The following is a 72089-nucleotide window of genomic DNA, read 5'->3' as shown; positions in this document are numbered from 1 at the left end:
TGTTTGCCAAGCATTCCAAGTGTTCATTTGCCCAGCAGACAGTGGACTACCTTGGCCACACTATAATAGAAGAATGAGTGTCTATGGACAGATAAAAAATTGACAGTATTATGAAATGGCCAATTCCAAGGACAATGAAGGAGCTGAGGGGATTCCTGGGATTGACAGGCTATTATAGGAGGTTTATCAAACATTATGGGATTATTTGCAAGTCCTTGACTGAACTACTCAAAAAGGACAACTTTACATGGAATGCAAGTGCCCAGGAGGCTTTCTTAACTTTGAAAAACATAATGTGCACTGCTCCTGTCTTAAGGCTACCAGATTTCCAATAGTCTTTCACTGTTGAAACAGATGTAAGTGGAGGTGGGGATTGGAGCTGTACTGATGCAGGAGGGACATCCTATAACCTATCTGAGCAAGGCCTTGTCTCTAAAGAATATGGGACTGTCAGCCTATGAAAAGGAATTGTTGGCTTTGGTTATGGCAGTAACCAAGTGGAGGCACTACTTGGTGGGATACCATTTTGTTATCAAGACTGATCACCAATCTTTAAAATATCTGTTGGATCAGAGGCTCACAACTACACTACAACACAAATGGCTAACTAAGTTGCTAGGCCTAGACTATGAGATTTAGTATAAGAAAGGGGTGGAGAATAAGGTGGCAGATGCTTTGTCCAGATTATATGAGGGAAGACAGGATGATCCTGCTGCTACAGGATCATGTCTAGCATTCTCGACAGTTAAGCCAAATTGGATGCAGGAACTCCAGGATAGCTATTCATCAGATGAGCATTGCAGGGATATTATTGCTCAGATACTGTTAGACCCCACATCTCAGCCCAAGTATGAGTGGAATAATGATTTACTAAAGTATGATGGTAGGATTTACGTGGGATCATCTTCTGGCCTCAGGGACATGATCATACAAGCTTTGCACTCTTCTGCCTTAGGAGGGCACTCAGACCAAAGGGGGTGTTGGCAAAGAATCAAATCCCTATTATATTGGCCTACCATGAAACAAGATGTTATTCAATTTATACAGTCCTTGTAGACACCAAATTTTTAATTTATTTCATTTTACTTTTATTGATAATATCGGCTATTTTATTTTATTTTATTATTTCTTTATTTATTTTATTTTATTTTATTTATTTATTTATTTATTTATTTATTTATTTATTTAGCTTTATCTTTATTATTTTTCAGAAAAAAGAAAATGCCTACAAAATTGTTTTAATCATTTTTGAGTTTCAATTTGAAGAAGAGAAAAAATGTAATTGATATTTTTGAAAGTTTTAGTTTGTTTTTAATTTGTTTATAATTTGGTTTATTTATTTAAATTGATTTTGGGAAAAATGAAAATGAAAAATGAAAAAGAAGGAAAAGAAAATATGTGAATATGTGTAGGCTTTGCATGCGGGACAAGTGTCCCTTTTATAGTTGGACAACACATCACTTAGGAGGGGGGGAGATCTGGACACTTGTAGGATAGGATTGGTTTTTGGAAAAAAAGAAGAACAAAAAGCCACGGGGAAAAAGGAAAAAGACAAGAGAGTCGAGAGAGGGAGTCTGAGGCAAGAGCATTGGGAAAATCTGAAAGCTGAGGGAGGTTTTCCGGGGAAGAGAAACGAGTGAGAGAGAGTAAAAAAGTAGAGGAAGGAAAAAACTAGAGGGGACGGCGGACAAAAACCAAAAACAAAAGAAAAACAGAGAGAGCCGAGAGAATAGGGAGCCGATAAAGGAAACGGTGGAGGCTCGCGGCTGCAAAAAGTAGACGAAAAGGAAAAACCAGAACAGTGGCGGCGGAGCTGGAGAAAATCAGAGGAAAAGAGAGAGGCAAAAAACAGAGGAAAATCTGGAAATTGGGCGGACGAAAAACAAAAGAAGACCCAATGGCGGCTGGGTTGGTGGAGAAAGGCCGAGAGAAAGAAAAAACGGAGAAAAAGAGAGGAAAATCAGAAGAGCAGCTAGAGAGCGAGAGAAAGTCGGGGGGCTGAGCAGAAAGAAACAGAGAAAGAAAGGATGGCGGTGGATGAAGAGGCTTGCGGCTGAGGAAGAGCCAAAATCCACCATTGCCGCCGTCGCTCGCCAAGCCATCACCGCCTCATCGGACACCCATCACCATCGTCTGCAAGTCTTCAAAGAACAGATGCATTCCGGCAGAGCTTTAAGCTATTTTGGTTACACTTTGATCACTGTAAGTTATCCCTTTTCTTTGAACTTCAAGTCTCCCTTCAAGCAGAGGCTTTGGAAGGTTTCAGAGCATGTCAGCCGTGCCTCTATTTATTGCAATTTTTCTGCTGTTTGTTCTTGATTTTAGATTATATGCCTTTTGTGTTGTTGGAGTTGAATGTCTTTGTGTTTCTTAGAAATTTTTGGGGCCACTTATAGCCTCAATGGAACAAAAATTAGTGAAATCTTTAATGTCCTCAACCTGTTCGACAAAGTACCCAATTGAAAATTTCTTATCGAAATACATTCTGCTTGCATTTTCCGTGTGAAGAGACCGGCTAAATTGGCCAAATCATTGCCTCACGTTTAAGAAATTTTGATGCATTGCTGTCTTTCATTTTTCCATTGCAGTTTTCTAGCAATTTTTCCGTTGCTGTTTTCGGTTGCATGAATTCGAAATCCCCAATAAAAATTCTTTCATCTCTTCCTAATGTGTCGGGCCTTGTCTATAGGAAAACTGATTGGGTTGTTGTAAATTTTGGCTTTTGTTATTGAGCAAATTGATGAATCAATTCAATGTTGTTAACGCCCCTTACCTGTTTGATGAAATGCCTGAACCAGAAATTTGAACCAAAAAGGAGATTTGTATGTAATTTTTGTACGCAATCGAGAGGAGTTCTGGCCAGTGCAAAGCTGGCCAGAACCTGAGCATTCGCTAGTCGAGCAGAGGGAAAGAAAGTCATGATTTCTGAAGTTGATTTCTTCCATTTTTATGGTTGTATCTTGCGATGATTTAGTGCGTTTTGCCGCGTAAACCTGCTGAAGCTTGGAGTTTCGGAAGTTGCAGAAAGTAAAATGAAGAAGAGGGCTTCGATTCTGATTTGCATGATCTTTTTAAATTTTGTTTTGGTCCTTCAACTTTCGCACAATTTCACTATGGCCCGAATACTTCTGCAATCCAACCATCTTGCCCCCTATTGAGATCTAATTTTCTTTTTCATATTTCAAAGCCATTTTTGAGCGAATAATTTCTAGAATTTAGAGTATAATCAGTCTTTAATAAATTTTAGTAGATTTTTATTGTTGGGTTTAATAAGAATAGTTGGAGGATTAGATTAAGTTTTGTTGTTGGTTTATGATTTTGGGGTTTTGGTTTGGGCCAAGGGGTAGAAGCCCATCGGTTTTGTTGGTTAATCTTTGGGGCCAAAATAGTAGACTGGCCTACTTCTTTTACCTTGGGTTTTCGGTTGGGTTTGGGAGGTCTTGGCCCATGAAAATAAATTCCATGGCCCAGTGGCCTTGTCTCCTAAGAGACCAGAAACGAAATTGCGAATCTGCCCCTGCATTTGTAACTAACTATACTATGGCCCTAAAAACATTTAATCTCTTTCGATTGGGTCCTTAATTTTATTGCAAATAGGCCCCTAAACTTTGTTTTTCTTTAATTGTGACCCCAAATCTTTGTGATGATTATAATTTGACCCCAAAGCTTTGTTAATTTTTGCAATCAAGTCCTTTCTTCTTTTGGCTTCTTAAATGTGGGCTGTCTACATGATTTAATTGATTCAATTTCATGTTTACTTTTATCTTTTGTGATTATTTCTTGATTAAAGTGATGCCTTGACCCTTTTATTGTTTTGAAGCTAATATTTCTCCTTCATTTGATTTCCAATTCAAGGGAGGTACACCCTTTCCCTCATTTCTTACTTTATTTGACTCTACGTGCCTTATGTGCCTTTACATGCTTAATTGCTTGCCTTTTGAATTATTTATTTATTTATTTATTCGCTTTATTTATTTTTTAATTTGGCATATTTATTTTAATTCAATTTTGGTTATTTGAAAGGCACTTGAATGCCAAATTTGTAATAGTTAGGTATTTATTTTAATTATTTATTTATTTCCCCCTAGATTGTAGTAGGGCCTCCCTAATGTAATAGATAGGGTTTTACTTGCTTTATTTGCCTTATGTGTGTTTTGCATGTCTATGTGCTAGGTGTTACCGCTTTCTTAGACTCTTGCATTTAGTCGAGCATGCTAAGTGTTATGTGCTACGTGTTTATAGGTGATTGGCATGTCTACTTGCTTTCTATAGTCATAGATGAATGTGATGGATGAATGCGTCACCGTGGCTAGTCCAACGCTAGCCATGGTCTTTCCCCTCGAGCTCTCGCAAGTCCAATGCTTGTGAGAGAATTTTAGAAAAGGGCTAGTCCAATGCTAGACCCAATAGGCTGTCCCCTCTTGTTAGTACATACTTGCATGTTTCACTACATTTCATGCATTTTTCTTAGTTTTTTTAGCATTTTGCATGCTCTTCCAACCCTTTTCCCTCATTTTAGGTTTTTGCATCCTCATGCTAGTTATAGGGTACATTTGCTTGAGAGTCCCCTTTCGATAAGGGAAACGAGCGAGTGTGGCTACAAAAAAGCCTTAGCACGCTAGTTCTCCCTTCTAATCAAAGGAAAAATCAAAGTCGTGAAGTTAGGAGTCATTCCCGTACCCGACTTGATGCATTCCTCTAGGTTCATACATTCTCATTTTTATCATATCACTTTTCTCACTTTCTTTATCCACATTCTTTCACTACTTATATTTTTTTCAATCCACATGCCATGTTTGCATATTTTTCTTCTTTTATCATTTATTTTCTACCTCACAAATTGCACCTAATTGCACTTATATGTATCTACTATCATATTTTCATCCATTTGCACACAAACACCTTTATTTTCTCAATTGGCACACTTGCACTTTTCTTACATTCGCACTGTCGCGCCCCACTTTTTGATAGTGTGTGAGTAGTGTGTGAACGTGCGTAAAAATGAAAATAAAAGGCCGTGGGACTTGAAAATGCGACGATTTGGCCAAACAAAGTTCAAAAAGGGTTTTGAATGGAAAATGGAGTCGCCACTTGGTATAGAGTTAGGGTGTACCAAGTCACCCAAAAAATGATTTTTTGGAAAAAAGTAAGCAAACCCTTTTAAAGAACTTTTAGGTCTACGTAACCAAAAAAAGGGATCGGGGGTCACGTTTGATAAGGGAGAAGGCAAAGGCAAAGCCTAAGGCACTCCCTTACCCTAGCCAAAGCTAGTTGCGTGACTTAGCCCCTCTTTTCCTAATTTCTTCTACCCAAAGTATGTTTTGCATGTTGGATATGACTAATGGATGCTAAAAAAAATGCAATCCTAAATCTAAATGTCTCTTATGAAACTTTTTGGTCCTAACCACATGAGTTGTGGAGCCCAATAAGGAAAGTCCTCATAGAGGTCACGGGCAATGCAAATGAAGACTCAAGTATGCGTGTAAGTGTGCAAATGTAAGAAAAGTGCATGTGTGCCAATTGAGAAAATAAAGGTGTTTGTGTGCTAGTGGATGAAAATATAATAGTAGATACATATAAGTGCAATTAGGTGCAATTTGTGAGGTAGAAAATAAATAATAAAAGAAGAAGAAAAATGTACAAACATGGCATGTGGATTGAGAAAAATATAAGTAGTGAGAAAATGTGGATGAAAGAGTGAGGAAGTGATATGATAAGGATGAGAGTGCATGAACCTAGAGGAATGCATCAAGTCGGGTACAGGAATGACTCCTAATTTCATGACTTTAATTTTCCCTTTGATTAGAAGGAAGAACTAGCGTGCTAAGGCTATTTTGTAGCCACACTCGCTCGTTTCCCTTACCGAAAGGGGACTCTCAAGCAAATGTATCCTATGACTAGTATGAGGATGCAAAAACCTAAAATGAAGGAGAAAGGATTGGAGGAGCATGCCAAATGCTAGAAAACTAAGAAAAATGCATGAAATGTAGTGAAACATGCAAGTATGAACTAGCGAGGGGGACGGGCCTAATGGGTCTAGCATTGGACTAACCCATATCTATGAATTCCTACTAGCATTGGACTAGTGGAAAATCGAAACAATGAGCCACGACTAGCATTGGACTAGTGTGGATTCGGGAAAAGGGGCCACAACTAGCGTTGGACTAGTGTGACGACGACACACATTTATTACAATCTAATAACTCAAAATAGAGCATAATAAAGCAAGTAAACACAATAATCACATAAACACGTAGCAAGTAAGCATGACATCTAGATGCAAGGCCCTAAGAAAGCAAGTAACACGTAGCATGTAAGCATGCAATCAAGCTAATGAACCTATTACATTTGCTAACTAAAACAAAAGGGGAAGGGAAAAAATGGACAAAATGCTCTCCAAGCCCTATCTATTACAAGCCAAGAGGTGTACACATACCCCATAAAAAATAACTTAAATAAGAAGCAAAAGTAAAATGAAATAAATGAAAGGAATTAAGGAAAGGCAAGGGAAGCAAGTAGACATGCAATTCTCACTTAGCACGTTGGATCACATAGGGGAGAGACAAAAAAAGATAAAAGAAATTATACCTCCCTTGGAATGGTGTCCAAATGAAAGAAAAATGGCTTCAAAATAATAAAAAGGTCAAGGTACCACTTTAATTGAGAAAAACTAAAAGAAATGCACAAATACAAAGCTCACTTGATCGTAAAGCTCCTAAAGTCATGACTTAAGTGCAATTGAAATAAAGCATAGTAGTCAATTGAAGTAAACAAGCAATGAAGTTGTAAAATTAAAACTACCAAGGACCCAATTGAAGAGATTATTCAATTGATTGGGTCATAGCAGCATTGGTTGGAAGCCAAGGGGTCGAAGTGAAATTATTGAAAGAGTTCCATGCAAATGCCATGCAAATGGTACGAGGAAGGCAACAGAAAGGAATGCTTGCTGCAAATTTCCAGCCACGGCTTTTCTTTCCATTTTCATCATGCAGACCAGATTTTCAATTCAAATGCACAGCTTTGATTAGATTTTCTTCAACCCAACATCCCAATTTTAAACTGAGCAACAAAAACTGCATGATGATCACAATCCAAATGACCAGAAACTTGGAAAGATATCATACAAAAATTCTGAAAAAAAAATGCAGAAATGATTCAGCAACTTCGTGGTTTATTTTTCAGCAAATATCCGAACATGATTCAATGTTTTAGACCTCAAACATGCGAACTCAAATATGCGAACTCAGAACATCTTGACATTTGCAAAGAAACATTTCAACGTTTACCCATCATCCAAGATTGCAACCAAAATGCCAAAAACAGTGTTACACTCTAAGCTGTTGTCTATGAACCTCAACCTCCGCAAATCATTTGGAGTATCTAAAACTACAAGACAATGCCATTAATGGGAGTTCATTCAACAAGAACGCCAAACAAAAGAGCAGCAGAAAAGATGCCAAACAAACGGATGCCAAGCAAGCCCACCCGAATCTTTCAAAGAGAAAACTTTCATTTCTTTCATGAAAATAAACTGTCTTGACAAGCGTGGGCTGGCCGAATGTTAAAAACAGAAATTAATTTGTCTTTGAAGTTGAACCCTCGGTTGGGCATTTCATCGAGCAGCAAATGAGCAAAAGAAAAATCAATGATTCTTTGCTTAATTGAAGTCATAATCAGCCCAGAAATTAGTCAAAACCCACAAGATTCCAGTCTAATTAATATACAAAAACATGCCTATTCCACAATCATGTATAATCAGCATAAAATCGCAATAAGCAATTCTCTGCTTTGGGAAACTTAAAGGGCCTGAGCTTAAGAAAGAAACAAAAAATTCTCAAGGAGGGAGAGGACTTACAGCACCTGCTCGATGAAGATTGGCAGATGATGGTGATGTATATCCGATGAGGACGGTGACGGCCTGGTGAGTTGGAAATCTCCACTGCCATCGCTGCTCAAGTCATCCCCGGAAGAGACGCAGGTGGAGAAGCAGTTGATAAGAGGGTCTGGCTGTGAAACTGCTGCGCTTGGGGCAGCTTCTTTGAGTTTGAGCAGCTGGAAGTCGAAGTCTTGGGTGTCGAGGACTTCATGTTTTCTCTGATTTTGTCGGCTGAAGTCCCTTTCCAAATTTCCCCTCTTGCTCTGTTTTTCGTTGCTCTGCCGAAGCCTTTCTCCACTGCCCGCCATTCTTTTCGTTTTTCTCTCTCTCAAATTCCTCCAACCTTTCTTGTTTTCTTCTTTTCGTTTTCTGATTCCCCCGCCGCCTCTGTTTTCTCTCAAGGCCGAAGCTCCCTCTCTTGATCCCCTCGTTTCTTTCTTCTCATTTTTCAAGGTCTGCCGCCCTTTTTTCCTTTTCTTTTTTTTTTCTGCCGTTTCTCCCTTTTTCTTTCCTAGCCCTCTCTCAGCCGTCATCAAGACTCGCAGCTACCCTTCGATGATCCCCCCTTGGCTACGGCTTGTTTTCAGCCTTTATATCAAGTTCACAACCGTAAAACCCTGCTCTCAATGGCTAGCAATCAATCTCCTCCCAAAACCTTTTTCTTGGCCATCCGATGGCCTTTGTAATGAAACAGTTTTGTTGTTTTTTTTTTAATTAAATAAGAAACAAAAATTAAAGAAAAATCAAATGAAGTAAAATTGAATAAAAAGAGCAAAACTAGGCATAAAAGATAAAAATAAAATGCTAATTAATTTTCTTTTCCCGATTGATGATTTTTTTTTTCAATTGATTCCCACGCTAAAACTACTCAAAAATAAAATAAAATAATAAAATACAATAAATAAAAGACTAAAGAAAATAAATAAATAAAATAAAATAAAAAAATAAATACAAAACTAACATGAAAAAATAAAATATAATTACACTAAAAATTTGGTGTCTACAGTTTGCCCCTCTTTGTCTGAGTTTTGAAAAAACTTGAGACAAAGAAGTAGACACCAAATACTTACCTGCAAACTGGCTGCAAATTATTCGAGCGACTGACGCTTTTGAAAATGAGGACTGACCTCCTTTAAAATGGGACTGACCCAAGCGAGCAACTTAAAAAGGGACTGACCTGGACAAGAAATTTAAAATGGGATTGACCCAAACAGAAATTAAAACGGGACTGACCCGAACAGAAAATTAAAACGGGACTGACCCGAGGGGACTGACCCCAACATGAAATTTAAATTCGGGACTGACCCGAGGGGACTGACCCCAACAGAAATTTAAATTCGGGACTGACCCGAGGGGACTGACCCCAACATGAAATTTAAATTCGGGACTGACCCGAGTAAAATGAAAATCATGGGACGCACACTAGTGGGACTGACCCACGGCTAGGGGCGGGAAAAAATGAAAGGCACGCTGGCAGGACTAACCCACGCTCCAGTGGTTGTGAAAATGAAATGCACACTGGCGGGACTAACCCACGCTCCAGTGGCTATGAAAATGAAATGCACACTGGCGGGACTAACCCACGTTCCAGTGGCTGTGAACATGAAATGCTAGTATGTGTGAAGAAACTGTATAAGACTTGCTTGGAAAATTACCCAAAAATTTGCCCTAGTGTGATGAATTGGTCAGTGGGATTAAACCCGAGTCTGCCATTCCTTTGGTCAGCGGGATTATACCCGGTCCTGCCATTCATTGGTCAGCGGGATTAGACCCGGTCCTGCCATTCATTTGGTCAACGGGATTATACCCGGTCCTGCCATTCATTGGTCAGCGGGATTAGACCCGGTCCTGCCATTCATTGGGTCAGCGGGATTAGACCCGGTCCTGCCGAGATTGGCGGGATAAAATCCGATCCTAATATGATATAGCGGTCAGCGGGATGAAACCCGGTCCTGCCGAGGTTGGCGGGATAAAACCCGGTCCCAATATGATATAGCGGTCAGCGGGATGAAACCCGGTCCTGCCGAGATTGGCGGGATAAAAATCGGTCCCAATATGATATAGCGGTCAGCGGGATGATACTCGATCCTGCCGAGGTTGGCGGGATAAAATCCGGTCCCAATATGATATAGCGGTCAGCGGGATGAAACCCGGTCCTACCGAGATTGGCGGGATAAAACCCGGTCCCAATATGATATAGCGGTCAGCGGGATGAAACCCGGTCCTGCCGAGATTGGCAGGATAAAATTCGGTCCCAATACGATATAGCGGTCAGCGGGATGAAACCCGGTCCTGCTGAGGTTGGCGGGATAAAACCCGGTCCAATATGATATAGCGGTCAGCGGGATGAAACCCGGTCCTGCCGAGATTGAATAAAACACACACGTTAGTGAGATAAACTCGATGCTAACGGTGGTTGAAGAAAAGAAACACACACGTTAGTGAGATAGACTCAATGCTAACGGTGGTGGAACAGAAACGCACACGCTAGTGAGATAGACTCAATGCTAACGGTGGTGGAATGAAAAGAAACACACACGTTAGTGAGATAGACTCGATGCTAACGGTGGTTGAAGTCATTGAATTCAATGTGGTTGTCAAGAATGGGGAATGGAAGGGTGCACGGCGGGCGCTGGGATCAAATTGAAATTTGTCAAGGAACAAGAAATTAAATTCAAGTTTGATTTTTTTGAGAATCTTTTCAACAGATAATTTGCCCCAGTTTCTACCAATTATTGTGCAATCGATCAATTGATTTGCATTACGGCATGGTTGCTCCTCCTTGAGGTCTTTGATTTGTAAGATTCTGACTTACGCTCCTTCGTTGATTTCAGCCATGGATACCTGCACAGGGGGCTTGCCAAAGTAAACATGCACTTAAATTATTTTAAAAATTAATGCAACTACTACTCATGGAAAGAGTAGCGTGATTGATTTGAAAGTCTTGCTTGAATCTTTGACGAAATCCTCAAATGGACTATAAAAAATTTGCCCCTGTGTGGGCTTATTCTCACGAAATCTCATAAACAAAAATTTGCCCCAGTATGGGCCATTTAATTGCAAAAACTTGTTTGGATGACTTTCCATTTATTCGAACACTGTAAGAAACTATGTTTCCAAAAAGAAAATTTCATGATGAATTTCTTGAAATAATACCAAATTACAGAAGATTTCTTCCTTACTTTTAGCATCTGTGTTTTGGGTAATGGGTCACCATTTCCAGTTGGCTCATCTTTAGGACCAATCAAGTGACTTTATTTCTGATTTTGAGGTGGCTAAGGAAAATGAGAGGTCAGGATTTGTCTTATTTTTGTGCCCAAATTGTATGTAATCCCTTCAATACCACATCTTAGTGAAAGCAAAGAGTTTGTCACCCTTATTTCTTAAGAAAACTTAGTCAATGTATAAGCTTTATAGGCTTGCAACAAAATGGGTAGAAGCGATAGCTAAACCTGTGAAAACTGGTTATACCCCCATGATCACAAATGATTGATGGATTTCTTACGAGCATAATCCTCATTTTGGATTGTCATGAAGGAATAAGTCAACGATGGACTTTATTAGCTTGTAATGTGGCTTGAAACGATAGTTGAAGGATAAGTCTTTCAAGGACATTGCACCGAAGATCGTATTTTTCCAAAATTGCCCCTATTCTGAACTCAAAGATCTCAGAATTTGTTTGTATTCTTCTCATCATTCACCAGGGACTTCAGCGTCGAATTTTTCTGCATTTTCTTGCATTTACTTTTCTTGCTTCGCTTTTTGTCTCTTTTTCCTTTCCCTCAACTTGGTGGGTTTTCACATGGTGAGTAGCGTCAACCCCATACCCAAGCAATTCAGAAATACAGCTAAAATTTTTCGGCATCAGAAATTTTCTTGACAGGGCTATTGCAAAGAACAGAAGTCAGGACTTTCGGCTTTTGTAAAGGGGTCTGGTGGGGTGTTTAGAAAAGTTAAGGCTTGAAGGCAGATTTCAAGAGTGGTTTAAGTAATCTGAGATCGCATTGTTGTGCCAACCCTACTTTAGGGTTAAATCAAAATTTGCCAGAGCTTGTGCTCAATTGAGGCTTTTTCTCTTTCATTTTCTTTCGATTTTTCGGCCTTCTGCCATTTTTGTTTTTTGTTTGAACTTTCACAAAATTTGCCCCAGTTTATTTTTGAACTGATGTTCTCTTTTCTTCTTTTGCTTTTGATTTTGTTGCATTATCACTTTTCACTTCTTGAAACTTTTTCTTTTCCAACTCAAACTTGCCTCAGTGTGGGGTTTGCGATTCTCAGGGGTTGCCAAATGAAGTATTTTATTCTGAAGGCTCAAAAGGGATAACGAGGGATAGAATGTTTGATTGGAAAAGAAGAGGGCTTGACTTTTATTCCGCTCTTTACAATAACTCTGAAAGGAAACTTTCATTAATGGGAAATTTCTTGCTTGTATCTGATTTAATTGACTGAGGAAGACTCTCCACAAGTGGTTCGTCGGACAAAACCCTTCCTTTTTCCCTTTTTCCAAAATTGAAGCCCAGATAGATTCAAATTTCTCCAATCTGTGATTCCCTCTTTTCTTTTCTTTTAGCATTTTTTGCTTTTTTTTTTTAAATTTTCCAATCTCCTTCCCCAATATGGGGTGCGATCATAGATGCTTTGAAAAGAACCTCCAATTTTGGCTCAAATGAGGATGCAAGGGATAAATAGTATTTAGGTTGTAGAAACGATGGCCAAAGTATCATTCTTACACCTCATGACAACCAAAGTAACGAAATGGTCATTGAAAAATTCATTCCCTTTTTGATATTTGAAAATTTTTCAATATAGGGTAGTGATCATTAGGGTTCTCATTTGAAACGCAATTACTCTTTCAAAGGCTCGAATGGGAGAGCAAATGATAAAATGTGTATGGGTAGAGAAAAGAATGCTCGAAGTATCATTCCAAATTTTCAAAACAAACAAGAATAATGCACATTTTTTACTTTCACTTAGATGTGAATTGAATCTGGTTAAACCAATGGGCATTTTTCTAACTAAAGTTTGCTCCAATTTGTAATTTATCAATCAATGTGACTGATTTTATTTTGGGATGCTTTTGTGAAGGAGAAAAGGTATCTCATTGGGCCTTTTGAGTGACCGATCAGTTTGAGTGGCTCTTTTTTTTTTTTTTTTTTTTAATTTTGGGCACTCTTATTGTACAGTTTGGATCACTAATCTTGTGAAATTTCAGGCAAGAGGTTGAAAACAAATCCCAATTTAGTCTTATTTCTTAAAATCCATCATGAAATCTCCAATGAGCCAAAATAAACAATGACATGTACATGAATATACATACAAAACAATAATTGTCTGAATAAAAGCTTCATCAATGCCAATGTTTGAAAAATTTAAAAGCAATACATATGAGAAAAATTCTACAAAATTCCTTTGCACATGTATACATATTTTCTCTCTTAATATCCCATTTTTCTTTGAGCAATGAAATCCCTTAGATGTTTTGCACGAGCGCTTTCAGATGAATTTTCGAATTCACATTGTAGGGCCTGCCTAAGAATCAAGTAATACTTGTAATTTTCAAACCTTATTAGATTACAATTGTTATCAGATATGGAAAGATATTTTCACCTTATTGAACTATTTTCATGAATGCAGGGGGAAGGGGGAAAAACAAAAGAAAAATACCCTGAGTTAGTAATCAAGACTATAAAATCGGTATGTATGTCCTATGGGAGAGCCCTTTTTATACCAAGGGTAGGCCTAGCATGAAAATGCAATCCTCTAAGGTAGGCACCATACAATACCTGATGAATCCGATCAACTGATTGAGTGAAAAATGATATGAAAAAGTTTGATCAATTGGAATAAGAAGAGACATTTGTCCTAAAAAATGAGGACAAAGTCCGAATGGATTGCTTGCTTTGGTCGACGCATAATGTGCTAAAAGGGGTAAAATTAGTCAAATGAATTGATTGAAATTGATGATTTATTCAAAAATTGACCAAATCACCCAAAGAGGGTAAATTAGTCAAATGAATTGATTGAAATTGATGATTTATTCAAAAATCGACCAAATCACCCAAAAAGGGTAAATTAGTCAAATGAATTGAATGAAATTTATGGTTTATTCAAAAATGGGTTGAATTGTCCACCCATTGGTAATTTTCAAAAATTCATTGTGATGCATTAGTCTATGAGCCTCTTAAAAATCAAAATTTGGCCTCAATACATTTATTGTCTCAAGAATGAGGAATCATTTGTGAATTTCTTCAAGTCAATGTCCTTTAAGCAAGGGATTTTTTACCCACTATGTTACAAATGGCCAAAAGATGATTGTTAGATGCTCATATTCTAATGAAAAAATTGCTTTGCCGTCTTCGAAAAGATCGGATCCTACCTTACCTCGTGCACTACCCCTTTGGATGGTACAAAATGTAAACGTGCGAGTCTGATTGGATTATATATCCGAGACACAGGGCGGTTTAATCCTAGCACGGGATCCCCTAAATGGCATTCTCTTCTAGGGTTTATGCATGATGCCATTTATTAAAGCGATGTAAATATGTAACAAATATGGTCTAAAGAACATAAATAATGCATCGGGGGAAAAGGGTCTAAAAATGAAATGTACTTATTGAAAATTAAGTGTAATGACTAAAATTTAGACATGTGAGTTATCTAGTGGGTAAGTCACTAAAAGAGTGCCAAAGAGGCCTCTTATTGCTAAGGCACATGAATGCAAGCCAAGAAAACAATGAAATGGTTAGTGCAATTGATAGTACACATAACATATTGGGAGCAATTAAGAAAAGAAATACAATAAAAGCAAGTAAAAGGGGTGGAACCCCTTCCCTCGTGCCTAATGTGCTTAAAAAGGGTGAGGCTGACTCTAACCTAGGAAAATTCTAATATGGATGCATGAGGCTGGGGCTCAGTAATGCAACTAGACTCGATAAGTTTTAGGTCCCCGAGCCTTCAGACTTGGAAACCAAGGGTCATCAATCCCAAGGTTCTTTGTCGGTGGCTCGAGCGATTCCCCAGACATTGCTACGCACACATCGTGTCACGGCTACATGTCATGAGTGAATCTATCAAAAAATCCTCAATCTTCAACTAAAAGCTAAAGGCTATGAACCCAAAGCTTAAAATGGAAGATTGAGTGACCCCTCGGATCAAGCTACGCACACATCGTGTCGCGATCACAAGTCCAAGTGAGTCGCCTACAATCCTAATAAGGTGGAGTGGCGTGACAAGCCACTAAAAGAAAGGAAAAAAAATGAGGGGTAAAAATAATTAAAGCGTATGCACGTATGCTAGTGCTCGTTTGGAGGGGAGGGATCGAGAACCAACACGAGGCTCTAGGGTAATGTCCCCCCACCCCAATGCAATGCAAAGTGCGAGATAAAACAAGTACAACATACATCCAATCAACCAATCATATATACGCAAGTGAGGGAATAGTTTGATACGCACGCGAGGCAAAAAGTCCTAAAATGAAAAATGCAACCCTAATATCTAAATGCTATGCATAAAAAAGGGTAGAAAAAGGAAAAGAATAGCTAAATCAAATGCTTGGACCCACTTAGGAAGTCCCCAGTGGAGTCGCCAACTGTCGTGCCCCACTTTTTGATAGTGTGTGTGAAAGTGTGTGGAATATGTATCTGACTGTGTGTGAAAATGAAAATAAAAGGCCGTGGGACTTGAAAATGCGACGATTTGGCCAAACAGAGTTCAAAAAGGGTTTTTTTTTGCATAAAAAATGGAGTCGCCACTTGGTATAGAGTTAGGGTGTACCAAGTCACCCAAAAAGTGATTTTTGGAAAGAAAAGTAAATGAACCCTTTTTAAAGAACTTTTAGGTCTACGTAGCCAAAGAAAGGGATCGGGGGTCACGTTTGATAAGGGAGAAGGCAAAGGCAAAACCTAAGGAACTCCCTTACCCTAACTAAAGCTAGTTGCGTGACTTAGCCCTTCTTTTTCCCAATTTTTCTACCCAAAGTATGCGTTGCATGTTGGATATGACTAATGGATATGAAAAAAAAATGCATCCTAAATCTAAAATGTCTCTTATGAGGCTTTTTTGTCCCAACCACATGAGTTGTGGTGGCCAATAAGGAAAGTCCTCATAGAGGTCGCGAATGATGCAAATGAAGACTCAAATATGAATGCAAGTGTGAAAATGCAAGAGAACGTGCATGTGTGCGAATGTAAGACAAGTGCATGTATGCAAATTGAGAAAATAAAGGTGTTTGTGTGCAAATGGATGAAAATATGATAGTAGATACATATAAGTGCAATTTGTGAGGTAGAAAAACAAGTGACAAGAGGGAAAATGTGTGAACATGGCATTTGCATTGAGAAGGATATAAATAGTGAGAAAATGTGGATAAGAGAGTGAGGAAGTGATATGATAAGAATGAGAGTGCATGAACCTAGAGGAATGCATCAAGTTGGGTACGGGAATGACTCCTAATTTTGCGACTTTAATTTTCCCTTTGATTAGAAGGAAGAACTAGCGTGCTAAGGCTATTTTGTAGTCACACTCGCTCGTTTCCCTTATCGAAAGGGGACTCTCAAGCAAATGTACCCTATAACTAGCATGAGGATGCAAAAACCTAAAATGAAAGGGAAAGGGTTGGAGGGGCATGCCAAATGCTAAAAAAACTAAGAAAAATGCATGAAATGTAGTGAAACATACAAGTATGTACCAATGAGAGGGGACGGCCTATTGGGTCTAGCGTTGGACTAGCCCATATCTACGAATTCCTACTAGCGTTGGACTAGTGGAAAATCGAAACAATGGGCCACAACTAGCATTGGACTAGTGTGGTGACGTCACACATTCATTACAAATCAAATAAATCATGTAAAGGCTAATAAAGCAAATAAACACATAAATCACATGTAGCACATAACACATAAGCATAGTATCTAGATGCCAGGCCCTAAGAAAGCAAGTAACACGTAGCACGTAAGCATGCAAATCACTCAAAACCCTAACTATTACATTTAGGAGGAAGCCTACTACAATCTAAGAGGGGGGAAATGGAATAAAATAAATAAAATAACAACCTAGCTATTACAACTTTGGCATTCATGTGCCTTTCGAATGATCAAATTGAATTAAAAATAAAGCCAATAAAACAAATGAATAAAAAACACTCAAGAGGCATACAATCAAACATGTAAAGTCACATAGGGCACGTAGAGTCAAATAAAGTAAGAAATAAGGGATTAGGGTATATCTCCCTTGAATTGGGGCCCTAGTGTAGTTGCACATAGGTCCCTAATCTTTCTTTTTCTTTAATTGTGACCCCAAAACTTTGTTCATGTTTGCAATCTGGTCTTTTATTCTTTTGACTTCTTGAATGTGGGTTGTTTATATGATTTAATTGATTCAATTTCACAATTCATTTTATCTTTCATGATTATTTATTAATTAAAGTGGTGCCTTGACCATTTCTTTGTATTTTGGAGGACAAATAAGTGATTAAAGTGGTGCCTTGACCATTTCTTTGTATTTTGGAGGACAAATAAGTGATTAGGGACCAGATTTTTGAATTGTGAAATTGAATCAATTAAATCATATAAACAACCCACATTCAAGAAGTCAAAAGAATAAAAGACCAGATTGCAAACATGAACAAAGTTTTGGGGTCACAATTAAAGAAAAAGAAAGATTAGGGACCTATGTGCAATTACACTAGGGACCCAATTCAAGGGAGGTACACCCTAATCCCTTATTTCTTACTTTATTTGACTCTACGTGCCCTATGTGACTTTACATGTTTGATTGTATGCCTCTTGAGTGTTTTTTATTCATTTGTTTTATTGGCTTTATTTTTAATTCAATTTGATCATTCGAAAGGCACATGAATGCCAAAGTTGTAATAGCTAGGTTGTTATTTTATTTATTTTATTCCACTTCCCCCCTCTTAGATTGTAGTAGGCTTCCTCCTAAATGTAATAGTTAGGGTTTTGAGTGATTTGCATGCTTACGTGCTACGTGTTACTTGCTTTCTTAGGGCCTGGCATCTAGATACTATGCTTATGTGTTATGTGCTACATGTGATTTATGTGTTTATTTGCTTTATTAGCCTTTACATGATTTATTTGATTTGTAATGAATGTGTGACGTCACCACACTAGTCCAATGCTAGTTGGGGCCCATTGTTTCGATTTTCCACTAGTCCAACGCTAGTAGAAATTCATAAATATGGGCTAGTCCAACGCTAGACCCAATAGGCCGTCCCCTCTCATTGGTACATACTTGTATGTTTCACTACATTTCATGCATTTTTCTTAGTTTTTTTAGCATTTGGCATGCCCCTCCAACCCTTTCCCTTTCATTTTAGGTTTTTTACATTCTCATGCTAGTTATAGGGTACATTTGCTTGAGAGTCCCCTTTCGATAAGGGAAACGAGCGAGTGTGACTACAAAATAGCCTTAGCACGCTAGTTCTTCCTTCTAATCAAAGGGAAAATTAAAGTCGCAAAATTAGGAGTCATTCCCGTACCCAACTTGATGCATTCCTCTAGGTTCATGCACTCTCATTCTTATCATATCACTCTCTTATCCACATTTTCTCACTATTTATATCCTTCTCAATGCAAATGCCATGTTCACACATTTTCCCTCTTGTCACTTGTTTTTCTACCTCACAAATTGCACTTATATGTATCTACTATCATATCTTCATCCATTTGCACACAAACACCTTTATTTTCTCAATTTGCATACATGCACTTGTCTTACATTCGCACACATGCACGTTCTCTTACATTTTCATACTTGCATTTATATTTGAGTCTTCATTTGCATCATTCGCGACCTCTATGAGGACTTTCCTTATTGGCCACCACAACTCATGTGGTTGGGACCAAAAAGCCTCGTAAGAGACATTTTAGATTTAGGATTGCATTTTTTTTCATATCCAACATGCAACGCATACTTTGGGTAGAAAAATTGGGAAAAAGAAGGGCTAAGTCACGCAACTAGCTTTAGCTAGGGTAAGGGAGTGCCTTAGGCTTTGCCTTTGCCTTCTCCCTTATCAAACGTGACCCCCGATCCCTTTCTTTGGCTACGTAGACCTAAAAGTTCTTTAAAAAGGGTTCATTTACTTTTCTTTCCAAAAATCACTTTTTGGGTGACTTGGTACACCCTAACTCTATACCAAGTGGCGACTCCATTTTTCATGCAAAAAAACCCTTTTTGAACTCTGTTTGGCCAAATCGTCGCATTTACAAGTCCCAAGGCCTTTTATTTTTATTTTCACACACAGTCACATACATATTCCACACACTTTCACACACACTATCAAAAAGTGGGGCGCGACACGCATACTTGCACTTTTCTTACATTTGCACACTTACACCCATACTTGAGTCCTCATTTGCACTAACCATGACCTCCATGAGGGCTTTCCTTATTGGCCACCACAACTCATGTGGTTGGGACAAAAAAGCCTCATAAGAGACATTTTAGATTTAGGATTGCATTTTTCTTTCTTTTTTCATATCCATTAGTCACATCCAACATGCAACGCATATTTTGGGTAGAAGAATTAGGAAAAAAGGGGCTAAGTCACGCAACTAGCTTTGGCTAGGGTAAGGGAGTGCCTTAGGCTTTGCCTTTGCCTTCTCCCTTATCAAATGTGACCGCCGATCCCTCTCTTTGGTTACGTAGACCTAAAAAATTCTTTAAAAAGGGTTTGTTTACTTTTCTTTCCAAAAATCACTTTTTGGGTGACTTGGTACACCCTAACTCTATACCAAGTGGTGACTCCATTTTTCATTCAAAAAACCCTTTTTAAACTATATATTTGGCCAAATCGTCGCATTTCACAATCCCACGACCTTTTATTTTCACTTTCACACACGTTCACATACATATCCTACACACTACTTTCACACCATTTCAAAAAGTGGGGCGCGACAGATTGGCGACTCCACTGGGGACTTCCTATGTGGGTCCAAGCATTTGATTTAGCTATTCTTTTCCGTTTTTTACCCTTGTTATGCGTAGCATTTGGATATTAGGGTTGCATTTTCCATTTTAGGACCTTTTGCCTCGCGCGCGTATCAAACTACTCCCTCACTCACGTATGTATGATTGGTTGCTTGGATGTATGTTTTACTTGTTTTATCTCGCGCTTTGCATTGCATTTGGGGGGGGTGTCACCTTTAGAGCCTTGCATTGGTTCTCAACCCCTCCCCTCCAAACGAACCACTTCATACGTGTACGTTTATTTACTGTTATCCCATTTTATTTTATTTTCGTGGGCGCCATCCCACACCTCCTTGTAGGACTATGATCGATTGCCTTGGGTAGGCGGATGGTGTGCTCTGCGCCCATAGCGCTACCTAAGGGATCACTCGAGCCACCGACCGAAGGCCCTGGGAGTGATGACCCTTCGCCTTTAGGTCTGAAGGCTTGGGAGCCGAAGCCTTATCGAGTCTAGATGCATTAGTGAACCAAACCTCATGCATCCATATTAGAATAACCTAGGGTAGAGTCGACCTTACCCTATTAAGGACACTATGCACGAGAGGAGGGGTCCTACCCTTTTTCTTTACTTATCTTTTTTGCTTTTTATATCATCTAATTGTTCAACGTGTTATGTGATTATGTGTTGAACTAACGTTTCCTTGTCTCTTGTCTTTTGCATTCACAAACGTTAGGAAAATAAGAGGTCTGGCATGATCTTTTTTTTTTAGGACCTACCCTTATAGATAGGCTATTGCACGTTTAGAAATTTCAGTATATTTTGTAGACACCAAATTTTTAGTGTAATTATATTTTATTTTTTCATGTTAGTTTTGTATTTATTTATTTTATTTTATTTTATTTATTTATTTTCTTTAGTCTTTTATTTATTGTATTTTATTATTTTATTTTATTTTATTTTTGAGAAGTTTTAGCGTGGGAATCAATTGAAAAAAAAATCATCAATCGGGAAAAGAAAATTAATTAGCATTTTATTTTTATCTTTTATGCCTAGTTTTGCTCTTTTTATTCAATTTTACTTCATTTGATTTTTCTTTAATTTTTCTTTATTATTTAATTAAAAAAAAAACAACAAAACTGTTTCATTACAAAGGCCATCGGATGGCCAAGAAAAAGGTTTTGGGAGGAGATTGATTGCTAGCCATTGAGAGCAGGGTTTTACGGTTGTGAACTTGATATAAAGGCTGAAAACAAGCCGCAGCCAAGGGGGGATCATCGAAGGGTAGCTGCGAGTCTTGATGACGGCTGAGAGAGGAATCAGCAGAGAGGGCTAGGAAAGAAAAAGGGAGAAACGGCAGAAAAAAAAAAGAAAAGGAAAAAAGGGCGGCGGAGCTTGAAAAATGAGAAGAAAGAAACGAGGGGAGCAAGAGAGGGAGCTTCGGCCTTGAGAGAAAACAGAGGCGGCGGGGGAATCAGAAAACGAAAAGAAGAAAACAAGAAAGGTTGGAGGAATTTGAGAGAGAGAAAAACGAAAAGAATGGCGGGCAGTGGAGAAAGGCTTCGGCAGAGCAACGAAAAACAGAGCAAGAGGGGAAATTTGGAAAGGGACTTCGGCCGACAAAATCAGAGAAAACATGAAGTCCTCGACACCCAAGACTTCGACTTCCAGCTGCTCAAACTCAATGAAGCTGCCCCAAGCGCAGCAGTTTCACAGCCAGACCCTCTTATCAACTGCTTCTCCACCTGCGTCTCTTCCGGGGATGACTTGAGCAGCGATGGCAGCGGAGATTTCCAACTCACCAGGCCGTCACCGTCCTCATCGGATATACATCACCATCATCTGCCAATCTTCGTCGAGCAGGTGCTGTAAGTCCTCTCCCTCCTTGAGAATTTTTTGTTTCTTTCTTAAGCTCAGGCCCTTTAAGTTTCCCAAAGCAGAGAATTGCTTATTGCGATTTTATGCTGATTATACATGATTGTGGAATAGGCATGTTTTTGTATATTAATTAGACTGGAATCTTGTGGGTTTTGACTAATTTCTGGGCTGATTATGACTTCAATTAAGCAAAGAATCATTGATTTTTCTTTTGCTCATTTGCTGCTCGATGAAATGCCCAACCGAGGGTTCAACTTCAAAGACAAATTAATTTCTGTTTTTAACATTCGGCCAGCCCACGCTTGTCAAGACAGTTTATTTTCATGAAAGAAATGAAAGTTTTCTCTTTGAAAGATTCGGGTGGGCTTGCTTGGCATCCGTTTGTTTGGCATCTTTTCTGCTGCTCTTTTGTTTGGCGTTCTTGTTGAATGAACTCCCATTAATGGCATTGTCTTGTAGTTTTAGATACTCCAAATGATTTGCGGAGGTTGAGGTTCATAGACAACAGCTTAGAGTGTAACACTGTTTTTGGCATTTTGGTTGCAATCTTGGATGATGGGTAAACGTTGAAATGTTTCTTTGCAAATGTCAAGATGTTCTGAGTTCGCATATTTGAGTTCGCATGTTTGAGGTCTAAAACATTGAATCATGTTCGGATATTTGCTGAAAAATAAACCACGAAGTTGCTGAATCATTTCTGCATTTTTTTTTCAGAATTTTTGTATGATATCTTTCCAAGTTTCTGGTCATTTGGATTGTGATCATCATGCAGTTTTTGTTGCTCAGTTTAAAATTGGGATGTTGGGTTGAAGAAAATCTAATCAAAGCTGTGCATTTGAATTGAAAATCTGGTCTGCATGATGAAAATGGAAAGAAAAGCCGTGGCTGGAAATTTGCAGCAAGCATTCCTTTCTGTTGCCTTCCTCGTACCATTTGCATGGCATTTGCATGGAACTCTTTCAATAATTTCACTTCGACCCCTTGGCTTCCAACCAATGCTGCTATGACCCAATCAATTGAATAATCTCTTCAATTGGGTTCTTGGTAGTTTTAATTTTACAACTTCATTGCTTGTTTACTTCAATTGACTACTATGCTTTGTTTCAATTGCACTTAAGTCATGACTTTAGGAGCTTTACGATCAAGTGAGCTTTGTATTTGTGCATTTCTTTTAGTTTTTCTCAATTAAAGTGGTACCTTGACCTTTTTATTGTTTTGAAGACATTTTTCTTTCATTTGGACACCATTCCAAGGGAGGTATAATTTCTTTTATCTTTTTTTGTCTCTCCCCTATGTGATCCAACGTGCTAAGTGAGAATTGCATGTCTACTTGCTTCCCTTGCCTTTCCTTAATTCCTTTCATTTATTTCATTTTACTTTTGCTTCTTATTTAAGTTATTTTTTATGGGGTATGTGTACACCTCTTGGCTTGTAATAGATAGGGCTTGGAGAGCATTTTGTCCATTTTTTCCCTTCCCCTTTTGTTTTAGTTAGCAAATGTAATAGGTTCATTAGCTTGATTGCATGCTTACGTGCTACGTGTTACTTGCTTTCTTAGGGCCTTGCATCTAGATGTCATGCTTACTTGCTACGTGTTTATGTGATTATTGTGTTTACTTGCTTTATTATGCTCTATTTTGAGTTATTAGATTGTAATAAATGTGTGTCGTCGTCACACTAGTCCAACGCTAGTTGTGGCCCCTTTTCCCGAATCCACACTAGTTCAATGCTAGTCGTGGCTCATTGTTTCGATTTTCCACTAGTCCAATGCTAGTAGGAATTCATAGATATGGGTTAGTCCAATGCTAGACCCATTAGGCCCGTCCCCCTCGCTAGTTCATACTTGCATGTTTCACTACATTTCATGCATTTTTCTTAGTTTTCTAGCATTTGGCATGCTCCTCCAATCCTTTCCCCTTCATTTTAGGTTTTTGCATCTTCATACTAGTCATAGGGTACATTTGCTTGAGAGTCCCCTTTCGGTAAGGGAAACGAGCGAGTGTGGCTACAAAATAGCTTTAGCACGCTAGTTCTTCCTTCTAATCAAAGGGAAAATTAAAGTCATGAAATTAGGAGTCATTCCCGTACCCGACTTGATGCATTCCTCTAGGTTCATGCACTCTCATCCTTATCATATCACTTCCTCACTCTTTCATCCACATTTTCTCACTACTTATATTTTTGTCAATCCATATGCCATGTTTGTACATTTTTTTTCTTCTTTTATTATTTATTTTCTACCTCACAAATTGCACCTAATTGCACTTATATGTATCTACTATTATATTTTCATCCACTAGCACACAAACACCTTTATTTTCTCAATTGGCACACATGCACTTTTCTTACATTTGCACACTTACACGCATACTTGAGTCTTCATTTGCATTGCCCGTGACCTCTATGAGGACTTTCCTTATTGGCCACCACAACTCATGTGGTTAGGACCAAAAAGCTTCATAAGAGACATTTTAGATTTAGGAGTGCATTTTTTTTAGCATCCATTAGTCATATCCAACATGCAAAACATACTTTGGGTACAAGAAATTAGGAAAAGAGGGGCTAAGTCACGCAACTAGCTTTGGCTAGGGTAAGGGAGTGCCTTAGGCTTTGCCTTTGCCTTCTCCCTTATCAAACGTGACCCCCGATCCCTTTCTTTGGTTACGTAGACCTAAAAGTTCTTTAAAAGGGTTTGTTTACTTTTTTCCAAAAAATCATTTTTTTGGGTGACTTGGTACACCCTAACTCTATACCAAGTGGCGACTCCATTTTCCATTCAAAACCCTTTTTGAACTTTGTTTGGCCAAATCGTCGTATTTTCAAGTCCCACGGCTTTTTATTTTCATTTTTACGCACGTTCACACACTACTCACACACTATCAAAAAGTGGGGCGCGACATATTTCATTCGCAAATTAATAATGGCATATCATTTTAGGCCTACCCTGACAAATAAAGGGTTCCTTAGGTCACACTTCATTTCGAATTGCATATTTTATTGCTTTAATAAAATGGCATCATGCATAAACCATAGAAAGGGAATGCCACATAGGGAATCCCGTGTTAGGAGTAAGCCACCTCGTGTCTCGGATATTTAATCCAACGAGACCTGCACGTTTACATTTTGTACCGTCCAAAGGGGTAGTGTACAAGGTAAGGTACGATCCGATCATTTTCATAGAGCGACCTTTGGAATATGAACGTCTAATAATCACTTTTTGGCCATTTTATCAAAATTGGTAAAAATCCCTTGTGTAAAGGACATTAATTTGAAAAAATTCACAAATAATTCCTAACTATTGAGACAATAAATAAATTGAGGCCAAAATTTGATTTTAGAAGGCTCATAGACTAATGTATCGCAATAATTTTTTGAACCTACCAGTGGATAGTTTGATTTCCAAATAAGCTGTCAATTCCATTCAATCCATTGGACCATTTCATTTATCGATTTCATCCAGTCCATTTTATCAATTTGTTCATTTTTTAGGGCAATCTAATCGATTTTGAATAAATCATCAATTTCATTAAATTCATTTGACCAGTTTACCCTTTTTGGGGCGATCCAGTCAATTTTGAATAAAATTCTCAATTTCATTCAATTCATTTGATCAAGTTCCTTTTTTAGGATGATCCGGTCAATTTTGAGTAAGTTATTAAATTTCACTCAATTCATTTGACCCGTTTCCTTTTTTAGGGTAATCCGGTCGATTTTAAATAAATTGTCAATTTCATTCAACCCATTTGACCAATTAGGGTTTCAATGTTGAATTTCAAATTGGGAAACCTAGTTGATTTTGAGAAAACCATCCATTGCATCCAGCCATTTGATCAGTTGGGATTTTGACCCGTGCTTCACTGAAAAAATTTATCAACGAATTCCAATCTCTCCGATAGGAGGTTTGTCAAGGTCAAACCCGTGCGTTTTGCATATTCTTGTATCGATCAAAAGTAAGCAATCCATTCGAACTTTGTCCTCATTTTTTAGGACAAATGTTTCTTCTCACTCCAAATTGGCCAAATTTTTCAAATCATTTTTTCACTCAATCAGTTGATCGGATTCATCAGGTATGGTATAGTGCCTACTTCGGAGGATTACATCATGTTAGGCCTACCCTTGGCACAAAAAGGGCTCCCCCATAGGACATGCATACCGATTTTTTATTCTTACTTACTGATTCAGGGTATTTTTCCTTTTATTTTTTCCCCTTCCCCTGCATTCATAAAAATGTTTCAATAAGGTGGAAATATTTCTCTATATCTGATAACAATTTTGACCCGTTAAAGTTTGAAAGGTAATACTTGATTCTTGGGCAAACCCTGCAATGAAAACATGAAGGATCTATTTGGAAGCTCTAGGTTAAAGCCTCTAAGAGTCTTCATCATTATTTTTCGAAGGGTAGAAAAAAATTCTATTCCGAAATGGGGACAAAAAGTGTATATATGTGGAGGTTTTTAGAAGTTTTTCTCTTCTCATTTGTATTATCATTGAACGGGAATTTTTTTTTTGTTTTTCAGCAATAAAGCTTTGGACAATTATTGTTTTGTATATATATTCATGTACATTTCATTGTTTATTTTTGCTCATTGGAGATTTCATGATGAATTTTAAGAAATAAGACTAAATTGGGATTTTTTCAACCTCCGCCCTGAAAATTCGCAAGTGTATGCTTTCTAAAATCCTTGTGTATACTAGATTGGTGATCCGAGCTGTGCAATAAGAGCACTCAAAATTAAATGAGGTCACTCAGAAGGCCCCATGAGATGCCTTTCTCTTTCACTTAATCCCAAAATAAAATCAGTTACATTGATTGATAAATTGCAAATTGGGGCGATCTTTGCTTGGAAATGTCCACTATGTCTAATCAGATTCAATCCACATCTCAGTGAAAGCAAAATGTGCATTATTCTTATTTGTTTTGAAAATTTGGAATGATACTTCAAGCATTCGTTTCTCTATCTATACAGTTTATCATTTGCTCTCCCATTTGAGCCTATAAAAGAATAATTTTCGTTTCAAACAAGAGGTTTAATGATCACTACCCTACATTGGCAAAATGCTTAGATAACAAAAAGGGGAATGGATTCTCAATGACCATTTCGTTACTTTGGTTGTCATGAGGTGTAAGAATGATGCTTTGGCCATCGTTTTCTACAACCTAAACACTATTTATCCCTTGCATGCTCATTTGAGCTAAAATGGGTGGTTCTTTTCAAAGCACCTATGATCACACCCCACATTGGGGAAGGAGATTGAAGAATTTTCCAAAAATGAAGAAAAAGCAAAAATACTAAAATCGAAAAGGGGAAGGAACCGCAAATTGGGGAGATTCGATTTTTTATTTGGGCTTCAATTTTGAAAAAGAAGAAAGAAGAGAAAAGGAAGAGTTTTGTCCAGCGGATCACCTATGTTTTACAGATATGGATGAACAAGGGTCTTCTTCAGTCAATTAATTCAGATACATGCAAGAAATTTCGTATTAATGAAAGTTTCCTTTCAGAGTTAATGTAAGGAGCGGAATGAAAAGTCAGGCCCTCTTCTTTTCCAATCAAACATTCTATCCCTAGTTATCCCTTTTGAGCCTTCAGAATAAAATACTCGTTTGGCAACCCTTGAGAATCGCAAACCCCACACTGGGGCAAGTTTGAGTTGAAAAAGAAAGAAAAGTCCTAAGAAGTGAAAAGTGATAATGCAACAAAATCAAAAGACAAAAGAAGAAAAGAGAACCTCAGTTAAAAAAAAAAAAAAACTGGGGCAAATTTTGTGAAAAGTTCAAAAGAATGGCAGAAGGCCAAAAATCAAAAGAAGAAAGAAAATGAAAGAGAAAAAGCCTCAATTGAGCATAAACTGGGGCAAATTCTAATTTAGCCCTAAAATAGGGTTGGCGCAACAATGCGATTTCGGATTCTTCAAACCGCTTTTGAAATTTGCTTTCAAATCTTAACTTTTCTAAGCACCCCACCTGACCCCATTACAAAAGCCGAAAGTCCTGACTTTTGTTCTTTGCAATGGACCTGTCAAGAAAATTTCTGATGCCAGGAAAATTTTAGCTGTATTTCTGAATTGCTTGGTATGGGGTTGACACTGTTCACAATGAGAAAACCCATCAGGTCGAGGAAAAGAAAAAAAAAGAAGGAAAGCAAAAAGCAAAGCAAGAAAAGTAAATGCAGAAAAAAAATTCGGCGCTGAAGTCCCTGGTAAATGATGAGAAAAATGCAAACAAAGTCTGAGATTTTTGAGTTCAAATAGAGGCAATTTTGGAAAAATGCGATCTTCGGTGCAACGTCCTTGAAAGTCTTATTCTTCAACTATCGTTTTCAAGCCACATTACAAGCTCATAAAATCCATCGTTGACTTATCCTTCATGACAACCCAAAGTGAGGATTATACTTCTGAGGAATCCATCAATCATTTGTGATCTTGAGGCTATAACCTGTTTCCACATGTTTAGCTCTCATTTCTAGCCCACATGTTACAAGCCTGGAAAGCTTATATGTTGACTAAATTTTCTTAAGAAATAAGGGTGACAAACTATTTGCTTTCACTAAAATGTGATGTTGAATGGATTACATGCAATTTGAGCACAAGAATAAGACCACCCTTAACATCTCATTTTTCCTTAGCCATCTCAAAAGCAGAAATAGCATCCACTTGATTGGTCTTGAAAGATAAGTTAACAAGGAGTGGTGACCCATTACCCTAAGCATTGATGCTAAAGTGGGAAAGAAATCTTTTGTAATTTGGTATTATTTTGAGAAATTCATCATGAAATTTTTTGTATGAGTTTAAGCAAGACGTTGAACGTTAGGATACACAGTTTCTTACTTTGTTCAAATAAATGGAGAGTCGTCCAAACAATTTTTTGCAACCAAAGGGGCCCAAACTGGGGCAAAATTTTTTATTCATGAGATTTCACGAAATAAGCCCACACTGGGGCAAATTTTCTGTAATACATTTGAAAACTTCAAATCAATCACGCTGCTCTTTTCATGAGTAGTAGTTGCATTAATTTTCAAAATAAGAAATTTAAGTGCATATGGTACTTTGGTGATCCCCCTGTGCAGGTATTCATGGCTGAGCATAATGAAGAAGCATTCAGTGATATGGAAGGCCGATTCTGGAAAAAGGAAAACAAGAAGAAAGAACGAAAAAGGGCCTGACACTGGGCAGTTTTTGTTGAAAAGATTCTCCCATTCAAAAATAACAAAAATCGAGTTTAATTTTTTGTTTCCTGACAAATCTAAATTAATTTCTTGTTTGTTTTTGAAACATCCCGTTGGGTCTGAATTTTGTGCCGCCAACATCCCAAAAATCACGTTGGGTCTGGATTTTGTGCCGCCAACATCCCAAACATTTCGTTGGGCTTGGATTTTGTGCCACCAACATCACGTTGGGCCTGGATTTTGTGCCTCCAACATTCCAAACATTTCGTTGGGCTTGGACTTTGTGCCACTAACATCACGTTGGGCCTGGATTTTGTACCGCCAACATACCAAAAATCACGTTGGGCCTGGATTTTGTGCCGCCAACATTCCAAACATTTCGTTGGGTTTGGACTTTGTGCCACCAACATCCCGTTGGGCCTGGATTTTGTGCCGCCAACATCCCAAAAATCACGTTGGGCCTGAATTTTGTGCCGCCAACATTCCAAACATTTCGTTGGGCTTGGACTTTGTGCCGCCAACATCACGTTGGGCCTGGATTTTGTGCCGCCAATATCCCAAAAATTACGTTGGGCCTGGATGGTGGGCCTGGATTTTGTGTCGCCAACATCCCAAAAATCACGTTGGGCCTGGATTTTGTGCCGCCAACATTCCAAACATTTTGTTGGGCGTGGATTTTGTGCCACCAACATCCCGTTGGGCCTGGATTTTGTGCCGCCAACATCACATATATCATATTAGGACCGGATTTTATCCCGCCAAATCTCGGCAGGACCGGGTTTTATCCCGCTGACCGCTTATATCTCATTGGGACCGGGTTTTATCCCGCCAATCTCGGCAGGACCGGATCTAATCCCGCTGACCAATGAAAGGCAGGTTCGGGTTTGATCCCACTGACCGACCGATTTATCAAAGGCAGGCTCGGGTTTAATCCCATTGACCGACCGATTTATCAAGGCAGGCTCAGGTTTCATCCCACTGACCAATTTGTCAAAGGCAGGCTCGGGTTTAATCCCACTGACCGACCGATTTATCTAGGCAGGCTCGGGTTTAATCCCACTGGCCGACCAATTTATCAAAGGCAGACTCGGGTTTCATCCCACTGACCAATTTATCAAGGCAGGCTCGGGTTTCATCCCACTGACCAATTTGTCAAAGGCAGGTTCGGGTTTAATCCCACTGACCAACCAATTTATCAAGGCAGGCATAGGTTTCATCCCACCGACCAATTTATCAAGGCAGGATCGGGTTTCATCCCACTGATCAATTTATCAAGGCAGGCTCGGGTTTCATCCCACTGACCAATTTGTCAAAGATAGGCTCGGGTTTAATCTCACTGACCGACCAATTTATCAAGGCAGGCTTAGGTTTCATCCTACTGACCAATGAATGGCAGGATCGGGTTTCATCCCACTGACCAATTTGTCAAAGGCAGATTCAGGTTTAATCCTACTGACCGACCGATTTATCGAGGCAGGCTCGGGTTTAATCCCACTAACCTACCAATTATCAAGGCAGGCTCGGGTTTAATCCCACTGACCAATTCATCACACTGGGGCAAAATATTTGGATAATTTTTTCAAGCAGGTCCTATGCAGTTTTTTCATACATACCAGCTTTTCATGTTACACCGCCACTAGCCGTTGGGTCAGTCCCACTAGTGCGCCTTTCATTTTGTACCGCCACTAGCCGTTGGGTCAGTCCCACTAGTGTGCCTTTCATTTTACCTTGTCGCTAACCGTGGGTCAGTCCCACTAGCGTGCATTCCATGATTTTCATTTTATTCGGGCCAGTCCCATGATTTTCATTTTATTCGAATTAGTCCCATGATTTTCATTTCATTTGGGCCAGTCCCATGATTTTCATTTCATTCGGGTCAGTCTCATGATTTTAAATTTCCTTTTCGGGTCAGTCCCATGATTTTCAGTTTATTCGGGTCAGTCCCATGATTTTCATTTTATTCGGGCCAGTCCCATGATTTTTATTTCATTCGGGCCAGTCCCATGATTTTCATTTTATTTGGGCCAGTCCCATGATTTAAATTTTGTTTGGAGTCAATCCCATTTTAAAATTTTTTTTATTAACGAGGTCAATCCTCATTTCAAAAGCGTCAGTCATTTGAGTAATTTGCAGCCAGATAACACAGGTAAATATTTGGTATCTACTTCTTTGTCTCAAGTTTTTTCAAAACTCAGACAAAGAGGGGCAAACTGTAGAGACCAAATTTTTAATTTATTTCATTTTACTTTTATTGATAATATCGGCTATTTTATTTTATTTTATTATTTCTTTATTTTTTTATTTTATTTTATTTTTATTTATTTATTTAGCTTTATCTTTATTATTTTTCAGAAAAAAGAAAATGCCCACAAAATTGTTTTAATCATTTTTGAGTTTCAATTTGAAGAAGAGAAAAAATGTAATTGATATTTTTGAAAGTTTTAGTTTGTTTTTAATTTGTTTATAATTTGGTTTATTTATTTAAATTGATTTTGGGAAAAATGAAAATGAAAAATGAAAAAGAAGGAAAAGAAAATATGTGAATATGTGTAGGCTTTGCATGCGGGACAAGTGTCCCTTTTATAGTTGGACAACACATCACTTAGGAGGGGGGAGATCTGGACACTTGTAGGATAGGATTGGTTTTTGGAAAAAAAGAAGAACAAAAAGCCACGGGGAAAAAGGAAAAAGACAAGAGAGCCGAGAGAGGGAGTTTGAGGCAAGAGCATTGGGAAAATCTGAAAGCTGAGGGAGGTTTTCCGGGGAAGAGAAACGAGCGAGAGAGAGTAAAAAAGCAGAGGAAGGAAAAAACTAGAGGGGGCGGCGGACAAAAACCAAAAACAAAAGAAAAACAGAGAGAGCCGAGAGAATAGGGAGCCGATAAAGGAAACGGTGGAGGCTCGTGGCTGCAAAAAGCAGAGGAAAAGGAAAAACCAGAACAGTGGCGGCGGAGCTGGAGAAAATCAGAGGAAAAGAGAGAGGCCAAAAACAGAGGAAAATCTGGAAATTGGGCGGACGAAAAACAAAAGAAGACCCAATGGCGGCTGGGTTGGTGGAGAAAGGCCGAGAGAAAGAAAAAACGGAGAAAAAGAGAGGAAAATCAGAAGAGCGGCTAGAGAGCAAGAGAAAGTCGGGGGGCTGAGAAGAAAGAAACAGAGAAAGAAAGGATGGCGGTGGATGAAGAGGCTTGCGGCTGAGGAAGAGCCAGAATCCACCATTGCCGCCGTCGCTCGCCAAGCCATCACCGCCTCATCGGACACCCATCACCATCGTCTGCAAGTCTTCAACGAACAGATGCATTCCGGCAGAGGTTTAAGCTATTTTGGTTACACTTTGATCGCTGTAAGTTATCCCTTTTCTTTGAACTTCAAGTCTCCCTTCAAGCAGAGGCTTTGGAAGGTTTCAGAGCATGTCAGCCGTGCCTCCATTTATTGCAATTTTTCTGCTGTTTGTTCTTGATTTTAGATTATATGCCTTCTGTGTTGTTGGAGTTGAGTGTCTTTGCGTTTCTTAGAAATTTTTGGGGCCACTTATAGCCTCAATGGAACAAAAATTAGTGAAATCATTAATGTCCTCAACCTATTCGACGAAGTGCCCAATTGAAAATTTCTTATCGAAATACATTCTGCTTGCATTTTCCGTGTGAAGAGACCGGCTAAATTGGCCAAATCATTGCCTCACGTTTAAGAAATTTTGATGCATTGCTATCTTTCATTTTTCCATTGCAGTTTTCTAGCAATTTTTCCGTTGCTGTTTTCGGTTGCATGAATTCGAAATCCCCAATAAAAATTCTTTCATCTCTTCCTAATGTGTCGGGCCTTGTCTATAGGAAAACTGATTGGGTTGTTGTAAATTTTGGCTTTTGTTATTGAGCAAATTGATGAATCAATTCAATGTTGTTAACGCCCCTTACCTGTTTGATGAAATGCCTGAACCAGAAATTTGAACCAAAAAGGATATTTGTATGTAATTTTTGTACGCAATTGAGAGGAGTTCTGGCCAGTGCAAAGCTGGCCAGAACCTGAGCATTCGCTAGTCGAGCAGAGGGAAAGAAAGTCATGATTTCTGAAGTTGATTTCTTCCATTTTTATGGTTGTATCTTGCGATGATTTAGTGCGTTTTGCCGCATAAACCTGCTGAAGCTTGGAGTTTCGGAAGTTGCAGAAAGTAAAATGAAGAAGAGGGCTTCGATTCTGATTTGCATGATCTTTTTAAATTTTGTTTTGGTCCTTCAACTTTCGCACAATTTCACTATGGCCCGAATACTTCTGCAATCCAACCATCTTGCCCCCTATTGAGATCTAATTTTCTTTTTCATATTTCAAAGCCATTTTTGAGCGAATAATTTCTAGAATTTAGAGTATAATCAGTCTTTAATAAATTTTAGTAGATTTTTATTGTTGGATTTAATAAGAATAGTTGGAGGATTAGATTAAGTTTTGTTGTTGGTTTATGATTTTGGGGTTCTGGTTTGGGCCAAGGGGTAGAAGCCCATCGGTTTTGTTGGTTAATCTTTGGGGCCAAAATAGTAGACTGGCCTACTTCTTTTACCTTGGGTTTTCGGTTGGGTTTGGGAGGTCTTGGCCCATGAAAATAAATTCCATGGCCCAGTGGCCTTGTCTCCTAAGAGACCAGAAACGAAATTGCGAATCTGCCCCTGCATTTGTAACTAACTATACTATGGCCCTAAAAACATTTAATCTCTTTCGATTGGGTCCTTAATTTTATTGCAAATAGGCCCCTAAACTTTGTTTTTCTTTAATTGTGACCCCAAATCTTTGTGATGATTATAATTTGACCCCAAAGCTTTGTTAATTTTTGCAATCAAGTCCTTTCTTCTTTTGGCTTCTTAAATGTGGGCTGTCTAAATGATTTAATTGATTCAATTCATGTTTACTTTTATCTTTTGTGATTATTTCTTGATTAAAGTGATGCCTTGACCCTTTTATTGTTTTGAAGCTAATATTTCTCCTTCATTTGATTTCCAATTCAAGGGAGGTACACCCTTTCCCTCATTTCTTACTTTATTTGACTCTACGTGCCTTATGTGCCTTTACATGCTTAATTGCTTGCCTTTTGAATTATTTATTTATTTATTTATTCGCTTTATTTATTTTTTAATTTGGCATATTTATTTTAATTCAATTTTGGTTATTTGAAAGGCACTTGAATGCCAAAATTGTAATAGTTAGGTATTTATTTTAATTATTTATTTATTTCCCCCTAGATTGTAGTAAGGCCTCCCTAATGTAATAGATAGGGTTTTACTTACTTTATTTGCCTTATGTGTGTTTTGCATGTCTATGTGCTAAGTGTTACCGCTTTCTTAGGCTCTTGCATTTAGTCGAGCATGCTAAGTGTTATGTGCTACGTGTTTATAGGTGATTGGCATGTCTACTTGCTTTCTATAGTCATTGTCGCGCCCCACTTTTTGATAAAAATAAAATGTTTGAAAAATGTATTTTTGTGATTGGAAAATGAATCGTGATTTAAAAGAAAAATGGGTCTAAATGGGACTTTTAAAAATGCGACGATTTGACCCAAGAAAAATAGTTCAAAAAGGGTTTTTTATATGAAAAATGGAGTCGCCACTTGGTATAGAGTTAGGGTGTACCAAGTCACCCAAAAAGTGAATTTTTTAAGTAAAAAGCAAGAAACCCTTTTGAACGACTCCTTAGTCTACGTAAAACAAAGAAAAAGGTTCGGGAGTCACATTTGACGAAGGGGAAGGCAAGGACAAAAATCCAAGGCACCCCTTCGACCTAGCCAAGGCTAGTTGCGTGATTTAACCCTTATTTTCCTAATTTTTCTACCCAAAGTATGTATTGCAAATTTAGACATGACTAATGAATGAGAAATGCAATCCTAAATCTAAGAAATGTCTCTTATGAGGCTTTTGGTCCCATTCACACGAGTCGTGACGGCCAATAAAGAAAACCTCATAGAAAATCGGGAGTGATGCAAATGATGACTCAAATTAAAAGTGTAAGTGTGCGTAGTGTAGGAAAAGTGCAAGTGTGCATTTTGAAAGTGTTTGTGTGCGAATGAATGAAAATATAAGTGCTCGTGTGTAAGTGAATGAAAATAGTAAATATAAGTAAAATGAGTGCAATGTGTGAAAGGACAAAAATAAAGAAAGTGAAGAAGTGTGTGATTATGGCATGTGGATTTAAGATATATATTTAGTGAGAAAAATAAGAGAAAATGATATGAAAATGCATGAACTTAGAGGAATGCATCGGGTCGGGTACGGGAAAAAGGGATTCGAGGAGCATGCCAAATGATAACAAAAACTAAGAAAAAATGCATGAGATGAAATGAACATGCAAAATATGCACTAACGAAAGAGGGACGGCCTATTGGGTCTAGCGTTGGACTAGCCCATAACTAGGAATTCCTACTAGCGTTGGACTAGTGGAATACGAGACCAGGAACCACAACTAGCGTTGGACTAGTGTGGTGACGTGCATTCATTCAATCACATTCATTTATAATTATAGAAAGCGGATAGACATGCAAATCACTTATAAACATGTAGCACGTAACACTTAGCATGCTCAACTAGATGCAATATCCTAATAAAACAGTTAACACGTAGCAACAAAGGTAAATAACCAAACTAATGAACCTATTTACATTCACTAACTAAAACAAAAGGGGAAGGGAAAAATGGACAAAATGCCCTATCTATTACAAGCCAAGAGGTGTACACATACCCCATTAATAAATAAAAGAAATACTTAAAATGAAAGGAATTAAAGCAAATTTAAGAAAGCCAAGTAGACATGTAATTCTCAATTAGCACATTGGATCACATAGGAGAGACAAAAAGATAAAAGAAATTATACCGTCCCCTTGCTTGTGAAGCTAATGAATGGAAAAGGTTCTAATTTGAGCTAAAACCATTAAACAAAGGATTAATGCACCAATTTAATAGTAAATGTAAAATAAGCCAATAATTACATGGAATGAATATACCATGAAATTGAAGCGCTTAAAACACCCAAAATAGATTAAACAACTTATACTCAAAAGTTTGAAGCAAACAAAAACCCAATTAAAACCATTAATCCATCAATCAAAGCCCATTGAAACGTTCTTGGGAATTTCAAAGCCTATGAGTAATGGAAAGTTCAAGTAACCACAAATAATCACATAGATGTAAAAGCATTAAAACAACTTAAACATCCATATTCACAAAGCTGATGCCTAATTGAAAGGAAAAGGAAGTTTGAGGGGTTAAATTGATTAATTTTCTCAATTATTTGGGCCACAGTGGAATAAAGGGAGACTTAGGGGACAAAGTGTAATTATTATGATTCATTTTTTTCATGCAGACTTCATACAAGCTACAGCTTATCGGCAAACAGATTTTTGTAACTGTATTTCTGCTGCGATTATTTCCACAACTCTGGAATCTTGACAGATGCAATTTCCTTTTCATTTGATCACCACCTAAACTTTCGACCCAACCAAAACTGGAATCCTAGCATTATACACATCTGGAAGCAGGAATTTGGGATGAACACAAACATGGGTTACCAACCATATGCCAACGTGAACCACAGACTTACTTCAAACAATCCGAAAGCACCAGCAACAAAACAACAAAGGTAAGAGATGATTCCAGGCAAAGTCCTAATTATTCAATCGCACGAATGCAAGGACCTGGGACAGGGAAATAGGGGACATCCAACAAGTTTTTGGACACACAAAATGCAAAAAAAATGGCTTGGTCATCTGCTGAAACCTCGGCTCAGACTTTAGGAAAATTAATCAAACCAAACATGGATCAGAAAAATGCTCATAAAAAATGATTTCTATCTCTGTTTTCCATCATGAAGGTTACAAGCGCAGCTTTGGACAACAAAAGGCAAGCAACAAAAGTCTCAATTAGGCTCGGACTGATCATAACTCTCCTTGCATTTGACAGGACTCGACACAAAACAAAAACAAAACCAAAACAGTTTGCTGCAATTTTTCGTGCCAAACTTCCACTACTTCACCTTGACAGATTTACAACCTCTCAAACCAAAACCCAACCTCCACTCTTCAATGAAGTCTAATGACCGAACATAGGCAAGATTAAACACAATGCAGGCGAACAAGAAATACAAACCAGCAAACAACTGTAAGCATTAACAGCGACAACACTACCAAACAACATACAAATCAGCGCAAGACACATTTCAGCCACGAAAGGTTATGGAAAGGGCTAAGAAATCAATTTCAATTGATACCTGAGGGAGTCTTTGGATCGAAATCAAAGCAGGAGAGGATGTGAGAGAGCCGCTGGGTTGTTCCGTCGCCCTTTCGTGTCCGCACCAGTGGAGTCACGCTGCTGATTTGAGGACCAGATTTAAGGGCTTTCCAATTGTTTTCTGTGAACCGTTTCTGAACAAAAGTCCCTCCACTGACTTCATAGTTTATGCAGAAATCAGAACCCAATCAATTCGAGCAACCAGAAAGGAGATAACCATGCCGTAAGAGGTGCCGAAAACCAGTCTATTCTGCCGAAAATTTTTTTTTTTTTTTTTTTTGCAGGAAGCCATTTCTGGTTCTGATTCCTCTTCCCCTCTCAGCCTTGCCCGACTTCCTTGTTTCTCACTCTCAGCTCCTAGCTCTCCCTGACTTTCTGGTTTCCTCCCTGATAAACTCACGGCCCATCTCCCTCTTTCTTCACAGCCTCCTTTTCTTTCTTTTGCCTCTCTTTCCTTTTTTGTCCTTCTCAGCCGTCAATCCCCCTCTCCCGTAACTTCCCTTCACTCTCTTTTCGTTCCTCTAATCACTACCCTCTTGCGGTTTCCAATCTCTCCCCAAGCCCTCGGTTTTCCAGTCGTTCTCCTTGATTCCTCCTCAGACTTCTAGCCGCTATTTGCCTCAGCCTTCAGCTTCCTTAGCCGCTGTTTTTTTCTCTTCTTCTTGTTCCCCCCCCCCCGTAACTCCCCGTAGCTCTTTCTCTCCTGCCCCTTGTTCTATTTTTCTGCTAAGCCGTCTGCTCTTTTCTCTCCCACCCCAGTTGCGGCTGTCCTCCTCTCTTTTTTGCCGTCCCCTCACTGATTTCCCTCTCTCTCCCTTTTTCAACCAAAACCTAGATAATACTTCTAGATTCCTCCCCCCTCCAGGTGTCCTAGACACCTGGCCTTTAAAGCCCCAAATTTCATCCCAAGGCCTTCCTGCAATTTCTTTTTGCAAGCTGCGGCAACACGCAGCTTTTGCATGTTGCGTTTTTTTTTTTTTTTTTTTTTTTTTGAAAAGTAGTAAAAAATGATAATAAAATGAAAATGATAAAATTAAAAAGAAAAACAACAAATTAATTGACATTGGCTAGCAATAAATAAGCTAAAACAATAAACAACAAAAAATGTAATTTTTCATTTTCCTCTTTTCCTTTATTTTTCCTCATTTTCTCTTTTTTCCTTCTTTTTCCAAGAAAACAGTGAACTTAAAGTCAGAATAACAACTAAAGCATATTTTTGAGTGCTTTTTCCATTTTCCAAATTTTATGTTAAAATTCTTAAAAAACGAAATAAAGCTAAAATGAAATAAAAATGCTATAAAAAATACTAGAAAAATATCCAAATGAAAATTATGGAACAAATAGATATAATTATTAATAAAATAAAAATGGCTCAAAATTTTGGTGTCTACAGTTTGCCCCTCTTTGTCTGAGTTTTGGAAAAACTTGAGACAAAGAAGTAGACACCAAATACTTACTTGTGTTATTGGGCTGCAAAAAGATTCCAATGAACAGGAATTTTAATACGGGACTGACCCGAACATGAAAAATAAAACGGGACTGACCCGAACCAGAATTGACAACGGGACTGACCCGAACAGAAATTTAAAACGGGACTGACCCGAACAGATTTTAAACGGGACTGACCCGAACAGGAATTTAAAACGGGACTGACCCGAATCAGGAATTTAAACGGGACTGACCCGAACAGAAATTTAAAACGGGACTGACCCGAACAGGAATTAAACGGGACTGACCCGAACAGAAATTTAAACGGGACTGACCCGAACAGGAATTTAAACGGGACTGACCCGAACAGAATTTAAAACGGGACTGACCCGAACAGGAATTTAAAACGGGACTGACCCGAACAGAATTTAAACGGGACTGGCCCGAACAGAATTTAAACGGGACTGACCCGAACGGAATTTAAAACGGGACTGACCCGAACAGGAATTTAAAACGGGACTGACCCGAACAGAATTTAAACGGGATTGGCCCGAACAGAATTTAAACGGGACTGACCCGAACAGAAATTTGAAACGGGACTGACCCGAACAGGAATTGAAGACGGGACTGACCCGAACAGGAATTTAAAACGGGACTGACCCGAACAGAAATTTAAACGGGACTGACCCGAACAGAAATTTAAACGGGACTGACCCGAACAGAATTTAAAACGGGACTGACCCGAACAGGAATTTAAAACGGGACTGACCCGAACAGAATTTAAACGGGACTGGCCCGAACAGAATTTAAACGGGACTGACCCGAACAGAATTTAAAACGGGACTGACCCGAACAGGAATTTAAAACGGGACTGACCCGAACAGAATTTAAACGGGACTGGCCCGAACAGAATTTAAACGGGACTGACCCGAACGGAATTTAAACGGGACTGGCCCGAACAGAATTTAAACGGGACTGACCCGAACGGAATTTAAACGGGTGAATTGAAGTGAAATGGAGTGTTGGTGGGATTGACCCATGTTTATTGGTGATGCAAATGAAAGAAGTGAAATGAATTGTTAATGGGACTGACCCACGGCTCCAGTGGCTATGAACATGAAATGCTCATTGGCGGGACAAACCTCACGCTCCAGCGGCTGTGAAAAATGAAATGTTCTGACAATCGGACAGTGGGATTAAACCCAAGCCTGCCGTGATGAAACTTGATTTGATTTTGAGTTTGATTTTTGACTGATTTTTTCTTTTTTCTTTGATCTTTTTTTCCTTTTTTTGTCTTCTTTTTTTTTTTTGATTTTTTCCTTCTTTTTTGATTTTTTTGCTTCTTTTTGATTTTTGCTTGATTTTTCGAGAGAATCTTTTTCAAAAATAATTTGCTCCCAGTATGATGAATTGATCAGCGGGATTATACCCGAACCTGCCTTGATTGCATTGGCGGCGCAAATTTCAGACCCAATGGGATGTTGGCGGCACAAAGTCCAGGCCCAACGTGATTTTTGTGAGGTTGGCGGCACGAAATCCAGGCCCAACTTGATTTTTGGAAGGTTGGCGGCATAAAATCCAGGCCCAACATGATTTTGTGATGAATTGGTCAGTGGGATTAAACCCGATCCTGCCGAGTTTGGAGGGATAAAACCCATGCCCAACGCAAAAATAAAAGCGGTCAGCGGGATAGAACCCAGGCCTGCCGAGGTCGGAGGGATAAAACCCATGCCCAACGCAAATAAAAGCGGTCAGCGGGATAGAACCCAGGCCTGCCGAGGTCGGAGGGATAAAACCCATGCCCAACGCAAATAAAAGCGGTCAGCGGGATAGAACCCAGGCCTGCCGAGGTCGGAGAAAAGTACGTTGTGGGATGAACTCAAAGCTAACAGAGATAGACTGAAAAATAACACACACGCTGGTGAGATAGACTCGATGCTAACGGTGGTGGAATGAAAACGCACACGTTAGTGAGATAGACTCGATGCTAACGGTGGTGGAAATCAGTGAATTGAATGTGGTTGTCAAGAAAGGAATGGAAGGGTGCGCGGCGAGCGCTGAGATGAATTTGATTTTCCAAGAAACAAGAATTTGAACTTGATTTTTGATTTTGGACTTTTGAATTTCTTCTGATTTTTCGAGAGAATCTTTTTCAAAATAATTTGCCCCAGTGTAGGGCCCTTTTCCCTTCTTTCTTCGGCATCGGCCTTCCACATCACCAGATGCTCTTTCGTCGATTTAGATGCTCTTTCGTCGATTTCAACTATGAATACCTGCACAGAGGGCTTACCAAAATATGACATGCACTTGAATTTCATGATAAGAAACAGCGTGATTGATTTAAAAAATGCATTATTTGATTCTTGGACGAAATCCTCAAATGAACTATAAAAATTTTTGCCCCAGTGTGGGCTTATTCTGTGAAATCCCATGAATAAGAATTTGCCCCAGTGTGGGCTTAATTTGTGAAATGTCACAAAGGAAAATTTTGCCCCAATGTGGGCCCATTTAATTGCAAAAAATGTGTTTGGATGACAGTCCATTTGCTTGACCAAAGTAAGAAACTGTGTTTTCTGTACAATGTGAAGAAATCTAAGCGTCTTGCTTAACTCATACAGAAAATTTCGTGATGAATTTCTCAAAATAATACCCAATTACGAAAGATTTCTTCCCCACTTTAGCATCAATGCTTTAGGTAATGGGTCACCATTTCTTGCTGGTTCATCTGTCAGGACCAATCAAGTGATCTGATTTTTGAGGGGGTTAAGGGAAATGAGAAGACGAGATTTGTTTGGTTCTTGTGCCCAAATTTGTAATTCCTTCAATGCCACATTTTAGTGAAAGCAAAGAGTTTGTCACCCTTATTTTTCAAGAAAACTTAGTCAACATACAAGCTTTCTAGGCATGCAACGTATGGGCAGAAGTGATAGCTAAACATGTGGAAACGGGCTATACCCTTATGATCACAAATGATTTGATGAATTTCTTATGAGCATGATCCTCACTTTGGATTGTCATGAAGGAATAAGTCAACGATGGACTTTGTTAGCTTGTAATGTGGCTTGAAAATGATAGCTAAAGAATAAGACTTTCAAGGATATTGCACCATAGATCGCCTTTTTCCAAAAATTGCCCCTATTTTGAACTTAAAGATCTCAAACTTTGTTTGCATTTTTCTCATCATTCACCAAGGATTTCAGAGTCGATATTTTTTCATTTATTTTTCTTGCTTCGCTTTTTGCCTCTTTTTTTCCCTCGAGCTGATGGGTTTCCTCATACCCGAGTAATTCAGAAATACAGCTAAAATTTTCAGCATCAGAAATTTTCTCGACAAGGCTATTGCAAAGAACAGAAGTCAGGACTTTCGGCTTTTGTAATGGGGTCTGGTGGGGTGTTTAAAAAATTTAAGGCTTGAAGGCAGATTTCAAGAACGGTTTGAAAAATCTGAGATCGCATTGTTGCTCCAACCCCATTTTTAGGATTAAATCAGAATTTGCCAGAGCTTGTGCTCAATTGAGGCTTTTCCTCTTTCATTTTCTTTCTTCTTTTGATTTTTCGGCATTCTGCCATCTTTGAACTTTCACAAAATTTGCCCCAGTTTATTTTTAAACTGAGGTTCTCTTTTCTTCCTTTGTTTTTGATTTTGCGACTTTTCACTTTTTCACTTCTTGAAGTTTTTCCTTTCTTTTGCAAACTTGCTCCAGTGTGGGGTTTGCGATTCTCAGGGGTTGCCAAACGAAGTATTTTATTCTGAAGGCTCAAAAGGGATAACTAGGGATAGAATGCTTGATCGGAAAAAGAAGATGGCCTGACTTGTATTCCGTTCCTTACAATAACTCTGAAAGGAAACTTTCATTAATGGGAAATCTTTGGCATGTATCTGAATTAACTGACCGAGGAAGACCCTTGTTCATCCATATTTGTGAAACGTAGGCGGTCCGTGCGGACAAATCTCTTCCTTTTCTTTTTTTCAAAATTGGAACCCAAGTGGAATCAAATTTCCCCAATTTGCGGTTCCCTCCTTATTCTAGCATTTTTGCTTTTCCCCTTCTCTCTTTTTCTTTTTCAAAGATCCCCAATCTCCTTCCCCAATGTGGGGTGCGATCATATGTGCACTCGAAAAGAACCACCAATTTTTAGCTCAAATGAGGATGCAAGGGATAAATGGTGTTTAGGTTGAAGAAATGAAGGCCAAGGCATCATTCTTATGCTTCATGACAACCAAAGTAACGAAATGGTTATTGAAAATCCATTCCCCTTTTTGATATTTGAAAATTTTTCAATATAGGGTAGTGATAATTAGGGCTCTTATTTGAAACGAAATTATTCTTTCAAAGGCTCAAATGGGAGAGCAAATGATAAAATGTGTATAGATAGAGAAAAGAATGCTCAAAGTATCATTCCAAATTTTCAAAACAAACAAGAATAATGCACATTTTTGCTTTCACTTAGATGTGAATTGAATCGGTTAAACACAATGGATATTTTCAAGCAAAGATGGCCCCAATTTGCAATTTATCAATCAATGTGACTGATTTTATTTTGGGGTTAAGTGAAGGAGAAAGGCATCTCACGGGTCTTCTGAGTGACCCTTTTTTTTTTAGCACTCTTATTGGATGACTCGGATCAACAATCTGGTGTACGTAAGGATTTTTGAAAGCAGACACTTGTGAATTTTCAGGCTGGAGGTTGAAAAAATCTCAATTTGGTTTTATTTCTCAAAACTCATCATGAAATCCCCAATGAGTAAGAATAAAGGATGAAATGTACATAAATATACACAAAACAATAATTGTCCAAAAATTTTATTGCTGAAACAGTTTGAAACAAAATTCCTTATTCAATTATGATACAAATGAGAAAAGAGAAACTTGTAAAGAGCTCCACATATACACTTTTTGTCTCCTTTTCTTTTGAACAAAATGTATTAACAAATCAAATATACAAAATTTTCCTCTGGAAATAATTACAAAATCTCTCAGATGCTTTAGCGTAGAGCTTCCAGATAGATCATTCATGTTTTCATTGTAGGATCTGCCCAAGAATCACACAATACTTGCAATTTTGACACCTTATTAGATCAGAAGTGTCATCAGATATAGAAAAATATTTTTCCTTTTATTGAAGTGTTTTTTATGAATGCAGGGGAGGGGGAAAACAAAAGAAAAATACCCAGAGTTAGTAGGCAAAACTGCAAAATCGGTATGCATGTCCTATGGGGGAACCCTTTTCGTGCCAAGGGTAGGCCTAGCATGAAAATGCAATCCGCTAGAGTAGGCACTATACCATACCTGATGGATCTGATCAACTCCTTGAGTGAAAAACAATTTTGAAAAATTTGATCAATTGGAATGGCAAGAGTCATTTGTTAAAAATGAGGTCAACGTTCGAACGGATTGATCACTTTTGATCGATACAAGATTTTGCAAAAACGCACGTGTTTGACCTTGACGAACTTCCTATCGAAGAGATTGGAATTCGCTGACAAATTTTCTCAATGAAGCGCGGATCAAAATTCCAACTGATCAAATAGCTGGATGCAATGGATGTTTTTCTCAAAATTGATTAGGTTTCTCAATTCGAAATCCGACCTTGAAACCCTAATTGGTCAAATAAAATTGACCATTTATTTAAATCGACCGAATTACCCTAAAAAGGGAAACGGGTCAAATGAATTCAGTGAAATTTAAAAATTTACTCAAAATTGACCGCATCCTCTTAAAAGAGGAATTTGATCGAATGAAATTGAGAATTTTATTCAAAATGGACCAGATTATCCTAAAAAACAATGAAATTGGTCGAATGAATTGAATGAAATCGAAAAATTGACCAGATTGCCCTAAAATGGTAAATTGGTCAAATGAATTGATGATTTATTCAAAATGAACCGAATGACCCTAAAAAGGGTAAATTGGTCAAACGACCCTAAAAAGGGTAATTTGATCAAATGAATTGATGATTTATTCAAAATCGACCGGATGACCCTAAAAAGGGTAAATTGGTCAAATGAATGGTTTATTCAAAATTGATTATGAATTGACAAAAATGGATCGATTGAATCGTCCGGCCATTGGTGGCTTCAAAATATTAGTCTATGAGCCTTCTAAAATCAAGATTTGGCCTCCATATTTATCATCTCAACCATGAGGAATCATTTGTGAATTTTCTTCAAATTAATGTCCTTTACGCAAAGGATTTTTACCAATTTTGATAAAAATGGCCAAAAAAAAGTGATTATTAGACGCTCATATTCCAAAGATCACTCTATGAAAATGATCGGATCCCACCTTACCTTGTGCACTACCCCTTTGGATGGTACAAAATGTAAACGTGCAGGTCTCGTTGGATTACGTATCCGAGACGCAAGGTGGTTTATTCCTAAACACGGGATTCCCTATGTGGCATTCCCTTTCTAGGGTTTAATGCATGATGCCAGTTTATTAAAGCGATGTAAATATGTGACAAATATGGCCTAAAGGACATAGATAATGCATCGAGGGGAAAAGGTCTAAAAATGAAATGTATTTATTGAAAATCAAATGCAATAACTGAAATTTAAACATGTAAGTTAACCAGTGGGTAAGTCACTAAAAGAGTGCCAAAAGGCCTCTTATTGCTAAGGCACATGAATGCAATCCAAGAAAACAAAAGAATGGTTAGTGCAATCGATAGTACACATAACACATTGGGAGCAATTAAGGAAAAGAAATACAATAAAGCAGGTAAAAGGGGTGGAACCCCTTCCCTCGTGCCTAATGTGCTTAAGAAAAGGTGAGGCCGACTCTACCCTAGGTTATTCTAATATGGATGCATGAGGTTTGGTTCACTAATGCCTAGACTCGATAAAGCTTCGGCTCCCAAGCCTTCAGACCTAAAGGCGAAGGGTCATCACTCCCAGGGCCTTTGATCGGTGGCTCGAGTGATCCCTTAGGTAGCGCTATGGGCGCAGAGCACACCAGCCGCCTACCCAAGGCGATCGATCCTAATCCTACAAGGCGGTGTGGGAAACGCCCACGAAAAACAAAATAAAATGGGATAAAAGCAAGTAAACGTGCACGTATGAAGTGTTCCCTATTTTGAGGGAAAGGGGTGAGAACCACGCGAGGCTCTAAAGGTGACACACACCCCCCCAAATGCAATGCAAGCGCGAGATACATACATCCAATCAACCAAACATACACACGTGAGTGAGGGAATAGTTTGATATGCGCGCGAGGCGAAAAAGTCCTAAAATAGAAAATGCAACCCTAATATCCAAATGCAATGCATAAAAAGGGTAGAAAAAGGAAACGAATGGTTAAGTCAAAATGCTTGGACCCACTTAGGAAGTCCCCAGTGGAGTCGCCAACTGTCGCGCCCCACTTTTTGATAAAAATAAAATGTTTGAAAAATGTATTTTTGTGATTGGAAAATGAATCGTGATTTAAAAGAAAAATGGGTCTAAATGGGACTTTTAAAAATGCGACGATTTGACCCAAGAAAAATAGTTCAAAAAGGGTTTTTTATATGAAAAATGGAGTCGCCACTTGGTATAGAGTTAGGGTGTACCAAGTCACCCAAAAAGTGAATTTTTTAAGTAAAAAGCAAGAAACCCTTTTGAACGACTCCTTAGTCTACGTAAAACAAAGAAAAAGGTTCGGGAGTCACATTTGACGAAGGGGAAGGCAAGGACAAAAATCCAAGGCACCCCTTCGACCTAGCCAAGGCTAGTTGCGTGATTTAACCCTTATTTTCCTAATTTTTCTACCCAAAGTATGTATTGCAAATTTAGACATGACTAATGAATGAGAAATGCAATCCTAAATCTAAGAAATGTCTCTTATGAGGCTTTTGGTCCCATTCACACGAGTCGTGACGGCCAATAAAGAAAACCTCATAGAAAATCGGGAGTGATGCAAATGATGACTCAAATTAAAAGTGTAAGTGTGCGTAGTGTAGGAAAAGTGCAAGTGTGCATTTTGAAAGTGTTTGTGTGCGAATGAATGAAAATATAAGTGCTCGTGTGTAAGTGAATGAAAATAGTAAATATAAGTAAAATGAGTGCAATGTGTGAAAGGACAAAAATAAAGAAAGTGAAGAAGTGTGTGATTATGGCATGTGGATTTAAGATATATATTTAGTGAGAAAAATAAGAGAAAATGATATGAAAATGCATGAACTTAGAGGAATGCATCAGGTCGGGTACGGGAATGACCTCTAATTTTTGTGATTTCAATTTTCCCTTTGATTAGAAGGGAAAACTAGCGTGCTAAGGCTATTTTGAAGCCACACTCGCTCGTTTCCCTTACCCAAGGGGGTTCGCAAGCAAATGGACCCTATAACTAGCATGAAATGGAAAGACCTGAAAATGAGGGAAAAAGGGATTCGAGGAGCATGCCAAATGATAACAAAAACTAAGAAAAAATGCATGAGATGAAATGAACATGCAAAATATGCACTAACGAAAGAGGGACGGCCTATTGGGTCTAGCGTTGGACTAGCCCATAACTAGGAATTCCTACTAGCGTTGGACTAGTGGAATACGAGACCAGGAACCACAACTAGCGTTGGACTAGTGTGGTGACGTGCATTCATTCAATCACATTCATTTATAATTATAGAAAGCGGATAGACATGCAAATCACTTATAAACATGTAGCACGTAACACTTAGCATGCTCAACTAGATGCAATATCCTAATAAAACAGTTAACACGTAGCAACAAAGGTAAATAACCAAACTAATGAACCTATTTACATTCACTAACTAAAACAAAAGGGGAAGGGAAAAATGGACAAAATGCCCTATCTATTACAAGCCAAGAGGTGTACACATACCCCATTAATAAATAAAAGAAATACTTAAAATGAAAGGAATTAAAGCAAATTTAAGAAAGCCAAGTAGACATGTAATTCTCAATTAGCACATTGGATCACATAGGAGAGACAAAAAGATAAAAGAAATTATACCGTCCCCTTGCTTGTGAAGCTAATGAATGGAAAAGGTTCTAATTTGAGCTAAAACCATTAAACAAAGGATTAATGCACCAATTTAATAGTAATGTAAAATAAGCCAATAATTACATGGAATGAATATACCATGAAATTGAAGCGCTTAAAACACCCAAAATAGATTAAACAACTTATACTCAAAAGTTTGAAGCAAACAAAAACCCAATTAAAACCATTAATCCATCAATCAAAGCCCATTGAAACGTTCTTGGGAATTTCAAAGCCTATGAGTAATGGAAAGTTCAAGTAACCACAAATAATCACATAGATGTAAAAGCATTAAAACAACTTAAACATCCATATTCACAAAGCTGATGCCTAATTGAAAGGAAAAGGAAGTTTGAGGGGTTAAATTGATTAATTTTCTCAATTATTTGGGCCACAGTGGAATAAAGGGAGACTTAGGGGACAAAGTGTAATTATTATGATTCATTTTTTTCATGCAGACTTCATACAAGCTACAGCTTATCGGCAAACAGATTTTTGTAACTGTATTTCTGCTGCGATTATTTCCACAACTCTGGAATCTTGACAGATGCAATTTCCTTTTCATTTGATCACCACCTAAACTTTCGACCCAACCAAAACTGGAATCCTAGCATTATACACATCTGGAAGCAGGAATTTGGGATGAACACAAACATGGGTTACCAACCATATGCCAACGTGAACCACAGACTTACTTCAAACAATCCGAAAGCACCAGCAACAAAACAACAAAGGTAAGAGATGATTCCAGGCAAAGTCCTAATTATTCAATCGCACGAATGCAAGGACCTGGGACAGGGAAATAGGGGACATCCAACAAGTTTTTGGACACACAAAATGCAAAAAAAATGGCTTGGTCATCTGCTGAAACCTCGGCTCAGACTTTAGGAAAATTAATCAAACCAAACATGGATCAGAAAAATGCGCATAAAAAATGATTTCTATCTCTGTTTTCCATCATGAAGGTTACAAGCGCAGCTTTGGACAACAAAAGGCAAGCAACAAAAGTCTCAATTAGGCTCGGACTGATCATAACTCTCCTTGCATTTGACAGGACTCGACACAAAACAAAAACAAAACCAAAACAGTTTGCTGCAATTTTTCGTGCCAAACTTCCACTACTTCACCTTGACAGATTTACAACCTCTCAAACCAAAACCCAACCTCCACTCTTCAATGAAGTCTAATGACCGAACATAGGCAAGATTAAACACAATGCAGGCGAACAAGAAATACAAACCAGCAAACAACTGTAAGCATTAACAGCGACAACACTACCAAACAACATACAAATCAGCGCAAGACACATTTCAGCCACGAAAGGTTATGGAAAGGGCTAAGAAATCAATTTCAATTGATACCTGAGGGAGTCTTTGGATCGAAATCAAAGCAGGAGAGGATGTGAGAGAGCCGCTGGGTTGTTCCGTCGCCCTTTCGTGTCCGCACCAGTGGAGTCACGCTGCTGATTTGAGGACCAGATTTAAGGGCTTTCCAATTGTTTTCTGTGAACCGTTTCTGAACAAAAGTCCCTCCACTGACTTCATAGTTTATGCAGAAATCAGAACCCAATCAATTCGAGCAACCAGAAAGGAGATAACCATGCCGTAAGAGGTGCCGAAAACCAGTCTATTCTGCCGAAAAATTTTTTTTTTTTTTTTTTGCAGGAAGCCATTTCTGGTTCTGATTCCTCTTCCCCTCTCAGCCTTGCCCGACTTCCTTGTTTCTCACTCTCAGCTCCTAGCTCTCCCTGACTTTCTGGTTTCCTCCCTGATAAACTCACGGCCCATCTCCCTCTTTCTTCACAGCCTCCTTTTCTTTTTTTGCCTCTCTTTCCTTTTTTGTCCTTCTCAGCCGTCAATCCCCCTCTCCCGTAACTTCCCTTCACTCTCTTTTCGTTCCTCTAATCACTACCCTCTTGCGGTTTCCAATCTCTCCCCAAGCCCTCGGTTTTCCAGTCGTTCTCCTTGATTCCTCCTCAGACTTCTAGCCGCTATTTGCCTCAGCCTTCAGCTTCCTTAGCCGCTGTTTTTTTCTCTTCTTCTTGTTCCCCCCCCCGTAACTCCCCGTAGCTCTTTCTCTCCTGCCCCTTGTTCTATTTTTCTGCTAAGCCGTCTGCTCTTTTCTCTCCCACCCCAGTTGCGGCTGTCCTCCTCTCTTTTTTGCCGTCCCCTCACTGATTTCCCTCTCTCTCCCTTTTTCAACCAAAACCTAGATAATACTTCTAGATTCCTCCCCCCTCCAGGTGTCCTAGACACCTGGCCTTTAAAGCCCCAAATTTCATCCCAAGGCCTTCCTGCAATTTCTTTTTGCAAGCTGCGGCAACACGCAGCTTTTGCATGTTGCGTTTTTTTTTTTTTTTTTTTTTTTTTGAAAAGTAGTAAAAAATGATAATAAAATGAAAATGATAAAATTAAAAAGAAAAACAACAAATTAATTGACATTGGCTAGCAATAAATAAGCTAAAACAATAAACAACAAAAAATGTAATTTTTCATTTTCCTCTTTTCCTTTATTTTTCCTCATTTTCTCTTTTTTCCTTCTTTTTCCAAGAAAACAGTGAACTTAAAGTCAGAATAACAACTAAAGCATATTTTTGAGTGCTTTTTCCATTTTCCAAATTTTATGTTAAAATTCTTAAAAAACGAAATAAAGCTAAAATGAAATAAAAATGCTATAAAAAATACTAGAAAAATATCCAAATGAAAATTATGGAACAAATAGATATAATTATTAATAAAATAAAAATGGCTCAAAATTTTGGTGTCTACAGTCATAGATGAATGTGATGGATGAATGCGTCACCGTGGCTAGTCCAACGCTAGCCATGGTCTTTCCCCTCGAGCTCTCGCAAGTCCAATGCTTGTGAGAGAATTTTAGAAAAGGGCTAGTCCAATGCTAGACCCAATAGGCTGTCCCCTCTTGTTAGTACATACTTGCATGTTTCACTACATTCCATGCATTTTTCTTAGTTTTTTTAGCATTTTGCATGCTTCTCCAACCCTTTTCCCTCATTTTAGGTTTTTGCATTCTCATGCTAGTTATAGGGTACATTTGCTTGAGAGTCCCCTTTCGAAAAGGGAAACGAGCGAGTGTGGCTACAAAATAGCCTTAGCACGCTAGTTCTCCCTTCTAATCAAAGGAAAAATCAAAGTCGTGAAGTTAGGAGTCATTCCAGTACCCGACTTGATGCATTCCTCTAGGTTCATACATTTTCATTTTTATCATATCACTTTTCTCACTTTCTTTATCCACATTCTTTCACTACTTATATTTTTCTCAATCCACATGCCATGTTTGCATATTTTTCTTCTTTTATCATTTATTTTCTACCTCACAAATTGCACATAATTGCACTTATATGTATCTACTATCATATTTTCATCCATTTGCACACAAACACCTTTATTTTCTCAATTGGCACACTTGCACTTTTCTTACATTCGCACACTTGCACTTTTCTTACATTTGCACACTTACACCCATACTTGAGTCCTCATTTGCACTAACCATGACCTCCATGAGGGCTTTCCTTATTGGCCACCACAACTCATGTGGTTGGGATCAAAAAGCCTCATAAGAGACATTTTAGATTTAGGATTGTATTTTTCTTTCTTTTTTCATATCCATTAGTCACGTCCAACATGCAACGCATATTTTGGATAGAAGAATTAGGAAAAGAGGGGCTAAGTCACGCAACTAGCTTTGGCTAGGGTAAGGGAGTGCCTTAAGCTTTGCCTTTGCCTTCTCCCTTATCAAATGTGACCCCCGATCCCTCTCTTTGGTTACGTAGACCTAAAAAATTCTTTAAAAAGGGTTTGTTTACTTTTCTTTCCAAAAATCACTTTTTGGGTGACTTGGTACACTCTAACTCTATACCAAGTGGCGACTCCATTTTTCATTCAAAAAACCCTTTTTAAACTATATATTTGGCCAAACCGTCGCATTTCACAATCCCACGGAATTTTATTTTCACTTTCACACACGTTCACATACATATCCTACACACTACTTTCACACCATTTCAAAAAGTGGGGCGCGGCAGTCCTGTGATACCTGCCAAAGGTATAAGGCAGAACATGTACATGCTCCTGGTCTACTGCAACCATTACCTATTCCTCGAATGGCATAAACACTTCTGACCATGGATTTTATTGAAAGTCTGCCAAACTCTTAGGGCTATGATACCATACAGGTGATTATTGATAGACTCACCAAGGTTGGACATTTTATAGCCTTGGTTCATCCATTTACTGCCAAACAGGTGGCTCAACTTTTCCTAGACAACATCTTTAAACTGCATGGTTTACCTGAGTCCCTTGTCACTGATAGAGACAGGATGTTCACCAGAACCTTTTGGAAGGAGTTGTTCAAATTATTAGGAACTGGTCTGCATTACTGTTCAGCTTATCATCCTCAGACTGACGGCCAAACTAAGAGGCTGAATCAGTGTGTTGAGGCTTATCTCAGATGTATGACTGGGGAATTTCCAAAACTTTGGAGTAAATGGCTGGCAATGCCAGAGTGGTGGTATAATTCTTCTTACCACTCCAGCCTGCTGTTGACTCCATTTGAGGCATTGTACGGCTATAAACTTGTGTCCCTCCCACTTGGCCCTTACTGAGACACAATAGTTCCTGCAGCAGCCCAACTTCTTCAAGAGAGGATCAGAATTTCCAGCAGCATTCGAGACCACTTGGCTAAGGCTCAACAGAGGCTGAAGTTCTTTGCTGATCAGCATCGAACATAACGATCTTTTGAAGTAGGTGATTTAGTATTCCTCAAGTTGCAGCCCTACAGACAGCAAACTATTGCCATCAGGAAATGCCTTAAACTGGCTGCCAGGTTCTATGGCCCTTTTCAGGTGGAAGCTAAGGTAGGACCAGTGGCCTGCCGCCTCAAATTGCCTGCAGAAGCCAGAATCCACCCTGTCTTCCATGTGTCATTGCTGAAGAAAAAGATTGGACTAGTACAACAGGTGTCAAAGACTTTGCCTGAATTTGACAATGCTGACCAATGTCCCCGACAACCAGAAGCTGTGTTGCAAAGGAGAGTAATTCTGCACAATGGACAACCAGTTATTCAGCTTTTAATCAAATGGTGCCAATTGGGAGCGGAAGAAGCATCTTGGGAAGATAAGGATTTCATCCTATCCCAATTTCCTCATTTCCAGTCTTGAGGACAAGACTTAATCTTTGGGGGAGGCAATGTCAGGGTAGTAGGAATTAACACTGTGACGATGACGTTTTGATGCAACTAAGTAGCATATAAGAATAAGTAACATGGTGTCGTTTAGCTAATCATTTAGTGGGACGATGTCGTTTAGCCAATTAGTTGAGTCGGTGTAGGAGCACATGCTCCATAACAGAATTAGTTACGTGGAAGTTATTTCATCCGACTTGTATAAATATGATTGGGTCAAGGATCCGTGTAAGAAAGATATTAACTGAATTTCCTTTTCCTTTCTCTCTCTCTCTCTCTTCTGTTTCTTTCTCCTTCACACGCTCCTCTCTGCAATTTCTTCTCATCAAGCTCATCCGAGCTTGATTTTCCCTCAAATTCCTCAATTATGCAAATAGGATCCTGACATCGGGAACTGGTGAGGGAGGGAAACTATGGCTGACACGTGTGGAGCTTGATACGAAATATGGGCCATGTTTTGGACTGCAAGAGATTGAATCTTTTAGTAATAGTTAGTAGTTTATTTTCCAGATTTCTATTTTATTTACGAGGAATAAATTCGGTCCAAGACCTCATGTTGAGTTGGATCCGATTTATAGAGTCTAGGCTCACCATTACTTAAGTTGGTTAATTAGCTTTTATTGGGTTATGTTGGGCCAGCTTAAAAGCCTTCATTGGATCGATTATAAGCTGACCATTAGATAGTGGATTTGAGTAGTAGAATTGGCCCAAAGGTCTAGCCTAACTGAGTTAGGATTTTCCCAAGTTACTTTAGGTTTTCAAGTTGTATGGCTATATATAGCCAAGGCAAGAGACCTTCATGATCAGTTTTGAGCATCAATAAAATTGTGAGTTTTCACTTTTTCTCTTTCCAAGAGAGCCTCTTTGAATACTTGATAATTAATCTCAAGTTGTTCATCGAACTTATCAATCAAGTAGTCTCCTTGATTGTGGCGTTCTTCTATCTATACTTTTGGTTCATTAAATTTGCTAGTCGGGGGTTAAGGAATCTCCTTAGTTCGTGCCTTGTGATTCTAGAAGGGTCAAAGTTCCGTCAAACATCCCAACTTGGTGTTCGTCTAGATCCGTCTCACATCAGTTGGTAATCAGAGCTAGTCGACAACCACCAGGTTATATCCTTCTTTTCTTTTGTGTTTCGAGTCACATACTCTTGTTTCAAATCAGTTTGTGTGTCAATTCAAAAAAAAAAAGGTACTGTAGCATCATACTGTTCATCGCTACTGTAGCGATACTGTTCACCGGCCGCACTGTAGCGATACTGTTCATCGCTACTGTAGCGGTACTGTTCATCCCGAAAAAAATTTATAACTTGTGTTTCTTTCTTATTTTGGTGTCTTGTTATATTGTTCTTGAAGTTTTGTGTTGGTTTAGAGTCAAAAAAAAAAAAAATTCCAGCCGCTAGGGTTTTGTGCCGTCGTTGTGTTCTTGTATCTTGTTTCTTGCATGCAATCTGTCTTGTCATCTCTTGCTACTGTTTTGACCAGATCTTAGTCTTTTCATTGTGTTGTTGAGTCGTTCTGGTTGTGTAAAGCAACCACCAAAAGAAAAAAAAAAAAAGAAACACATTCAAGAGGCGAAAAACAAAATTCTGGTCGCTAGTTGTTTCTTAATACCGAAGTGTTTTGAACAAGAGGGCTGGGAATATTGTTTTGTTTTCCATAACAAGGCTGATTACAATAGTTCTTGAATTCTTGATAACCTTACCTTGCTTCTTGGAACCCTTGATACATATCTTGATAAGGGGGATTGATACTTGAAATCTTGAAACTAAACAAACCTCCATTCTTGATCTTGAGTTGCGGCTGACCTTTGTACAAACACCACACAAAAATCTTGTGTCTTGAAGGTGGGATTCGGAATTCAAAAGAAAGAAAAACATTCTGGTTGCACAAAAGAAAAAGAGACAAAGAAAGAAAGAGGAACCAGAGTTGGATCACAAGAAATAAGAAACCTTCTTGAAATAGGCAATCTTCTTGACAAAGGAAACCCAAACCGCCTTGGATTTGCTAGGGCAAACCCTAGCCACCACCAAAGCTGTCCACTTCAGACTTCCCTTGCTTGAATTGGGGAAACCAGCCGCCAACACCAAAACACCCATAACCCAAAATCACCCACAAAAAAAAATTGATCCCAACTTCCAAAGAAAATTCGGCCGCAAGCAAAAAGTGGGTAAAGTCCTTCTAGGATACTAAATTTCCGCCATCTTGTTCTTGTGTCAATCGAACCTTGCGTTCTGTCCACACCACAAATTGGTATCTTGAGTCATTTTTGCAGATTGCTAAAAGTGTCCAAAAGGAGTCCGTCCTGATCTAGTCTTAGAGTCCTTGTCGAAGTCAAACTTCCCCAACATTTGAGTCACCCTTTTGCGGACTAAATCAGAAAAAAATTCCAGAAAAAATTCTTGCTTGTATAATTGCTGTTTTGAGTCATCATTTAGACTTCAAATTTCCAGATTCTCATACACCACTTTTGGGGACAAACTTGGTTGACGTTTGGTTGAACTACTTGAGGGAAATTTCTGATTTCTTCAAGGGGGCAATCAAGGGTTTTGGAAGTGAATGGTGAGATCATTAGAGTGTTCTAAACACTTGAGGATACACGAGAGTGAGTGAAACACGTAAGGGAGCGAGTGAGGACTGTTCTACTAATTTTTGTTGAGTTTTGCTGGTAATAAAAGTATGAGACAAACGAATGCTCAACTGGAGCTTCACCATCTTGTGCCTAAAGGAGTAAATACTGTGGCATTGCGTGAGATAACTGAGCAATTGGAAATCATCAAAGCTCAAAAAAATGATTGGTTTTATACACGTTGCCATATCAAGGATAAAGTTTGCAGCTTAGCCATTGATAAGGGTTGTGAAGTTAATCTCGCAAGTACTGTCTTGGTTGAGAAATTGAATCTTCCAACCATTGATCATCTTCGACCTTACAAGTTGCAAAGTGATAGGGGTGATATTTGGATTACTAAGCACACACTTGTTCCTTTTCGTATTGGTCAATACGTGGATGAGGTGTTGTGTGATGTGGTTCCCATTCAAGTGACGCATGTGCTGTTGGGACAATGGTGGATGTTTAATCGCGAAGTCAAATATGATGGATATACTAATAAGTATTCCTTCACATTTAATGGCCGTCGTACCAGGCTTGTATCGCTTAATTCTAAGCAACTTTGTATTGATCTAGCATACATGAAGAGTGAGCAAGAGCGTTATAGTATGAAAAAAGAGCTAGATGAGGGAATTGTGACTGAAGATGTAAAATTCGAAGGAGTTGAAAAGGAGAAAGAGGTTGAGAATAATGAGGGGAAAAAGTCAGCTACCGAGCATGAGAAAGAGATTAAAAATTCTAAGAGTAAGCTGATTGCGAGAAAGGATGTGAGATCATATGTTTTTTCTAACGATCTTAACTCTACTTTGTTTAGTGTTTCTACTTTTATGCAGGTTAAACAAGGAAAAATTGAATTGATCTTGGCATGTTCTATGCCTAAATCCATTGGTGAATATCAAACTTTTCATGGATTTTGCATCTTAGGTGTTGTATCCATTTGTCATCCATTGATGTTCAACTTCAACCATGAGCCTGATTTGCTTGTTGGGAGGAATAATGAAGTTTCAAAGGGTGTTTCTACACTTGAAACTTGTTATAAACTTCCTTTTTATTTCGTTAGTGATAATTCTTTCCTCATTGGTCCAAATTCTGATTCCTTACAACCTGATTTTATTCTTCAATTTGAAGGTTCAGAAGCTGCCTATCTCGATCTTACTCCATTTGTGCAAGATAGGCCATACCAACAACAACTTGCAATGAATTTTGTAACTTTGCAAAATCATGTCCGAGACTTTTCTAACCTGATTGAGCATCACTATGAAGATCCTTATCTTGTGAATGTGAATGGTAAGCTGTCAAGTGATTTTATACCTACAAATGCTAATCGTGTGATTTATTGTGTAGGTCCAAATTCGACCATTCATGACACAGGACTGATTAGAGAGCTTTGGAGTGGTTGGAGTCAAGCCTTGAGTTTCCCATGGCAGATTATGAGCATTTTCAAGCTGACCAAGAGACATGTGCACCGAATTACAATAATCATGACGTATGCAAGTATCATTCATTCTAAGAGAGCCAATATGTGGAGATTTGAAGTTTCATACTGCCAATTCTTGTAGTACTATTCATTTCCAAACACGATTTGAGGACAAATCTTTTTCAAGAGGAGGGGAATTGTCGCGCCCCATTTTTTGATGAAATAAATAAATGGTTTAAAAAAATGTATTTTTTGATTTAATTTGTGATTGGAAAATGAATTGTGATTTAAAGAAAACTGGGTCTAAATGGGGGTTTTGAGAATGCGACGATTTGACCCAAAATTATAGTTTAAAAAGGGTTTTTGAAATAAAAAATTGGAGTCGCCACTTGGTAATGAGTTAAGGTGTACCAAGTCACCTAAAAAATGAATTTTTAAAGGAAAAATAGGAAAAAGTAGTAAGAAACCCCTTTTAAACGACTCCTAGTCCACGTAAACCAACGAAAAAAGTTCGGGAGTCACATTTGACGAGGGGGAAGGCAAGGATAAAAATCCAAGGCACCCCTTCGACCTAGCCAAGGCTAGTTGCGTGATTTAATCAAAGATTTTCTTGTTTTAACCAAAGAATTTATTACATTTGGATGCGCTACATGAATGCAAAACCCTAGACCTAGGGGGAGATGGGAGAGATTTCTCTTCAAAGGTTGAGTGGTGCCAATCACATTAATTGTGAAGCCCAATAATGATCCTTTGGAGAGGTCACACATAATCCTAAATGACGTAAAAATGAGTGAAATGAATGCATGCCATGTGAAGATGTGAGTTTGTGTGAAGTGAAAAAGTGATAAAAATAATAGGATGTAAGTGAAAGTGTGCAAATGAAGATAAAAGTGTTCGTGTGCAAGTGAAAAGACATAGAGGTGCACGTGTGAAAATGAGAGGAAAAATGAAAGTGTAATGAGGGTATAAAATGATTGAGTGGATTTAAAATGCATGCGCCTAGGGAATGTATGCATGTTGGGCACGGGGAGACTTAAATCGTGACTCAATTTTCCCTTTGATAGAGAGGATACAAGCGTGCTAAGGCTTAGAAAAAGTCACAATCGTCTATATCCCATATTTAAGGGGACTCTCAAGCAAATGTACCCTATAACTAGCATGAATATGCAAAACCTAAAGTGAGAGGGAAGGGATTAGAGGGGCATGCCAAATGATAGAAAACTAGGAAAAAATGCGTGAAATGAAGTGAAACACGCAAATATGCACCTATGAAAGGGGACGGCCTATTGGGTCTAGCATTGGACTAGCCCTTTCTGTAAATGAGCCACAACTAGCGTTGGACTAGTGTGGTGACGTACATTCATCCATTCCATTCATCTACACTACGGAAAGCAAGTAGACATGCCAAATACTCATAAACACGTAGCACGTAACACTTAACATGCTCGACTAGATGCAAAAACCTAATAAAGCAAGTAACACGTAACACATAGGCATGCAACCAAGCTAATGAACCTATTACATTCACTAACTAAAACAAAAGGGGAAGGGGAAAATGGACCAAATTGCTCGCCAAAGCCCTATCTATTACAAGCCAAGAGGTGTACACATACCCCGTTAAAAAAATAACTTAATGAAAATGAAAGTAAATGACATAAATGAAAGGAATTAAGGAAAGGCTAGGAAAGCAAAGTAGGCATGCAATTCTCACTTAGCACGTTGGATCACATTGGAGAGACAAAAAAGATAAAAGAAATTATACCTCCCTTGAAATGGAGTTCCAATGGGGTGAAGTCACTTATTTATCCTCCAAAATAAAAGAAATGGTCAAGGTACCAATTTATTTGGGAAAATTAAAGAAAATGTGCAAAACAAAGCTCACTTGATCATGACCCCCCCAAGGTCATGACTTAAGTGCAATTAAAACAAAGCATAGTAATTTATTTGAAACAAACAAGCAATGAAGTTGTAGAATTAAAACAGCCAAGGACCAAATTGAAGAAAACATTTAATTGGTTGGGTCATAATAGAACTAAGATAGACATGGGGGGTCAAGGTGCAATTGTTTTAGGACCTAATTGTAAGAACAAAACACATAAATGGGCCTTTGGAGCATAGCTAGAGACTAGAGGGAACAAAGTACAATTTTTCCTTCTTGATCATGCATGCAGCTACGTAAGAAACAGAATTTTCTGCAACTACAAAAACCTGTTGCCTTTCCTCAAACTTGCGGCAAATTCCAGCAACAACTACATCCATTTCATCATACAAACAGGTTCATCAAACCAGAAATTATTGACCCAAATCAAAACATGAAATTTTGTTTGCAGGATTAAGATGGCAAATCTGGTTGACCGACAACAAAAGAAAGAAAGAAAACTGCAGCAAGGTTTCTTTCTTTGCAACATGCTGGGTTTCTCAAATGCAATTTCATATCCATCCAAACACAAGTAGTGGCTCCAATCAACTAAACCAGGGATCAAAGTGAGAAGATAACCACACATTTTTCCACTTTTAGACATGACACTTCAGTACAGAATTCGTAGGAAAAGAACATGTTAAATCTAAAAACGAATTTCTGCAACTTCCTTTACTATGCTTTGAAATTTCAGCAATCTCATGCGGCCAGATTCAAAGATCATCTCAAACCAGAATCCAGCCAAAAACTTATCATTAAGATAACATACTAAGCATACAAGAGAAAAGGAAGGAGTTGGTCGAGACTATTGCAAACAAACAAGTGGAGACTATACAACTCAAAAGAACAACCGCAGTTTTCCACTCCAGAAATGCATTCCTCGCAAATCACAGCAATGAACTTCAGTGGAACTTGCAAATCCATAAGGCAACACACTAAACCAATACTCTAACATAACCACCAAGAACAAGCACCAAACAGCAATCAAGAGTGTTAAAGCAGTCATGACTTCAGCAATCCAAGGGAGGAAAAACTATTGCACCTCTAGGCGCAAAAACATTCTAAAATCATGCAAACTAAACTCATCAAACTATTTCCAATCCTTGTAAGTAAGCTTAAGACATCAAAACCTGTTTTCAAAGCATTAAAACAAACAGATAAACAGCAGTCATGACAACAAGAATCTGGTCTGCCTGACAACAGAAGAAAGAACGAAAATGCAGCAAAAGGGACTTGAGTTTGAAGCGGCTAACGTTTCAGCGTTTACACGAGAATGGATACTGCTATAACAAAGCAGAAAACTTGCAAGAAGCAGCGAAAGAAAGTTTAAAACAAACCTAATCATTCTATACACCTGACATTGTCCCAAGGCTAACCATGCAAACAAATAGGGCTACAGCAGAGAGAGATCAAAAGCACACACAAAGGAAACCAAAAGAAACAGCCAAGCATTCTTCGCATATCCATTAGCCAACCTAGATGCAACAACCTCAATCCACTGCTACCACTAACCAAAGACAGGTAAACATTTCCAACATCATCAAAAAGGGCAGCTAGCTATATATAAAAAAACAAAAGGAGAAAGGGAGAAGACTTGCGGTGAAAATGGCTGTATCAACTTCCGGCCACACTCATGTACTTCATACAGGAATCGAAATGAACAAAAGGAGGGGGCTTGAGGCTTACCTGTCTTGCTACTGTAGGAATTTAGCCTTTGACAGGAGTCTAGAGATGGAAGACTCGACTTCACCATCATCCGAGGGAAATGAGTTGCGGGTCCTCTTTTCCTTGTTTCATCAGCTTCGATCCTCCAGCTCTCTCTACTGGTTTCTTTATTTCTCAGCCGTAAACTCAGTTGTCAATATTTCCTCCACCCTCCAGACCCTTACTCCTCTCCCTCACGGCTGCTCCCCTTTGTTCCTCTCTCTTTCCTTCCTTGGCTGCGTTTCTTTTCAGCCGTCAAAAGCCTCTCGTATGCTCTCCAGATTTGCAGTCGTCGCTTTCTCCCTTTCTAGCTTTTTCCAGAAATTTTTTTCCGGCCTTCAACCTCTCTCCCGTGGCTTTCTCTTCAGCCGTTACCTAACTCTATTTCTCTCTCCCCCTAGCTGCTCACTCTCTATTTCCCTACCTTCTGCTCTTTGCGGCTACTGCCCAAAATGCAAACCACCTTCACCAAAACCCTTCATCCCACGGCTCCCCTGCTCTCTTGTCCTTCCTTTTTCATCCTCTGTTTGCTTCCTTCCGTCGCCCTCTCTCCTTCTGTTTTCTTTTCCCGCCGCCAACTAGCCCCTCAAACTCTTACTTTGTCCCCTTTCCAGCTACCACAAAAAGCTGCGTTCTTTTCTTCTCAGATCCTAGTCACTCATCTCTCTCCACCAGCCGTCAAGTTTTCTCTCATTTTTTCTTTTCTTCGCCGTTCTCTCCAAAAACCCCCCCTGGCTGCGGCTGTTTCCTGTTCCCTTAGTCTTCCGACGCCCCTCCTTCTCTCTGTTTCCCCTTAGTTTCCCGTAGCTTTTCCTCTGTTTTTGCTCTCTCCGCCCAAAGGAAACCTCTCTTGCTCCCTTTAGCCCCGTAACCCCCTTTTTATTTTTTAGCCCTCACCAAATTCTACCTTGACCCCCAAAAATTCCTTAACTTCCCCAAGTGTCCCTAACACCTCACCCCTTAGGTGCTTAGTTGTCTAAAACATAGAAAAGACCCTTGTCCAAGTGCATGCAGTCCCACTTGTCATTTTCACCTTTTCTTTTCCTTTTCTCTTTTTCTTTTGTTTTTCCTGAAATTTAATGTGAAGCCAAAAATAATAATAAAAAAATAAAATAATAAAATAATAATAATGAAAAATAATAAGAAATAAGAAATAAAAATCCTAAAAATTGAAACAAATAAAGCTAAGATTAAATTAATTAAACAAATAAAGTTAAAAAATAAAAAATTTGGTGTCTACAAGAATGATACGAAATATGGGCCGCTTATGGGCCATGTTTTGGACTGCAAGAGATTGAATCTTTTAGTAATAGTTAGTAGTTTATTTTCCAGATTTCTATTTTATTTGCGAGGAATAAATTCAGTCCAAGACCTCATGTTGAGTTGGATCCGATTTATAGAGTCTAGGCTCACCATTACTTAAGTTGGTTAATTAGCTTTTATTGGGTTATGTTGGGCCAACTTAAAAGCCTTCATTGGATCGATTATAAGCTGACCATTAGATAGTGGATTTGAGTAGTAGAATTGGCCCAAAGGCCTAGCCTAACTGAGTTAGGGTTTTCCCAAGTTACTTTAGGTTTTCAAGTTGTATGGCTATATATAGCCAAGGCAAGAGACCTTCATGATCAGTTTTGAGCATCAATAAAATTGTGAGTTTTCACTTTTTCTCTTTCCAAGAGAGCCTCTTTGAATACTTGAGAATTAATCTCAAGTTGTTCATCGAACTTATCAATCAAGTAGTCTCCTTGATTGTGGCGTTCTTCTATCTATACTTTTGGTTCACTAAATTTGCTAGTCGTGGGTTAAGGAATCTCCTTAGTTCGTGGCTTGTGATTCTAGAAGGGTCAAAGTTCCGCCAAACATCCCAACTTGGTGTTCGTCTAGATCCGTCTCACATCAGAGCTTGCCAGGCATGCCAGGCCATCTGCAACTGTATTTGCTTCTCTGTGGACATGAGTGAAGTTGACCTGGCGGTCCAGCACTAAAGATTGGATACACGAGATAGTATGCCATAACCTCCAAGGTACTCTTCCGTTGCCAGTCACCATATTCAGCAATACCTGAGAGTCTATTTCAACTTGCAGGGAGTGAAAGCTAGCGGAGAGTTACAGACCTTCTAGAAATGCCATGGCCTCCGCTTCCATATTGGTTCGTGATCCCAAAAATAACGAGAAATGATATTAACTTATCTTGAACTGTTAAATAGTCATGCCCCGACCTTGAAAGTTTCAAAATTCTGGGCTGAATTCTAAATCGAATTACCTAAATAGAAAGAACTTTATAGGAGGCGAAAGTGCAAGTGAGAGGTTTTAGATTCAAAACCTCCCACTTATAAAAAAAAATAGAAAAGACTTTATAATTACTCCTTGAGCAAATTTATATCCTAAGACCTCCCACCTACCAAAAAAAAAATAGAAAAGGCTTTATAATTATTCCTTGAGCAAATTTATTTTGTAATAACCAAATTACTAAAGGAGTTTAAAGTACATCAGGATGATACTGATTTGGAGTTTTTTAGGCACCCAATGACTAATTATCACCTAAACTTCCTTAAGTATTCCATTGTAATAGCAATCTACATACACTCACATAATCTTCACATATGCTATTCCTTTTTTTTTTTTTTTGTTTAAAGTAATTTACACAATTTTTGCCCATTTAATTTTTTCCATTTTCTTTATTTGTTCAAAAGAAAATTTTCCTTTATTGGACTTATCCTTTAGTATTGTTTTTAAATGTAATTTAGCCAACTTTTCCCCTTTTCTTTAAGCAAAAAAACACCATTCTTATGATTGTGTAAATGTGATGCTATCCCAACTATCAATGATTATGAAAAAATGAAAAAGGATAGTTGGTCCATTTTTACAATTCACATTTAAAATATGAACTTTTTCAAATGAGTAATTATATCAGTGAGTTAATCACAAATAACCAAGAAATCTTGACATTTTAAAAGTATATAAAATTCTTAGAAATCCCAAATGCATAGATGAAATTCAGAGTGTGACAGTCCTACCTTCCCTTAGGGCGTACCCCAAGAGTTAGCGAATTGCCTGCCCAACTCTTACCAGGACTACTACGCCAAAACATATGTATACCCTACCGAACGAGCAATAGAACTTCGATAAACCTTCCAACAGTTACAAGAAAAGTACGCATAGCCATAGAAACATGCATTTCAACTAATATACGTAACCATACACTTGCATAAATATATACATTGGAGTTTTCAACAAGTTAACTTGAAGTACAAGCCAGAATAGCCATAAGGTATCAAAGTACCCTTAGGGTTTACTATTACAGAGGAGTTTAATCAAAAGAATATCTATAATTAGCTCTACTCTTTTCTCCAAAATCAAGGTTCTAAAATATTGTCCCCTATAAGGAAAACAAAGGTAACGGGGGTGAGATTTCGCTCAATGAGGTACCAAAAGTTCAAGCAGTCAAGAATCATGGAACTCCATTTTGAATCAATCAAGTATAAACTCCAAATAGGGAGATGAACAAACACCTCAGTTGAACATAGTAATTCACATAGCAAGGATACAGATGGCTTTCAAGAGCCAAGTTCCCGTTGTAGTATTTGATCCAAACTCGTTAACTCTCTGTCAACGTTTAGAGAAATAACTATGACCGTAGACCCCACTTTACACCAAATTCCGTCCACCAAACTTACCCCTTACCAGGCCCGAACACCAAACAGAAACGGAGGTGGTAATACTCAAGTATACCAAATATCAGAGGGTTTCAGTATTCAGATAATCAGTAACAGTGTCCTCATGGTTCGTCGATCTACCTCGACCAAGCCCCTTGCTAGCTCGATTCGATCAACTACCAATGAGGTTGAGCTCAAATTTCATAGTAAGGTCGTTGGATACAAGCCTTCAAACGACTGTCGCGCCCCATTTTTTGATAAATAAATAAAATGGTTTAAAAATGTATTTTGATTCAATTTTTTATCGGAAAATGAATTTTGATTTAAAAGAAAAATGGGTCTAAATGGGGGTTTGAGAATGCGACGATTTGACCCAAAATGTAGTTTAAAAAGGGTTTTTGAAACAATTGGAGTCGCCACTTGGTAATGAATTAAGGTGTACCAAGTCACCTAAAAAAATGAATTTTTAGAAAAAATAGGAAAAAGTAGTGAGAAACCTCTTTTAAACGACTCCTAGTCCACGTAAACCAACGAAAAAGGTTCGGGAGTCACATTTGACGAAGGGGAAGGCAAGGATAAAAATCCAAGGCACCCCTTCGACCTAGCCAAGGCTAGTTGCGTTGATTTAATCAAAGATTTTCTTGTTTTAACCAAAGAATTTATTACATTTGGATGTACTACATGAATGCAAACCCTAGACCTAGGGGTATTGGGGAAATTTCTCTTCAAAGGTTGAGTGGCGCCAATCACATTAATTGTGAAGCCCAATAACGATCCTTTGAAGAAGTCACGAATAATGCGAGTGGGATGCAAATGAATGGAATGCATGCATGCAATGTGAGGACATGAGTTTGAAAAAGTAATAAAAGACAATAAATATGTAAATGAAAATGTACACGTGAGTGGGCAAGGTATGGTATGTGAAATGATAATATGAAGTGCATGTGTGCAAGTGATGATAAAAGTGTTCGTGTGCAAGTGAAGAAACATAAAGGTGCACGTGTGCAAAGTGGGAGGAAAAATGAAAGTGTGATGAGAGTATAAAAGGGTAGAGTAGATTTAAAAATGCATGAGCCTAGGGAATTCATGCACATTGGGTACGGGGAGACCTAAATCGTGACTCAATTTGCCCTTTTATAGAGGGAATACAAGCGTGCTAAGGCTTAGAAAAAGCCACACTCGTCTATATCCCATATTTAAGGGGACTCTCAAGCAAATGGACCCTATAACTAGCATGAAATGCAAAAATCCTAAAATGGAGGGAAAAGGGGTTCGAGGGGCATGCAAGATGATAAAACTAAAAAGAATGCATGACATGTAATGAACATGCAAACATGTACTAACGAAAGGAAATTCCTAAGGGTCTAGCGTTGGACTAGCCCATTCTATGAATTCCGACTAGCGTTGGACTAGTGGAAACGTACATTCATCCATCGCATTCATTCATGGCCATGGAAAGCGAGTAGACATGCCAAACACTCATAAACACATAGCACATAACATTTAGCATGCTCGACTAGATGCAAGGCCCTAACAAAGCAAATTAACACGTAGCAACTAAGCATGCAAGACACATAAGACAATTAAAGCCCTAACTATTACATTTGCTAGCTAGGCACACCTCTTCGATAGGTCTTCACTGAATGCTCCTCCAAGCCCTATCTATTACATTAGGGAGACCCTACTAAAATCTAAAAGGGGGGAAAAGGAATAAAATAATTAAATCCCTAACTATTACAAGCCAAGAGGTGTACACATACCCCATAAAAGAATAACTTAATGAAAACAAAAGTAAATGACATAAATAAAAGGAATTAAGGAAAAGCTAGGAAAGCAAAGTAGGCATGCAATTCACTTAACACGTTGGGTCACATAGGAGAGAAACAAAAGGGATAAAAGAAATTATACCGCCCTTTTGAATGGTGTCCAAATGAAAGAAAAATGGCTTCAAAACAATAAAAAGGTCAAGGTACCTCAAATAGTAAAGTATAACAAAGTCACCAAATCTCTCCTAATTGCAATTTAAATGAAATCAAATAATGCGTAAGTTTCAAGAAAAGGACCCACCAAGGACCCAAATGCAAGCATTAATCAACCATTCAAAGCCAATGGGAACATTTTAGAAACTTTGAAATTCCAAGAGCAAGAAAAAGGCCAAAGCCAAATTATTTCAGAAAATTCAAGAAGAAAGGCGAACACAAGCTCATTTGAACACAAAGTTCTTAAACTCTTGCCTTAAGTATCACCTTAGCAAAACATGGTAACCAATGAAGGCAAGCAAGCAATTGAATTGAAACATTAATGTTACCAAAGATTCAATTATGAACACTAGCCAAGCATTCAAGCTTAAACAAACACTTTTAGGAACTTCCAGGGTCCAAGGGCAAAAGAAAAGGCAAATAATGATTCAAATGCAAATATCTTAGGACCTAATTGCAAGAACATGGAATGTAATTGGGCCATAGTGAGTCAATGGGGAACTTGGGGGATTAAAAGATAATTTTTTTATTAAAAGATGTTTACATGCATGCAAATCACGTAGAAGCCTTTCATTTCTGCGCCAATTCAGCTGCATTTCTTTTATGTTTCACTCCCAAATGCCAACTCCAAATCCAACTACATACTTTAACCAAAGCTAACATCCAAAACTTTAAACTAGACAGTAAAAACATAAATTTAACATCCCAAATCAGCAAAGACATAGGAGGAAATCATGCAAACATTGAAGAATGAACATGCAAACATTGAAGAATGAAAACTGCTACAAATGAAAGTGAAATCTGCTGCATTTTTGCTTGCAAACTGACTCAGATTTTCTGGTTCAAATACATAACTTCGACTAAGATTAAGCAACAAACAACTTTGGCTTGAGCAACCATGATCCAAGCAATCAAACAACTCAGAAAAACATCATATTCAGGTCTGAAATAACATGCAGGCAACGATAAAAGGTTTCAGCTTCAGCAATGTTTCCGGCCAAACAACTTTGCAGCAATTTTCTTATAAACTCAGATTCTTATCACAACCTTGATTAGATGTATTTAAACCCAACGTCACAACTTTAGACCAAGCCCACAACTAAACCACCATCATAATCCAAACAAACAAGAAACCCAAGAAGATATCATGCAAATTTCTGGAACACTTATACAAAAATGATTCAGCATTTTCAAGGGTTCATATCAGCAGGTATAACAACATCCAACCGTAAGTCTACATAAGACAAAGGCCAGATCAAAATCCTACATATCATTTAAAGACGAACAGAAAGAACAGGAAAGAGAATCTAATTCATGACCTTCTTTTCCTCATAACTTCAGAATCTGATTCATATTTGCTCCTCATGACATTCATGCCAGACGCAAAAACATCTATCCAAACCAAGGTACCAAGACCTTGCAACTCTACTCATTGAAAATTTTACCAAGAGACACGCAAATACAAAAAATAGAAATGTTGAATCAGATGTGATTTCAACATCCCAAAGAACAGGAAAAACGTTGCAACAAGTCGAGACAGTCAATCTAGCTGCAGCAAAACCTTCAAACAGATGCCAAAGACTCTACAGACCCAAACTATGCAAAAAGGGATAGAAGATTAAGCCTTTAATTCACCAGACCGGGGAAAGCTATGACCTTTAAATCAAATGATAGACCAATATCGCACAGCCATCACCTTAGCAGCCGAAAGGAAAGAAAAATACAAAGAATGTGCTAATAACATCAAAATCATGTCCATTTTTTGACTGTGCTGATAACATACCGAATGGGTTAATTATAGACTGTGCAGATAACATCAAAATCATGAAAACCAGAAGTAAATATTGAAGCTTATCGATCAGCATATGGGTAAACGAAGGAGAAGAGAAAGGAAGGGTTACCTTTAGCGCTTGACCGAAGCTTGATGTAACAAAAAGATGAAGTCTTCGTTCCCCGTTTCTCCTGCACCTGCTTCTCTTCGACCGCTCCCCTCTCAGACTCCTATCCCCCAGTTTTTGTCAACCGCAGCTCCAGTTCTCTCCTCTTCTTCTTTTCTTTCTTTTGCCGTCCCCAGAAAACCTTGCTCTCAGCCGTCCCCCTCTATTCTCCTCTCTCTCAGTTGTATCCTTTTTTTTTCAAACTCAAACCGTCCCCTCTCAATCTCTCTTAGCCGTTTGATTTTTTGTTTGTGCGCCGCCCTCTTTTTTTCTTTTTCTTGCTCCCTGATGTTGTTTCCCTTTTATATGGATTTCTAGGTTTACCGAACCCTCACCCCAATGGTGAGGATGAAGGCTTGTCCTTCCCTTTCCATCCAGCCATCCGATGGCTATTGAGGTTGTGCCTTGCACGCTGCAAAAAATTGCAGCATGCATGCTGCGGTAATTTTTTTTTTTTTTTTTTACAAATTTTACGTTAAAACTTAAAACTAAAACTAAAACTAAAATGTGAACAAAATTAATATGACAAATAAAACTAAAAATAATTAGCAAATAAAAGACAAATAAAAAGGTAACAACTAAAATGCAGACAATCTAAAACAAAATCATGAATTAGATGCAACATACAAATTATTTAAAAATTTGGTGTCTACAACGACATCATATCATGCACAAGTAACATATACAAATTTATACAGTAACCAGTCAAATAAGCAAGAGTGACGAGTGTGATAAAGTACACCCTCGTCTCGTCCAGAATAAACAGATGTTACAGTCATTCATGTCACAAATTGCAAGTACAAGTAAATCAGTTAAGCAACAAGACATGCGTGTGGTACACTCACCAGTTCAAGCAAAAACAACTTCAAAAGTTTCCTCCCGAGGTACGCCTTGATCACCGGCACGTCCTAAGAACAACCAAGGTAAAACAATTATGGTTCCCATATCCAAAACCTAGTGAACGGAATTCACAAGTGAGACTCGACTACAAGTCATATGTCTATCCAAATGAACTTCTAGTGCAAAGATACAAAAATGTGGCTTTGGAGTGAAAAAGGTAGTAGTTGGTTCTAAAGACATGAACAACCCCAAAACTCTTCATTTCTACCCAAAATCAATCCAAACTCGAAGGAACCAAACGGCCTCAAAATTTGGACAGCATTTCCCCTTAATTTCTTTACTTTTCCATTCTACAATCAACACCAGAGTTCATCTCAACTCAACCACAATTGCACCCACAAATCATAAGCTATAAAACACACTTAATTAGGGCCAGAACCCCCTTCAATTTTAGCCAATTGATAGCTCCAAAAACCAACCACAATTAAGCTCAATTTGGAAACCCTAAGCTGAAATTTATGCACACAAGCTGGAAATTTCTTTAGGCAAGTCAAATTAGCCTATAAAACCTGAATAATCCACATAGCAAAGCTACCAAAACATGGACAACCCTCAAGCATCACATATGAGTAGAAAATTCACCAATAAAACTGAAAATTTTCATAACACCACTTCAAGTCATGAAATTTCTCATAAAACTACCAATTTAGCAACCCTAAACCAGTAGTATGGTAGTATTCACTACAAGAATTTTGGTTTTCCGTGACAACTACTTTTTGCCACAAAAAATCAAAAAGTCATCACTGATGACCTTTATTGACAACATTTCGGTTGTCGCAGGGTCATCACTAAATCTCCGTCTGTAAAAGTATACAGTGATGACTTTAAAGTCGTCAGTGAATAGAAACTTTTTTATGACAGGATATGTCGTCAATAAAAGCTATAAATTTAGTGACAACATGCTTTCTTGTCAATGATGCATGAAGCAACGTAGTCAATGTATATACTAATTAGTGACAACTTTGTTGTCAATTAACCCCTTATCAACTGTGGCAACAACTTCTTATCAATGGACAATTTTGATTGAGTGACAACAACAATTGTCAATAAAGACAGCTTGCTTGGAGAAATGCTACTCATTTACAACACCTTGCAACGTGTAGTTTGATGATTTTCCTACTACAATAATATCTAAAAAATGAAAACATTGGCAATGTTTAATAAATAACAAACGTAGGCACCTGTTACAATAGGAAATGACCGAATAACATATTAAATATTCAAATATCATAAATAAGTGCAACATCGTACTACAAATAGTTTGATAAGTTTCAGTAGAGAAAATGTTGCCATATAAGTCAAGGCTGCACTAAAAAAAATTCCAAGTCTCAAAACATTTTCTGTGCTACCGAAACATTTTCTAAACTTAAGATAGAACTATAACCATAGTTTTTGAGTCAACATGTAAGCCGTACCGCTAATCTTCTTCCAAGCCTCTAAAATGAGCAATATATCTGCAATAAAGTAGTAAAGTTATTAGTAGATGATAGAAAAATTTTAAACAAGGAAAATTAGTTAAGGAGTCACCAAAGAATAAAGTGAATCATTTGTTTTAAGTCTCATCTAGATAGTGACTATATAAATAGTAGAAAAGGGGACAATATATGGACAGTTCAGAAACAAAGTCTACTAGAGGATGGAAGTTTAATAACATTCAATAAAAGCCAAGGATTGTATGGGCAGAATTGTGGCACACCTCAGGCATTTTCCTTGCTTTCTCCAGCACTCGGTCTCAGTGTGGTTAATCTTGCCACAGTATCCACAAGTTACGTGAGGAGTCACGGCTTGACTAGTTTGAGATTTCCCCTTTTGTTGACCTCGCCTACTCTGATTTCCTTCTGGGTTTCTCTGGGTTTTTCAGGCATCTTCACTCTTCCAGCCCCTTTTCGCATTTTAAGGGGTTGGGTAGACCTCTCGGTCTGTTTAGGGGTATCGCTTGGGTTACTCCTCTTTCTTGTATGAAAAGCCTGAGATTGAGATTTAGCATTTTCTACCCTCTGTGCCTTATCCAAGGCATTCGTAAAAGTGGTAATCTGGGCTGCTGTTAGGGATTCTTGGATTTCTACATTTAACCCCTGAATAAACCTCCTTATCCTTTTCCGTTTGGTGACTACCAGCTCAGGGGCAAATTTGAAAAGTTTGGTGAACCGCTCCTCATATTCAGCCACACTTAATAATCCTTGTTTCAACTTAATAAAGTCGTTCTCCCTCTTCTCTTGTATAATTGGTGGGAGGAACTTGACATTAACTCCCTCTCAAAGTTTACCCAAGTCCAAGGGGTTTGTTCTCTTTCCCACTTTGCACTAACAACATTTCACCACGAGCGTGCTGCCCTCTCAAATTGGAAAACGGCAAAATTCACTTGCCTTTCCTCGGTATAATCTAAAATAGTAAAAATATCAACCATCCTTTCAAACCAATTTTCCGCTACCTCGGGATCAGACCCTCCATGGAACTTAGGTGGAGCGAACTTCAAGAATCGCTCTAGGGCTCTATCCTCGCCTCTCTCTTGATTCCTAGGTTGGTTGATTGGTTCAGATCCTTGGCGCTCAACTAAGCGCTCAAGAATATCGGTCATGCAGTTAATGGCCATGCAGTTAATGGTCACTTGGAATTAATGGCCATGCAGTTAATGACCGATATTCATTAATGGTCATGCAATTAACGGTCATTAATTCCAAGTGGCTACGGCCACTTGGTCTCAAGACATCGCTCCATTTTGTTTGCATCAGTTCTATGGCCATCAGTGGGCACAAGCAAGTTTGAAATGATAGAAAAGGCAATCAAATTCACAGGAGCCAGATCATTCAACTTAGCATCAGCAGGTGAAGAAAAACTTCTTTTGAAATAAGTTAACATTTTTGTCCCATCAAAATGATTTGCAGCAGTAGGAAGCTCTTCATAAGAAAAGAAATTAGCAACCTTATCTTTGCACAAACGTTCAATGGTAGTCTTTAAAATGGAATTCACAGTATCAGAATCAAAGATTAGGTCTACCCCATTTACCCTAGACATGATCTCAGTTTGGTCAGTTCCTTTCCTAAGGTTAGCAAAAAATTGATGCAGCATATCAGGATAGTAGACATTGGGCATGGAAATGAGATGCGACCATTTCTGGAAATCAAATAGACTTAGAATGGATTCTAAACCTATGGAACGAAATTCAGAGGGGTTTACGGTTCTTTGAGGGATGACACCCTTCTGTGATATCCAGGCGTATTTGTCTTTTGCAGCATCATCAAAGAATGGAGGGAGAGGGACTGATTT

General features: G+C 38.4%; 1 protein-coding gene and 2 long non-coding RNA genes across 3 annotated transcripts; 1 reads left to right on the top strand and 2 right to left on the bottom strand.

Moving 5' to 3' along the window:
• Window positions 1-33985: 33985 nt before the first annotated feature.
• On the bottom strand, window positions 33986-38096 carry LOC140016381 (uncharacterized). Its single transcript, XR_011822774.1, has 2 exons — window positions 37081-38096; window positions 33986-35736 (listed from the first exon to the last, which is right to left on the bottom strand). It is a non-coding gene; the product is annotated as an uncharacterized lncRNA (long non-coding RNA).
• A 9098-nt stretch (window positions 38097-47194) lies between these two features.
• LOC140016636 (uncharacterized) lies at window positions 47195-49879 on the bottom strand. The gene is made up of 2 exons (XR_011822850.1): window positions 48868-49879; window positions 47195-47524 (listed from the first exon to the last, which is right to left on the bottom strand). It is a non-coding gene; the product is annotated as an uncharacterized lncRNA (long non-coding RNA).
• A 1963-nt stretch (window positions 49880-51842) lies between these two features.
• LOC140016505 (uncharacterized) lies at window positions 51843-52682 on the top strand. The gene is made up of 2 exons (XM_072070037.1): window positions 51843-51975; window positions 52270-52682. Exons 1-2 carry the CDS (start codon window positions 51843-51845, stop codon window positions 52680-52682), a joined length of 546 nt encoding a protein of 181 aa, XP_071926138.1.
• The last annotated feature ends 19407 nt before the right edge of the window (window positions 52683-72089 follow it).

Source organism: Coffea arabica, chromosome 11c (assembly GCF_036785885.1).
Source record: "Coffea arabica cultivar ET-39 chromosome 11c, Coffea Arabica ET-39 HiFi, whole genome shotgun sequence".
In the NCBI taxonomy this organism is placed as follows: Eukaryota; Viridiplantae; Streptophyta; class Magnoliopsida; order Gentianales; family Rubiaceae; genus Coffea; species Coffea arabica.
This window is presented reverse-complemented; position numbering and strand designations above follow the sequence as displayed.

What these genes read in the sequence shown, in the direction of transcription:
- LOC140016505 (XM_072070037.1), top strand. Translation starts at nt 51,843, where the DNA reads ATGTTCACCAGAACCTTTTGGAAGGAGTTGTTCAAATTATTAGGAACT. An exon ending in TGTTGAGGCTTATCTCAGAT is followed by an intron (nt 51,976 to 52,269) that starts GTATGACTGGGG and finishes CTTTTGAAGTAG; the next exon opens with GTGATTTAGTATTCCTCAAG.